This window comes from Lynx rufus, unplaced genomic scaffold (assembly GCF_022079265.1).
Source record: "Lynx rufus isolate CCGP_SWC_20201006 ecotype Redwood Valley unplaced genomic scaffold, mLynRuf1.p SCAF_2, whole genome shotgun sequence".
Classification (NCBI taxonomy): Eukaryota; Metazoa; Chordata; class Mammalia; order Carnivora; family Felidae; genus Lynx; species Lynx rufus.
In genome coordinates this window covers 195,042,250-195,114,338 of record NW_025814834.1, presented here as the reverse complement: position 1 = coordinate 195,114,338, position 72,089 = coordinate 195,042,250, and the positions used below count along the sequence as shown (strand labels likewise).

The window sequence follows — 72,089 nt, the reverse complement described above, 5'->3', positions numbered from 1 at the left end:
ACTGGAGTTTGTTTTTCAAATGAAATTTCTGACTACAAACCTTAAATGAGACTCAGTACAGTCCAGCAATTCTGCAATATTCTGCTGATAGTTTTGCTTTCCCACTGTCCAATATGACCTTTTCTTCTCCCTTCAAACCTTCAACATACCTGATCCCCCTTCACTTTCATATGACTTTAATTTGTAATTCATTGAGATTCATCCTCCTCCCACCTAATCTATCAACGTTTCTTTCTTTCTTTTTTTTTTTTTTACTTTTTAAAAAGTTTATTTACTTATTTGAGAGAGAGTGTGTGCATGTGTGTGAGCGGGGAAGGGGAAGAGAGAGAATCCCAAGCAGGCTTTGCACTCTCAGTGTGGAGCCCAATATAGGGCTCGAACTCACAAACTGCCAGATCATGAACTGAGCCGAAATCAAGAGTCAGAGGCTTAACCAACTGAGCCACCCAGGCACCCCTCTACCAACTGTTCTGATCTGTATTACAATCCATATTCTTTGCTTTTTCACCTGGGCCTACACTCTTATCCTACATCCTTCTGCTTTCCCAAGGATCAAATTCCTTCTCTCTGCTGTATCATCAATTTCTCCTTCTCTACTGGATCATTTCCATCACCAAATTCATATGCCTTAGGACCTCTCATCTTAAAATACACATAAATACAAGCAAAACACGCCCTTGACAGCATATCTCACTTTAGCTAACATTCCACTTACTCCTACTCATAACAAAACTTATGGAAAGGTTGTCTATAGTTGCTTTCTCTGCTTCTTAACCTTTGATAATGATCCAACCAACTTTTTAGCCTCTGCACTCCGCTGAAATTGCTCTTGTCAAAGCTATCATTGACCTCTAGTTTGCCAAATTCACTTCTCTTTTGTTCTCATCTTAATTGACCTCTATGAAGTTTTCAACATGGTTAACCACTTCCTTCTTGAAACACCTTTTCTTAGCTTGATAATATACCACTCTCCTCATTTGCTTCTACCTCATTGGCTGATGCTTCTCAGTCTCCTTTGCTGCTTCTTGTTAAGCCAACCTCTAAATCTTGGAGTGACTCAGAACTCCATTCTCTGCCTTCTTGTCCTCTCACTCCTTTGGTGATCTCATCCAGTTCCAGTGGTTTTCTTTTTTCTTTTTTCTTTTCTTTTCTTTTCTTTTCTTTTCTTTTCTTTTGTTTTTATTTTCCTCTTCTCTTCTCTTCTTTCTCTTATTTTCTTTCCTTTCCTTTCATTTTTTAAGTAAGTTCTATGCCCATCGTGGGGCTTGAGCTTATAACCCCCAGACCAAGAGTCGAATGCTCCATCCACTGAGCCAGCTGCCCCTCCAAGTAGTTTGGTTTTCAACACCTGATGGCTGACAAAGACTCTATCCTTGATCAAGATTTAGACAGTCTCCTCTGAATCCTCTTTTGACTAGGCCTCATCCTTGGGCCCTATTCTCAGCCTGCCTAGTTTTAGCAAGAATACTGCTAAATCAGTTTAGTGAGAATCCTCCCACCCCTGATACCTGACCAAGTTCTCATATCACACTTTTGTCTAAGTCCTAGGCTTGTCTTTAGTAAGAATCCTGTTAAGCCAGTTTATCAAGAATCCCCCTACCCTTGATGCTTCCTCTTAGTAAAATTGACCCCCATACTTTCATTGGCTGTAAATCCCGGGCTGTCTTTGCTGTATTCAAAGTTGAGCTCAGACTCTCTCCCTTGTTGCAATAGTCTTGAATAAAATCTACCTTCCATCTTTAACAAATGTCCAGTGAGTAATCCTCTTTAAATTGGCTTCCAACTTTATATCTTCAGCCCAGACCAGGCCTCTAAACTCCAGATTTCAATATACTATTGCCTCTTTGACAGCCCCTTTCAGGTAACTAATTGGAATTTCAAATTAAACAGATCCAAAATAGGACTTTTTTTTTTTTAAGCTCTAAGCCCAACATAGGACTCGAACTCACAACCCCAAGATCAAGAGTCACATGCTCCATGACTGATCCAGCCAGGTACTCCTTCCCCTCTCATTTTAGTAGAATATCTTCCTTTCCCAGACAGGCTAACTAGAAGAGAAGCTAGGCACTAAAACATCTCTAATCTCCTAGCATTCAGTTTTCTTCCTCTCCCTCCAAGCTACTTAACCATGGCTACTATGATGATTTTAAAGTATAACAATAAATTCTTTGACATCATTTTCACTGAGAGGTAGGGTCTACATCCCCTCTCCTTGAATATGAGTGGGCTTGTGACCACTTTGGCCAATAGAATATGGTGGAACTATATGACTTCTGAGGCCGAGTCATAAAAGGCCACTCAACTTCCACTTTGCTCACTGGAACACTGTGTGGGAGCTCTGAGCAGCTATGTCAGAAATCTGATTATCCTGAGGCCACCATGCTGGAGAGGCTGTGTGTAGATGCTCCAGTTAATTGTCCCAGCCTACAAGTACAAAGGTCTTATGCCATGTGCTAAATATTAAGGATGCAGAAATAAATGAGGCAGGGTTCCTTCCTTCAATATTTCCCACTAGCTACAGCTTCAAGAAGAGAATCTAATTGTCTTCTCTCTACCACCACCTGCACCCCACACATTGCTTTGATATTGCTTTTCTTCCTCCTATTCTTTTCCTCTTCATGCTCTTCCTCTTCCTCTTCATGTTCCTCCTCAACTTCTTCCTCCACATTTTACATTTTCCTCTGATCTTTACTGTCTTCCTTTTCCTCCTTCTCTGTACAACCCTTAGGTCATGTCTTCACTCATTTTTACTTGTAGGAATGAGATTTAGAGTTGGGAAAGGAAAGGAAAAGAGACTTATCTGTTGCTGTCATAGTTATCTATGGCAGGGTATCAAATCACCCCAAAGGTTAATGGCATAATGAAACAACCATTTCATAACAAGTGTTGGTGAGGATGTGGAGAAAAGTAAAACTTTGTGCACTGTTGTGGGAATGCAAATTGGTGCAGCCATTAGGGAAACCAGTAATGAGGTTACTCAAAAAATTAAAAGTAGAAATATACAATCCAGCAAACCCACTTTTGGGTATTTATCTGAAGGAAATGAAAACATTAACTCAAAAAGATATATGCACACACACCTTCACATTCATTGCAGCATTATTTATAATCGTCAAGAAATGGAAGCAATCTAAGTGTCCATTGATGGATGAATGAATAAAGAAAATGTGTTGTGTATATATACAGTGGAATATTATTCAGCCTATAAAAAATCTTGCTGTTTGCAATAACATGGATGGACCTTGAGGGCATTATGCTAAGTGAAATAAGTCAGAAGGACAAATACTGTATGATTTCACTTATATGTGGCATCTAAAACAGTCAGACAAACAAAAACAAGAAACTCTAGATACAGAGAATAGATAGATTGGTGCTTGCCAGAGGCAGGAGTTAGGGAGGAGTGTGAAATGGGTGAAGGGGGTCAAAAGGTCCCAAATCCCATTTATAAAATAAATAAGTCCTGAGGATATAATGTGCAGCATGGTGATTACAGTTAATAATATTATGCTGTATATTTAGAGGCACCTGGGTGGCTCAGTTGGTTGAAGGTATGACTCTTGATTTTGGCTCAGGTCATGATCCCAGGATCATGGGATCGAGTCCCACATTAGGCTCCATGCGGAGTATGGAATCTGCTTAAGATTCTCTCTCTTTCTTGACCCTTCTCTCTGCTTATGTGCACACGCTCTCTCTCAAATAAATAAATAAATAACAAATAACATTATACTATATATTTGAAAGTTGCTAAGGGAGTAGATCTTAAAAGTTCTCATCACAAGAAAAAAATTGTAACAATGTGTGGTCACAGATGTTAACTAGACTTATTGTGGTGATTATTTTGCAATATATACAAATATTGAAAACATGTTGTACACCTAAAACTAATATAATGTTCTATGCCAATTCTATCTCAATTTTTTAAAAAAAGGCAACCATTCTATTATGCTCATGAATTCTATGGGTCAAGAATTCAGAAAAATAACAGTGGAGGGCACCTGGCTGGCTCAGTCAATATAGCATGCAACTCTTGATCTCAGGGTTGTGAGTTCAAACCCCACATTGGACATAAAATTTACTTAAAAAAAAAAGAAATAATAGTGGGAATGTTTTTCTGTATTCTGGAGCCTCATGTAGCAAGACTCAAATATATAGGAGTGACTCAAATGGCAGGTAGCTGGAATCATCTGAAGGGTTTTTTACTTATGTCTGGCACTTCAGCAGGAATACCTAGAAAGCTGGTGTTAGCTGGGACAGTCAACTGGAACACCTACACATGGCCTCTCCGACGTGATGGCCTCAGGGTAGTCAGACTTCCTGTATAGCAGCTCTGGGCTATGAGACAGGGCTCCAACAAGCGAGGTACAAACTGCATGACTGCTTATGACCTGGCCATGGAAGCTACATGGCATCATTTCTGCAGTTCTTGGGATGCCTGGCTGGCTCAGTTGGTTAAGCGGCCGACTTCGGCTCAGGTCATGATCTCGCAGTCCGTGAGTTCGAGCCCCGCGTCGGGCTCTGTGCTGACAGCTCAGAGCCTGGAGCCTGTTTCAGATTCTGTGTCTCCCTCTCTCTGACCCTCCCCCGTTCATGCTCTGTCTCTCTCTGTCTCAAAAATAAATAAACGTTAAAAAAAAATTTTTTTAATTCTGCAGTTCTCTGTTGGTCAAAGTGGTCACAAGCATGCTCATATTCAAAGGGAGGGGACACAGACCCCACCTCTTAATAGGTGAAAGGTCAAAGCATTTGTGGCCATATTTTAAAACCACCACAAGTTCTCAGCTGAAATGTCACTGTGTCAGAGAGGCTATCCCTCCTTTCTCTAAAATGGTCTCCCCTAGGTACTTTATCTCATTTTCTTTATTTATTCAACTCTTGTCATTATTTGTAATTATCTTATTCTTTTGGTTTATTTTCTTTTCATTGTTAGTCTCACTTCTAGACAATGAGCTGCATGAATAGTCTAGGGAAGCCCGCTATTCTGGCTCATCCTTGTGTCTTCATTACCTAGCCCACCTAGGGTTTGGCATATGGCAAATACTCAATAAATATTTGCTAAAAAACTCAGTAACATGTAAGTCAGGGCACTGGGTGGCTCAGTCACTTAAGTGACCAACTTCAGCTCAGGTCATTATCTCATAGTTCGTGAGTTTGAGCCCCACATTGGGCTCTGCACTGACAGATTCTTCTTCAGATTCTCTCTCTCCCTCTCTCTCTCTGCCCCTCCCCCAACTCGTGCTTTCTCTCTCTCTCTCAAAATAAATAAATAAACTTAAAAAAAAAAACCTCAGTAACATATAAGTCAATGAATATTTTCATATTAACTTAATAGACTCTAAAGAACCATAAAAGTCATCTGACCTTACCTTTTCATCATTTCAAACTTGCTTCAATACTCTCAGAGTCTGGAGCTCACTACTTCCTGAAAACCCCTCCCTTTGGATAAGTCTAGGCATTAGAAAAATTCTTTTTTAAATTAATAATTTTTAGGGTGCCTGGGTGGCTCAGTTGGTAGAGCATCCAACTCCAGGTCAGGTCACAGTTCCCCATTTTGGGAGTTCGAGCCCCACATCCAGCTGTGTTGACAGCTTGGAGCCTGCTTCAGATTCTGTGTCTCCCTCTCTCTCTGCCCCTCCCCTGCTCATGCTCTGTCCGTCTCTCTCTCTCTCTCTCTCTCTCAAAAATAAACATTAAAAAATAATAAATTAATAATTTTTCCCAACTTGTAGGTTAAAGAAGGCTTGTTCAGGGCTGGGGAGAAAGTCAAAAGGATTGGGCATTTTTTGAGCCCTAAGTGCCAGGCACTGTGTGAGGTGCTTTCCATTCATTATCTTCTTTGATCCTCTAAATAACCCTATGAAACAGTTAGTGTCATCTCCGTTTCACAGATGAGAAAGCTGAGGCTCAGAGAGATAAGGTGACTTACTCAATGTCAGGTGGCCTATAGACTTGAAATTTGAGAATTACAATATAGAGCTGAAATTCAAATCTGAATTCCCTAATTCATTCCCTTTATTTCATCTTAAAGAAGAGAGTGAAACAAAGTCAAATGTCCCAGTTCAAAAGTGTAGGGGAAATAAAGGCTGAAAGTAAAAGCAAACATATTAGCTGATTTGTTTGTCAAAGCCTCATGTTCTGCTCTCCTTGGTAGCTATGCCAGCTCATTGACAGAGATGGCAAGATCAAATATAGTTGCCAAGTCTCTCTATTCCTGGCCCTAGACCATGAATATGTAGAAAGCTGCCTGCAAAATAGAAAAGAGGACAACTTTTTAAAAAAGTTTTTATTCAAATTCCAGTTAGTATACAGTGTAATGTTAGTTTCAGGTGTACAATATAGTGATTCAACATTTCTATACAATACCCCAAGCTCATCAAAACAAGTGCACTCCTTCATCCCCATCACCTATTTCCCCCATCTCCCCACCCACCTCCCTTCTGGTAACCATCAGTTTGTTGAAAAAAAAAAAAGCCACTTCTATTCAACATTGTACTAGAGGTTTAGGGCAATTAAGCAAGAAGATAAAAGAAAAAGCATCCATATTGGAAAAGAGAAAGTAAAACTATCTCTATTTGCAGATAACATGATCTTATATATAGAAGATGCTAAAAAATCCCCCCCCCAACACAAATTAACTGCTAGAGGCAATAAACAAACTCTGTAAGTTTGTAGACACAAGATTAATATAAAAATAAATTGTATTTCTTTTGTAAAATTTTATTTATTTTAAGTAGTCACTACACCTGACATAGGGCTCAAACTCATGACCCCACGATCAAGAGTCACAAGCTCTTCTGACTGAGCCAGCCAGGTCCCTGCCCCTCAATTGTATTTCTACACATTAGCAATGAGTAATCCAAGAATGAAATTAAGAAGACAATTCCACTTACACTAGAATAAAATAGGAGTAAAATCAACCAAACAAGTATAAAATTTTCACTCTGAAAACTACAAAATATTGTTGAAAGAAATTAAGGAAGACCTAAATAAATGAAAATATATCCTTTGTTAATGGATTAGATGATTTAATATTATTAAAATGGCAATAATCCCCAAATTAATCTACATATTGAATGCAATCCCTATCAAAATTCCAACTGCTTTTTTTTTTGTTTTTTTGTTTTTTTGTTTTTTGCAGATGTGGACAAGCTGATCCTAAATTTCATCTGGAAATGCATGAGACCCAGAAGAGCCGAAACAATCTTGAAAAAGAACAAAGTTGGAGGACTGACACTTCCTGATTTCCAAACTACAAAGCTACAGTAATCAAGACAGTGTGATACTAGCATAACAAAACACAAAGATTGACAAAATAGAATTGAAAGCCCCAAAATAAACCCCTACATTTGCATTTGATTGATTTTGACTAGTGTGCTAGACCATGAGGGAAAGAACAGTCTTAAACAAATAGTACTTGACCAACTGGGTGTCCATATGCAAAAGAAAGAATTTCAACCCTACCTCCCACCATATACAAAAGTAAACTCCAAAGAGATCAAAGTCCTAAATGTAAGAGCTAAAACTCTAAAACACTTAAAAGACAACACAGGAATAAATCTTCATGACTTTAGATTAGGTTTCTTAGATATGATAACAAAAAAGCACAAAGAAAAATTGGACTTTGTCTAAATTAAAAACTTCTCTGAGCACCATAAAAGAGAATGCAATGACATCCCACAATATGGGAGAAAAGTTTTGGAAATCATATATTTGATAAGGGATTTAGATCTAAAACGTATAGGGGTGCCTAGGTGGCTCAGTCGATTAAGTATCTGACTCTTAATTTTGGCTCAGGTCATGATCTCAAGGTTTGTGAGTTTGAGCCCTGCATTGAGCTCTGTGCTGACAGCACAGAGCCTGCTTGGGATTCTCTCTCTCACTTTCTCCTTGTCCTTCCCCTGCACATGTGCACATGCACCCTTTCTCTCTCTCAAAATAAACAGACTTAAAAAAAAGATCTAGGGGTGCCTGCATGGCTCAGTCGGTTAAGCATCTGACTTTGGCTCAGGTCATGATCTCACAGTTCGGTTTGTGGGTTTGAGCCCCATGTCGGGCTCTGTGCTGACAGCTCAGAGCCTGAAGCCTGCTTCGGATTCTCTATCTCTCTATTTCTCTGCCCCTCCCTTCTCATGCTCTGTCTCTGTCTCTCAGAGATGAATAAACATTAAAAACAATTTTTTTAAGACTTAAAATGTATAAAGGACTCTTACAACTCAATAAGAAGAAAGATAAATAACTCAGTTAAAAAAAGAAGATTTGAATCAACATTTCTCCAAAGAAGTTATACAAATGGCCCATAAGCACATAAACAGATACTCAATGCCATTACTCCTTAGGGAAACACAAACCAAATACACAATGAGATACTACTTCCTACCCACAAAGATAGGTATAATTTTTTAAATGTGAAAATAACAAATATTGGCAAGAATGTGGAGAATTAGAGCCCTCACTTATTTCTGATGGGAATATAAAATAGTGTAGCCACTGTGGAAAACATTTCCTCAAAAAGTCAAACATACAGTTATCATATAACCCAGCAATTCTACTCCCAGGTACATACCCAGAAGAATTGAAATTTATATATCTACATAAAACTTATACGTATCCATATAAAAACTTGTAACGGGTGTTCATAGCAGCATTATTATACCCAAAAAAATGAAAACAATCCAAATGTCCATCAACTGATGAATAAATCAACAAAATATGGTGCATACATACAATGGAATATTATTCAGCATTAAAAGCAATGAAGTATTTTTAATGCCAAGATAAGAAACAATTTATTATAAAGAGAAGAAAAATTTCCAATCCAAAATTCAGAAATATTTCCAACTTTGCCACAATCAATATACATGAACTCTACAAATTTATACCAGTTCATAATTTACGAAATAGAAGATGAGTGTTCACAAAGTAGATGGTGGTTTGTGGAAAAGACTATGACCAAATTAAGTACAAGGAAGTTACAAACCAGACCCCCACTTTTTAAATTTTTTTTTCAACGTTTATTTATTTTTGGGACAGAGAGAGACAGAGCATGAACGGGGGAGGGGTAGAGAGAGAGGGAGACACAGAATCGGAAACAGGCTCCAGGCTCTGAGCCATCAGCCCAGAGCCCGACGCGGGACTCGAACTCACGGACCGCGAGATCGTGACCTGGCTGAAGTCGGATGCTTAACCGACTGCGCCACCCAGGTGCCCCAGACCCCCACTTTTTAAAGAAGTTTACTCAGTCCTAGAAAACTACAAGCTAGCAAATGTACCGAGAGCTGGCTGGTGCTAACACCATGGTTGAGACGGTGTCTTTTTAAGGGTCTTTTGAAAGCCTGTTGTCATGGCAGATTCTAGTCACTTGTTACTCTCAAAGCCAAAAACACAACACAACTTCTGACCATTTCCCCAGGTCATGCTTATTAGGTTTGTCTTATGTACATTTATACATATTTTTAAGTGCTAAGTAAAAGTCTTGTCAAATTTTCCAGTGCAACCATGTTTAAAATGTTGAGTTCTCGGATGCCTGACATGAAGGTCAGCCCGACCCAGGGCTTCTCAGCCAAGTGGGACAACTACAAGAACAGGTGGAAGAAATGGGAGCCCAGCATTCATGCACCTGAGCCTTGCCTCATTCTGCCACCTCTGTACAGCTCAGCATATCTTCTGGAAACTGTTATGTTGCAGTACCAATGCTAATAAGCGAGCAGTTTACGTGAAAAAAAAAAAGTTGAACTTTCCTATTGAGCTGCCAAAAAAGTTAACAATTTTCAAGTGTAACTGTGCAAAATCTACTGCAGAGAAAGGTTCTTTGAAATACAGATTTGCCTTAAAAGCAATGAAGTATTGATGCATGGATAAACCTTGAAAACACTATGGTAAGTGAAAGAGACTAGATTGAAAAGAGCACATATTGTATGATTCCATTTATATGCAATGTCCAGAACAGGAAAATCCATAGACAGAAAGTAAATTAGTGGTTGCCAGGGACTGGGAAGAGGAAGGAAGGGGGAGTGATTCCTAACGGGTATAGGGTTTCTTTTTGGATGATGAAAATGTGCTGGAATTAAATAGCGGTGATGATTGCACAACCTTGTGAATACACTAAAAACCACTGAATTTTACACTTTAAAATGGCAAATTGTATAGTATGTGAATTTTATCCCAATAAAAAAAATGCAAAAGGCTGCCAATGGAGGAGGAGCAGGTGGGCAGAAATTCCATTTGGATGCCAGGTGGTGTCTCTTGGCAAGCTATCTGGTTCAGTAGTGTCCAATGCAGGTTCCTCTCCTCAGCCAAGTGGCTCCACTTCAGCTCCCACTTGAGATCTTTGTTTGAATAAGGGGTTCCCCAGCTAAAGAAGAATGAAAGCCCTTGATCAATTGCCAAGAAGCTCCTCCCCAACTTCTAAGCTCCAGACTTGTGGAGTGTTCTGTGAGGAGAGGCCAGGGAGTCAAAACATCAAAAGAGAGCAGCGGCCCAGACAAGGGTTGGAGTGTCACAAGCAGTGCTGTGGGCTGGAGCCCTGCCTTCTGACAGTGTCCACTAGCAAGGCTCCCTCTGGCTCGATCTGGTCTCAGGGAAGCATTGACACATTCGAGAGGTTTAGTTTCATTCATAAACCTCGAGTGAGCATGTTCTGGCTCTCACCCTGGGATGGGTGAGCCAAGTCCCTGTCCTCTGGTGGCCCAGGTACAAGATGTGTAAAGATGCTCAGTCCCTGACAGTTTTGCTCCCCTCTCTTGGACTGAGCTGAGACCTTGGGTTCTCTTTCTCTCAAAGGACAGGGAGACAGTGGCAGGGAGCAGCTTTTAGCTGAGCAGGGAGTGGGTGGGTTGGGAAAGAAGGGAAGAAAACATTAGTGACTATTGGGGACTTACTCTGTGCCAGACACACAGGAACATGCATATATATGATTTAACTTCCTCCTTACTGACTTCTTTAGCAGTAGGTGAAAGGACTGTCCCAGGTACTTGGAGCTAGTATGTTGTTGCACTGAGATTTGAACCCAGGATCATCAGATTTGAAAATATGTGCTCTGAAGAAGCTGGAAGTTCACCCAGAGGTTTTCACTGAGGCCCCTCCATTGGAGTATGTCTAGCTCCTGCTGTTTATACATTACTTGATCATTCATTCATTCATCCCATAAATTTCCCTGAGTAGGCACTCGGTGCCAGATAATGTGTTAAGTAACAGAGACACAAACCTGAATACCCAAATAAGGCTTAAGCCCTGCCTTCAAGGATTTATAATAATGGTAGCTAATCCTGGACTGAACATAAAACCAGCAGCTAAATTAATTATACCACCAAGGGAGGCCCTATGGTGGTTAGGCCAAATGGCAAGTTTCTTTGTTCATTTGTTTTGTTTTTAAAATCTTTATTTATTTATTTATTTATTTATTTATTTATTTATTTGAGAGAGAGAGAGAGAGAATCCAAACCCCGACTCAGGACTTGATCCTTTGAACCGTGAGACCATGACCTGAGCTGAATCAAGAGTTGGACACTTAACCGACTGAGGCACCCAGGTGCCCAGCAAGTGGTTTTAATATGAGAATGAAAATTCAAGGTTTGGGGCAGTGGGGGCAAATTCTCTACCCACCCCCCACCCTATCCTATAGATGTGTGGGGTGTGGGAGAATGAGTAACCACCATCAGAAAGAGCTGAGGGGGAAGTGGTATTTTGGGGCCTGGCTTATTCTGAGCCACAGCAGGAAGTGGAGGGAGGGCTTGCTGAACAGGCCAAGGCTCAGGGGAGTTACTGACTACAGACTTTTGGTGTGGGAGGGCTCAGTCAGAAGGGTCTTGGGAAAGGGAGCAGTGGGTGCGAGAGTGAGTTTGGAAATGAGAATGTAGATGATCAGAGTGGTCAAGAATGACAGACTGAGACACAGGGACTGAGGTTTTGCAGCTCCAACCGAAACTGAAGGGTCAATACATTTCACACTCTGGTTTCCGAGGCTATTTTTGGTACAGGAAACAAGCTATATTGTCTTTGCTCCGGGTATCAAATAGAACATGGGGGAAATTTGTTAGGAAATGCAAGAGGGAAAGTCAGACCCAACTCAGGCTGGAAGCCACCAGCACTGTTTAAACTATGGGAGGAATTTAGCCTGGAATGGAGAAAAAGGGAGGTGGCTACTAGCTTTAACTCAAAGACTGACCTCCAGTTGGTTTTTTTTATCCTCTTAACTGTAAACCAGTCTGCTTATTTAGTGAACACTTCCTCGTCTTTAAACTTGCCGTCTTCTATTACTGTTTCCAGTTAATATCTGGTTTAGCAGAGAAGTAGCATGGGGCTATGGAAATAACTTGGAATACGTACGTTATCAGTTACTGTAAAATCTAGTCACTCAATTAAAAGTTCCACTTCCATAGCCAGTCAGGGATGGAAGCAGCTAGAACTAGAATGCAGAATTTAGAATTCCAATTTTTCCATCCTCCACTGCCGCATCATATGATGCAGACACTGACTTCCTTATCTTCCCTTAGCTTCAGTTCCCTCATCTGTACAAATACCTTCCTTAAAAATACCTACCTTATAGGTGGTTGTGAAGATTAAATGATGCATAAAGTCCACAATACAGTGCCTGGCCATGGTGTGCCCCTAACATTTTTAATCATTACATGTGATAGTTACCTGGTTGTTTGGCTGCACATGGTAGGTGCTCAAATGAATATCTCACTTTACATGTTATGAGCTGACCCGTGTTCCCCTCAAAATTCATATGTTGAAATCCTTACCCGTACTATCTCAGAATGTGACTGTATTTGGAGATGAGGTCTTTAAAGGGGTAATTAAGTTAAAACGAAGTCTGTAAATTGGGCCCTAATCCAGCCGGACTGGTGTCCTTACAGGAAGAGGGCATTTTGACATAGACATATACAGAGGGAAGACCATGTGAAGAAAACGAGAAGACGGTCATCTACAAGCAAAAAGGAGAGATCTCAGAAGAAACCAATCCTTGATCTTGGACGTCCAGCCTCCAGAACTGGGAGAAAATTAACTTAAGTGTTTAAGCCACTCAGTCTGTGGTACTTTGTGATGGCAGCGCTAGCAAGCTAATACAGCACATACACATTGTATCTTTTTAACGGGTGAGCGGACGGCTCCCTTGTTCTGCTGGCTAGAAACTGCTTCTCGGCCTGTAAGTGCTGTGCTCTCCATCCAACTCAAAGTTCCAGCTAAAGGCCCCAAAGGCGCTGGTCCTGCTGGGCTGGCCATGTTGCCCTGGACTGGGTGTTGCTCCCTTGGCTCTTGGCTGCTACGAGGAGACTTGCTAACCAGAGGTGCTTGGGGTGGGGGGCCAGCAAGAGAATGCACCATGCATCATGGTCCATTCCCGGGTGCTTTCGGGCTGCATGGGGAGGGCAACTTGGGAGTGTGATTAAGATGAAGCAATGGAGGAAAAGTACTGCATCTGTGCTACCCTGGTGTTCTCTGTCCCAGGACAGTGGAGAAAGAGGAGACAGAGGAGAAAGAAGGGGTCCGAGGTGAGAGGAAGGAGAGGTGCCTGACGTGAATCATAGGACACTTACCACCCCCAGAAGTAAAGAACTGTGTCTGCTTATCAGTGGGCTCTGGAATCCCGGTCTTTTGCGGGGCACTGTTTGCCGGGTGGCTCTGGGACCACGGTGCGAAGCCAGGTCCAGGGCCTGGCCGCCCTGGACGACAGGGCAGTGCGGGCGGGCATGCGCGCATCCGACACGTCCTCGGGGCACTGCCCCCTCCGGGCGCGCGCCCGCCCCCGCCCCACCCCGCCCCGCCCCCCCGCCGGGCTCGGTGGACCCGGCGCCCGGGGCCGCGCACGCCCCCTTCGCGAGCCGGGACCCTGGGCCGCGCGCGCCCCGCGCCCCCTCCCCGCCCGGCGGGCGCGCGCGCTGGCTCCCGCTCCCGCTCCCGCTGGCAGCGGCGGCGGCGGCGGCGGGGATTGTTTTTGTTGTCGCTGAGGCCGGAAGAGCCGCGGGAGCCGGGTCCCTGTACCCGGGCCGGGCGCCGCCGCCGCCCCCTGCCCAGCGCCCGCGCCTCCGCGGCGCCCCCCCAGCGCCAATATTCCGGAGATCAAGCGTTACGCGGCGGCGGCGGCGGCGGCGGCGGCGGGGCCCGGAGCGGGAGGCGCCGGGGACCGGGGCGAGGCGGCCCCCGCCGCCGCCATGGAGGCGCTGGGACCTGGTGAGGAGTGCGCTCGGGCCGGGGCCGGGTCGCGGCCCCGGGACTGGTGGGCGGGCGCGCGGGAGGGCCCGTCGCTCCGCGTGTCCCCCATCGGCCCTTGCTTACCTGGGTTCGGGCCGTCAGGCTTGGGGGAAGGGGATCCGTGCCCCACAGCACAAGGCAGAGGGAGCTGACCCGGGCCTCGGGGGGCGGAGACCGCGCCCCAGCCTGGAGAGACAACCCAGGTCTCGAGGTCTAAGGGAGGCAGGCCCAGGATGGAGACCCGGGTTCCCAGGGGGAGGGGAGACCTAACCCAACCTCAGGGGGGGCGGTCTGCGCTCCAGGGTTGAGGCAGTCCAGTTTGGTCCTCAGAAGGAATGATCGGTGCCAGGTGCTCAGCTGAGGCCTGGCCCGGACTGGACCAGGAAGGACCCCCTTGAACTGCCAGGGGTATTCTTAGTATGGGGCCACACCCGTGTTTTTCTTTGCACTGGTAGACAGTTCAGAGCCCTCAGATAAGGAAGAAGAACTTCGCCCAAATACTTCTTATGACCCCCAAAGGCCAAGGGGCAAAGTACCCTCCCTTTCTCGAAGGCCCTGAAGTCTTGGGAAATATGGTCCTATGCCTCTCTTAGTCTGTGCGACAGTCCCAGAGTGATCAGGGCTAGTGCCTTAGTGACAGATGAGTTACCAGCGAGCCCGTTCTAGCATAAGCTTTAATGCCCTGAGTTCTCTTCTCACTGGGTTATGGGTGGTTGTGGGGATCAAATAAGGGGAAAGTGCTTTGGAAACTGAAATTCCTCATCTTTATGAATGACCTCTGTTTATCTCCCCCAGTTGGCCCAAACCAAAGGAACCATTCCAGGTTATAACAGCTGCCCTGCAGACTGAGAACCTGGTGCTCCCACCTCAAACTGCACCAGGTTTCTAATGCCTCGGCTAAGTAGGGCAGGGTTTAGAGGCTGTGATAGAATTAACTTTAATATCAAACCCTGTCTACATAGTGGACTTCGTTGTAGGGCACTTCATTTTTTTAGTGGATAGAAAATTCACTTTGCCTTTTGAGTTTGGAAACTTTGCAGGTTTGTTTACTTAGAACTTGTTTACATAGCTGAATGATTAAACCCTACCTTAATTGGCTGCTTAAAGTATTTTTTAAAGGCCCACATAATCAAATTTCATATGCCTTTTAAAAATGAATTGGTTTGTGACATTAATATTATTTGATAAACCTCAGTGTGAGCATTACTCTGGGTTCCTTCAGCTATGTCCCCCGGCTAAAGGCATGATCATGTCTTTAGGAATGTAACAGACTTCTGTTCAAATCCAATCTAGTAATTTAATAGTTGTATAACCTTGGGCAAATTACTTAATTCCTTTGAACTTTCATTTCCTCATCTATAAAATGAGGGCAATAATAATTATGTGCTGCAAGATTGTTGTGAGAATGAAATGTATGTGAGCAGTCTTATTGTGGAGACTAGTGCATTGTAGGTATTCCACAAATGTTTCTTCTTCCCTCCCGGTTAGTAATTCATAATTGAAGCAACTGTTGCGTTTTATGAGCTGATGCTGGAAGAGACTATGTAACTGTGTATACAAACTGAATTGCATGGAAAAGATCAACCTGGTAGCGTTAGGAGAGGCCTAGGGAATTTGTTTTTTTGGTTGGTTTTAGCTTTTGCAGATTTGAAGACTTAGTTTGCTCAGGATTGTGGAAAGTTCTCACTAATCACACTTTAAAGACACAAATGAATATATTAAAATGTCACATAGATCTTTCCTGTTGACTGGAATATTTTCTTGTCTGCTGTCTAGCAAACTCCTTTTCTGGTGTCACAGTATCTTGGAAACCCAATTAATAATAAGCTGCTTGCTGAGCATAGAATTGGAGCAAAGGGAGTTGATAGTCTTGTGGGATATTTTATCCAGGCTGTCTTAGGACCAAGAGAGAGGCACTTCAGTTTTGTTCAAACACCCTGGTCTAGTGCTTTCTGCCCTCCTCACTTGAAAATCATTGAAGCATTCTTAATCTTACTATGCTCTCCCCTCACCCCATTTTGGTTTCTGGCAATAATAACTTAGAAATGTATTCAGTTAGATTACCATTTATTTTGGCTATATTAATTATGTTTATTTTTACAGTGCTTTACAGTCTGAAAGGTGCTTTCATAGCTCTTAGCTCATTTGATCCTATGAGAGGTAGGTGAGGCAGGCATTAGCCCCATTTTACAGATGAGTAAAGAGATTCAGAGAGCGTAAGTGACTTCAAGGTCTCAAGGCTGAGAGGTGAAATGCAGATGAGTCTGGGTCATCTGACTCCTAGTCTATTGCCCTCTTCTTCGTTTTTTAAAAATGTTTTTTAAATTTTTATTAATTTTTGAGAGAGAGAGAGGGTGTGTGTGTGTGACGGGGGGAGGGTTAGAGAGAGAGACACAGAATCCGAAGTGGGGCTCCAGGCTCTGAGCTGTCAGCACAGAGCCTGATGCGGAGTTCAAACTCATGAACCACAAGATCATGACCTGAGCTAAGGTCCGATGCTTAACCAACTGAGCCACTCAGGTGCCCTGCCCTCTTCTTCATTTAAGGTTGACTTCCTGCAATCTGTGTTGAGTAATGTTTCCTTTTCAGAAGATGTAATTTTCTGACTTTCTCACTAAATTTTGGAGATACCCCCATTATAAAGCCCAGGGACCTTTGAGCACTGACTGTAACAGTTATTCAAGTACAATCATAACAGCTAACATTTATCAAGCACTTACTATTATCAGGTACTGTGGTAAGCCTTATGTATACATTATCTAATAGGATCCTCAAAATTGATTTATGAAATAGATTCTATTATTACCACACTTCCCATATTTTACAGATGAGGAAACTGAGGCACACAGTGACTAAGAAACTGGCCCAAAGCCATGCAATTAGGGAGTGGTAAAACCAGGGTTGAAACCTACACAGTTTGGTTTTGCCATAGCCACTATGCTTTACTTTCTTTGTAAGCAATTTGCTAAATTCAAAGAAATCAGCTTTGGGAAAATTTTAGGGTATAGTTTTATTTTTTTATTTTTTTTCTCAACGTTTTTATTTATTTTTGGGACAGAGAGAGACAGAGCATGAACGGGGGAGGGGCAGAGAGAGAGGGAGACACAGAATCGGAAACAGGCTCCAGGCTCCGAGCCATCCGCCCAGAGCCTGACGCGGGGCTCGAACTCACGGACCGCGAGATCGTGACCTGGCTGAAGTCGGACGCTTAACCGACTGCGCCACCCAGGCGCCCCAAGGGGGTATAGTTTTCTAAATAAATCTCCTAAACTTATTCAAAGAAATGACCACTCACCTCCTCGCTTTTCTCTGCTACCAAAGAAAAGGAACACACTATCTATCTTTCTCCATTAACCCCACTTTCATTTCCTCTGCCTCTTTCCCTTTTGGTGTCAAGTATTTCAGAGAGATATAGATACCACAGGATTGTGAAGTACATTGGGAAGAAAAAGCACTGGGCTGGGAGTTAGGAAACCTAAATTCTAGTCACAATTTAAAATCAAAGCTATGTGTGCTTGGGCAAGTCATTTGCTCCAAAATTCTGTTTCTCAATTTCTATCCTAAAGCTGGATTTATGATACAGTGATTGCTTAAATGTACCTTGGAATATGCAGGACTGACTTGTCTATGATTTAATTGGGTGAATTCAGTATGACTATCACCATTGATATTATTTATTATTTATCTCTTACCTTGTTTTTAAATGTCTTACCACACCTAGAGTATATCCCTTCTATGCCAGAAGTGGAACTCAACTCCAAGCAATAATATTTTTAGTATAAAATATGCACTTTTGCTTTAATGAAAAACAATAGTCAATTCCTGGGTTTTAGGAATGACTGGGTTTCTGTTTGGTTTCTATCTAGAGCTAGAGATGATTGGTACAGACATACCTTGGAGATATTAGGGGTTCAGTTGCAGACCACCACAATAAAGTGAATATCACAAAAAAAGCAAGTCAAGTGAATTTTTTGGTTTCCCAGTGCATATGAAAGTCATGTTTACACTATACTGTAGTCTAAGTGTGCAATAGCATTATGTCTAAAAAAAGTACATGCTTTAATTAAAGAATACTTTATTGCGGTGCGCCTGGGTGGCTTAGTTGGTTAAGCATCATCCGACTTCAGCGCAGTCTGTGAGTTGGAGCCCCACGGCAGGCTCTGTGCTGACAGCTCAGAGCCTGGAGCGTACTTCTGATTCTGTGTCTCCCACTCTCTCTGCCCCTCCCCGACTCATGCTCTGTGTCTCTCACTCTCAAAAAATGAATAAATGTTAAAAAAAAATTTAAAGAATACTTTATTGCTAAGAAGTGCTAGCCATCATCTGAGCTTTCAGTGAGTCATTATCTTTTTGCTGGTGTGGGGTCTTGCCTTGACGTTGATGGCTGCTGAAAGATCAGGGGGATGTTGCTGAAGTTTGGGGTGGCTATGGCAACTTCTTAAAATAAGACAATGATGAAGTTTGCCATATCAATTGACTCTTCACAAATCGTTTCTCTGTAGCATGCAGTGATGTTTGATAGCATTTTACTTATAATAGAACTTCTTTCAAAATTGGAGTCAGTCTCTCAAACCCTGCCACTGCTTTATCAACTAAATTTTTTTAATGTGTGATAGCTCTATATACTTTTATTTATTTTTAATAATTTATTTTTTAATTTACATTCAAGTTAGTTAGCATATAGTGCAACAATGATTTCAGAAGTAGATTCCTTAATGCCCCTTACCCATTTAGCTCATCCCTCCTCCCACAACCCCTCAACTAAATTTATATATTCTAAATCCTTTCTCGTAATTTCAACAATCTTCACAGCATCTTCACCAGGAGTAGATTCCATCTCAAGAAATCACTTTCTTTGTTCATCTGTTTTTTAAAAGTGTTTATTTATTATTTGAGAGAGAGAGAGAAGAGCAGGGGGGTGGGGGGCAGAGAGGGAGAGAGACAGAATCCCAAGGTCTTGCACTGTCAGCACAGAGCTGACATGGGGCTCAAACTCAAACTGCAAGATCATGACCTGAGCCAAAATCAAGAGTTGGATGCTTAACTGACCAAGCCACCTAAGCACCCCTCTTTGTTCATCTATAGAAGCAACTCCTTTCTCATCCATTCAAGTTTTATCATGATATTATAGCAGTTCAGCCACATCTCCACGTCTCATTCTAGTTCTCTTGCTATTTCCACTACATCTGCAACTACTTCCTTCACTGGAGTCTTAACCTGCTCAGAGTCATCCATGAGGGTTAGAATCAACTTCTTTCAAACTCCTGTTAGTGTTGATTTTTTTGACCACTTCCCATGAATCATGGATGTTTTTCATGACATTGAGAATGGTGAATCCTTTCCAAAGAGTTTTTAATTTACTTTGCCCAGATCTATCAGAGGAATCACTATGACAACTATAGCTTTACAAAATGTTTCTCAAATAGTTAAGTCTTGAAAGTCAAAATGACTCCTTGATTGGGGCGCCTGGGTGGCTCAGTCGGTTGAGCGTCCGACTTCAGCTCAGGTCACGATCTTGCGGTCCGTGAGTTCGAGCCCCGCGTCGGGCTCTGGGCTGATGGCTCAGAGCCTGGAGCCTGCTTCCGATTCTGTGTCTCCATCTCTCTCTACCCCTCCCCCGTTCATGCTCTGTCTCTGTCTCAAAAATAAATAAAATGTTAAAAAAAATTTTGAAAAAAAACAAAAACAAAAACAAAATGACTCCTTGATTTATGGGTTGCAGAATGGATGTTGTGTTAGGAGGCATGAAAGCAACACTAATCCTGTTGTATACGGCTGTCAGAGCTCTTAGGTGACCAGGTGCATTGTCAATGAGCAGTAATCTTTTGGAAGGGATCTTTTTGTCTGAGTAGCAAATATCAACAGTGGGCTTAAAATATTCAGTAAACCATGTTGTAAACAGATGTGTTGTCATCCAGGCTTTGTTTCACTTATAGAGCAGAGGCAGAGTAGATTTAGTGTAATTCTTTTTTTTTTTTTTTTTTAATTTTTTTTTTTCAACGTTTATTTATTTTTGGGACAGAGAGAGACAGAGCACGAATGGGGGAGGGGCAGAGAGAGAGGGAGACACAGAACCAGAAACAGGCTCCAGGCTCTGAGCCATCAGCCCAGAGCCCGACGCGGGGCTCGAACTCACGGACCGCGAGATCGTGACCTGGCTGAAGTCGGACGCTTAACCGACTGCGCCACCCAGGCGCCCCAGATTTAGTGTAATTCTTAAGGACCCTAGGTTTTTCAGATTGATATATAAACATTGGCTTCAACTTAAAGTCACCAACTGCATTAGCCATTAACAAGAATCCGTCTGTCCTTTGAAGTTTTGAAGCCAGGCATTGACTTATTCTCTCTAGCTGTGAAAGTCCTGGATGGCATCTTCTTCCAGTATAAGGCTGTTTCATCCACATAGAAAATCTGTAGCCACCTTCATTCATTATCTTAACTAGATCTTCTGGATAATTTGCTGCAGCTTCTACATCACCACTTGTTGCTTCACCTTGCATATTTATGTTATGGAGATGGCTTCTTTCCTTAAACCTCATGAACCAACCTCTCTCTTCTAGCTTCAAATTTCACTTCTGCAACTTCCTCCCCTCTCTCGGCCTTCACAGAATTGAAGAGAGTTAGGGCCTTGCTCAGGATTAGGCTTTGGCTTAAGGGAATTTTGTGTCTCTTTTGATGGATTGGTTTGCTTGTTTATTTATTTATTTAGAGAGTGAGTGAGCACAAGTTGGGAGGGGCAGAGAGAGAGAGAGAGAGAGAGAGAGAGAGAGAGAATCCCAAGCAGGCTCCACACTGTTAGCACGGATCCCCACATGGCACTCGATCTCATGAACTGTGAGATCACGACCTGAGTCGAAGTTGGACGCCTAACGGACTGAGCCACCTAGGCACCCTCATTTTGATCTTCTATCCAGACCACTAAGAGTTTCTTCGTATAAGCAATAAGGTTGTTTTGCTTTCTTAACACTCGCATGTTCACTGGAGCAGCACTTTTAATTTCCTTCAAAAACTTTTCCATTGCATTCACAACTTGGCTGAGTCTTTGGCACAAGAGGCCTACTTTTGGCCTGTCTTGGCTTTCCACATGCCTTCCTCACTAACCTTAATCATTTCTAGCTTTCGATTGAAAGTGAGAGACGTGGGATTCTTCCTTTCACTTGAACACTTAGAGGCCATCATAGGGTTATTAACTGGCCTACTTTCAGTATGGTCGTGTTTCAGGGAATAGGGAGGCTCAAAGAGAGGAAGAGAGAAGGGAATGGCCAGTGAGTGGAGCAGTCAGAACACACAACATCTTTGTATTAATTTTGCTATCTCATATGGGTGCAGTTCGTGGCACCTCAAGACCATTACAACAGCAACTCAACAATCACTGATCACAGATCACCATAACAAATATAATAATAATGTAAAAGTTTCAAATGTGAGAATGACCAAAATGTGACACAGAGACATGAAGTGAACAAGTGCTGCGGCTGGAAAAATAGCGCCAATAGCCTTGCTCACTGCAGGGTTCCCACAAACCTTCAATTTGTAAAAGACTCAGTATATGCAAAGCACAATAAAGTGCAACTAAATGAGCTATGCCTGTACTGTTCAACTCAACATTTATTGAATTCCTACGATGTGCTATAGTCATTGAGTTAGATATTGAGGAGGTAACAGTGAACTGAAGGTCCACTTCTTCTAAGAATTTACAGTCTGATGGCCGAGACAGTAATTTAACACCTTGTTTCTACATACTTGTGCTATGTACTCCCTTATAGAGAGGGTCTTGGATACACCAAGGATGCATCTTCCAGTCTGGAAGCCTTCCAGAAAGGCTTTCCAAAGGAAGTCACACCTAACCTGAGTTTTGAAGGAGTAGAATTTAGAAGAAGAATGAACCATGAATTTAATCTGTGAGAAGATTTTCAATACTTTAAAAATTAGTATACAGAGATCTGTCAACACATATTTCGTTAAAGGGTTTGCTTTGATTTTCCTAAGTGATGTTGAACCAGAATAGCTTCTTGCTTCAAAGTTTTCTCTCCTTTGAATTGCCTTTGTTCTTGGTGAAATGCCTTGGCAATAAGAACCTGTTGTAACTTTCCATTGTAATCACAGCCCACTGTACTCAACACCTATTTGTAGCAGAAAAGATGTTTATTTTTTAGGCCAGTGTCTACTTGACATTATCCTCAAAAAGAAGTAAGTTTTCTTTAGATAAATATTACCCAGTCTGTGTTTCCTCAAATCCTTATCTCCTGAATAGTGATAGGTATTTGATTTTAAAAACAGAGAAAATTTAGGGGAAAAATAAGTTGGGTAAACGATTAACGTTATTTATTATAAAACTCATTAAAGACTTTAATACAATAATGCACATTGAAACTTTGAGAAGGGAGACTATATGCAATTTCTTTAGCTTATGGAATCTTTTCTTTTTGTGGAATATTTTGTGAACCATCAATGGAATAATTTGGGTTGACTGCCCTGTCTAGACCAGAACTTCTCGCCCTCAGCACTATTGATATTTTGGGTGGATACTTCTTTGTTGTAGGGGCTGTCCTGTGCATTGTAGGATGTTTAGCTGTATCCCTACCCTATGTCAATAGCACCCCCTGAGTTGTGACAACCAAAAATGTCTGCAGGCATTTGTCAAATGTTTCCTGGGGGACAATATCTCTCCCACACTGAGAACCACTGGTCTAGACTGTAAGTTCTTTGAAGGCAGACACTCTTTTTCCTAAATCCACAGTGCAGGTTGACATGTAATAAACGAACAAATTAGACATTATGATCAAGCAATGTCACATTGTCCAGATAGAATCTGGACATTAGGTTATAAGCTTTAGGTTATAAAGTCTAACATTATTGGTATTGTTTCACTATCTAAATTAGCAAGTAAATTAATAAATGTAGCTGCTGTTAATCTCCTGCCTGTACAAACTATAATAACGGAGGCTAGTTTGTGGAGGATTAATAGATGATCGCCAGCCTGAACATGGTGATGATCCCTAGAGTTTAGGGATGGTTTTATTTTATTTATTTTTAAAAAAAATTTTTTTAACGTTTATTTATTTTTGAGACAGAGAGAGACAGAGCATGAACGGGGGAGGGTCAGAGAGAGAGGGAGACACAGAATCTGAAGCAGGCTCCAGGCTCTGAGCTGTCAGCACAGAGCCCGACGCGGGGCTCGAACTCACAGACCGCGAGAGTATGACCTGAGCTGAAGTCAGATGCTCAATCGACTGAGCCACCCAGGTGCCCCTGGATGGTTTTATTTTAAAATGCATATAATTTGGGGGCACCTGGCTGGCTCAGTCCATAGAGCATGCAACTCTTGACCTCAGGGTTGTAAATTCAATCCCCACATTGGGTGTAGAGATTACAATGTAGAGCTACATTGGGTGTAGCTACAGACCTGATGCTCATAGGAAGTTTTATACAGTAGCCTACATCTGAGAGGAGACCATCATACTGTCTATATAATTTTGACGTCTCCCATAATCAAAATGATAGCAATATGGCAAAATATTTAAAAATCTAGAAAACCTGAGGTTAAAAGATATCACAAACTCTTTATATCAGAGTATGTTCAGTGAATAATAAGATCTCAATAGTTATATCTATTATCATCATCACGATTGTGAAGGGAGTATTGTCCTTTATGACCAAATAGCACATCAAATGCCTTTCAATCTCTTCAGGACCTCCATCCAGCCTGTTTCAGCCACCTCGTCGTCCTGGCCTTGGAACTGTTGGGAAACCAATTCGACTGTTAGCCAATCATTTTCAGGTTCAGATTCCTAAAATAGATGTGTATCACTATGATGTGGATATTAAACCAGAAAAACGGCCTCGTAGAGTCAACAGGTAAGGACTAGAAAGAGTAGATTTCTATATATTTAAATGTATATCATTTATTTATTATGTATTATATTGTTTTCTAAATTCTTTCATCATGTAGGCTTTGTTTTTTCTCTAAGATGGTAAGTTTCTTCATAGCAGCTTTGTTGTCTCATACTTGGTTATCCTCTACAGATTCTAGCAGTGCTGGATACATTATTGTCCAACAGTAAATACTTACCAAATGAAGGAGAAAGTCACTCTCATTGTCCAATGGTAGCAGAAATTTAAATAATAAAATAAAAATAGGTGAAGCGTTAGTATGTACAGGAAACTAGAACTATCTGAAAATTCTGGGGCTTCTGGCTGGCACAGTTGGTAGAACATGCGACTCTTGATCTCGGGGCTCGAGATCAAGAATCAAGACCAAGTTCCATCCTGAAATTGGATATAGAGTTTAATTAAAAATAAAATCTTAAAAAATAACTATCCCAAAATTAATTTTATTATTAAGTATTGGTATTGGACGTGAGAAAAATTTAAGTGTAAAGACAGAAGAATCATCTTGGGGTATTGCAAAAAGTGAAGTTCAGAGAGAAGTTCTGTTTAATTCTAACATTACCCAAGTGGGGTCTGGATGAGATGATTTAAGCCTTTTTGGTGTGTATGGCAGGAATTTACCAAATGTGAAGACATAGTCCTGTAGTAGATATCTTTACAATGCTAAGAGCACCCGATTTTCTTTTTTCTGTTTTCACGCCATCATATTCAACAATCCTTAATATTAAGATCCTTGCTTTCTAAGAATGCCTTTGGTGTCAAGTGCAATATTTTATGCTGCTGGATATTTTTCTTATTATAGATCAATAATATGGCTTTCTGGTATAGTTTAATCTCATGCAAGCCCATAATTGTTTGGCTATTATATAACTGAAATCAACTGTAATAGTTACCATTAATGGCTACCATTAATCCATTCAACGAACTTTTTATTAAGTGCTTACTATGTACCAGGTATTGTTCTGTGCTCTGGAAATACAACATGAACAAAACAGGCAAAAATTTCTACCCTTGAGGAGCTTATATTCTAATAGGGGAGAAGACCAAAAATAAATGAATCAGCAAACAAAAATTATTACGTGTTAGTTGGTGATAAGTGCTATGAAGAAAAATTAAACAGGGAAAGAAAATAGAGAATGGGGGTGGGGTGAGCAACTGAGATGTTTTTAATAATTTTTTGGAGGTAGTGTCAGCACGATGTGCTGATGGATTAAACATGGGATATGAGTGAAGAAATGAGTCATGACTGATCCCAGGGTTTTTGTCCTGTGCAAGTGGAAAAAATGGAGTTGCCACTTGTTGGAATGGGGAAAACTATGGGTTTTCCCTAACCCAGTCAACAGGGCTGGCAGATCAGGAGACCTGTTTGGGCATGTTAGGGCTGAGATGTCTATTAGACATCCTAGTGGAGATGTTGAGTAGGAACTCGAATAGATGAGGTCGGATTTAGGCTGGTGACAAACATTTGAAGGTCATCAGCATATTGGTGGTAAAGCCATGAGCTGGGTAAGATTATATGGGAAGTGAGCGTGGTTAGAGAAAAAAAGACTGTAAGAGAAAAGACTCTAAGCACCCCAATATTTAAAAATTAGGGAGATGAGGAAGCCAGGAGACTGGCATGGAAAGGCCACTGGGATAGGTGAAAACCAGGACAGAACAAGGAGGCAAGGGAAGAAGATGTTTTAAGTTGGAAGACTTTATCATCTAATGTTTAAGGAACACTGAATTTAGCATTGTGGAGCTCACTGGGGACCTTGACAAGAGTAGTTTTGGTGGAGGAGAAGTGGAGAAGGTTTAGGAGAGACAGGGAAAGAACAATTAGAGACAACTTCTTTAAGGGATTTTGACACAAAGGGGAACAGAGAAATGGGATGTTCAAATGGGGAGGAAGTCAGGTCAAGGAAGTTTAATTTCTTTGAAGATGAGAGAAATGATAGCATATCTGTATGCTGAAGGAAATAATCCAGTAAAGAGGACAAATCTGATAATTCAGAAGAGAGGAAGATCCTCGGAGTCCTATCCATGAGCACACCAGAGTAAGTAGGCTTATTGTGTGACAAGCACTGTTGTAAATATTCTATTTATATTTATTTACTTAATACAACAAACTTTTGTGGTAGATATTGTGATTATCATAATTTTACAAATGAAAAGAAACAGATAGGTTTCTTGTAACTTGCCCAAGGTCATGCAGTTCTGCCACTTATTCACTCTGTGACCAGGGGCAGATCACTTGCCTATGCTGATTTTTTTTTTCTTTAAAAAAATTTTTTTTTAATGTTTATTTATTTTTGAGAGAGACAGAGTGTGATCGGGGGAGGGGCAGAGAGAGAAGGAGACATAAAACCCAAAGCAAGCTCCAGGCTCCAAGCTGTCAGCACAGAGCCTGACACGGGGCTTGAACCCACAAACCATGAGATCATGACCTGAGCTGAAGTCGGACTCTTTACCGACTGAGCTACCCAGGTGCCCCAAGTATTTTTTTTCTATTTATTATGAAGTAGTATTTTTTTTTTCCTGTTTACTATGAAGACAATAATCATTGGCCTACTTGTCTCACAAAATTGTTGCATAGATTAAGTGAGAGCAGAGGTGAAAATATCTCTTCACTATAAAACTATTTATGGTTATAATTTAAGAATGTAAGATGAGGGGGCACCTGGGTGGCTCAGTCAGTTGAGCATCCGACTTTGGCTCAGGTTATGATCTCGCAGTCTGTGAGTTTGAGCCCCACGTTGGGCTCTGTGCTGACAGCTCAGAGCCTGGAGCCTGCTTCAGATTTTGTGTCTCCCTTTCTCTCTGCCCCTTACCCGCTCGTGCTCTTTCTCTCTCTGTAAAAAATAAACATTAAAAAAAATTTTTTTAAAAGAATGTAAAATGAGGAATTACCCTGCTAATATGAAAATGTATTGTTCTTAAGTTAGCTTTTTTTAATTGGTAATATATGATACTGCATTTCTCCATTAATTTTTTTCAGTTGCGTGATTGAGTTTATAAATGTGTGTCTTTTCCCACAGATTTTATTTGTGGAATATTAATGCCTTAGCCAGTTGTAATATGTTTTGGTTTTTAAGATATAGTTCGCACATGTAATATTCACTAGACGTTGGTGAGATGTAGAGCTATCATTGACTCTAGCATTCCAAAATCTCACACACTCATCTGTCCATCTCAAACCATATACTCTAGTTGCCAGGTAACTAAAGCCGGCATACAGAGTGGTCCAGCATATATGTATGTATATATATATATATATATATATATATATATATATATATATATACACACACACACACACACACACACACACACACACACACACACAAGAACCCTGAAGCAAAGCTAGGCATGCTTGATTGAGGCTTTCATTCTAAAAAGAAAGAAACTACATTGGTAATCTTTATGGAATAAGGATATTTTACATTTCCTTCTCCACACTGCTCAAGAGTACTTTGGCATAAAGCAAGACAGTATGCAGAATAATAAATTACCAGCATTTGGCAAAGGGATTGACTTATTCCTTGGAGTATATGCATCTTAGATTTATTGGTCCTCAAATTTCTGAATTTCTGCCTACTCTCTTTTCTGAAACCATTATACTTGAATGAGGATGTTTAGTTGCTAACAATTACGAATTACGAATATTCATGCCAAACTTAGATGCCAAAGATAGGTTATTCTCATAAGGCTATATTTATCATCAGAGAGGATTGTGAAAAATAAGAGTTTGAGAGGCTGCCATAAATTTTATGCTCTCTTTTTATTCCCTGCTTTCTTATCATCTCATAGCTGCCTTTGCTCACTTGTTGCCACCTTTCTTTAGTTGACCATTGCTAACTGTTTTTTAGTTACTGAAGTCAATTCTAACTTTAACTCTTACTTTTTCCAAGTAGTTTTGAACTCAATTTAGGTGATTAAAGTATAGCATTAGTTTCCTTACTATTCACCATGTCTCAAAGCTAATTGCCACTCTCTCCATTACTGTTAAGAGAGGTAGTAGACACAATGGTACGGCACTTCAAGATGCAAATATTTGGTGATCGGCAACCTGGCTATGATGGCAAAAGAAACATGTACACGGCACACCCACTGCCAATTGGACGGGATAGGGTAAGTGTTAACAGTCAGGAATGTATGATAGGCTTAGGTCATTTCCATAGAACAAGAATGTTTCCCTTTCTAATGGCAACTTCTTTCTTTTTTTTTTTTCCTTATTTTTAAAATTTTTATTTGTGTTGAGAGAGAGAGAGAGAGAGAGAGGAAGGGGCAGAGAGAGAGAGAATCCCAAGCAAGCTTCATGCTGTCAGCACAGAGCCCTATGTGGCACTTGAACTCATGAACTGTGAGACTGTGACCTGAGCCGAAACCAAGAGTCAGACGCTTAACCAACTGAGCTACCCCCGTGCCCCATGGCAACTTAATTCTCAGTTGTTTCACATAGTGTTGATAGATTTGTTATTGTGTCCATATTCCCTTGTCCCTTAGTCAATCAATAATTGAAGATGAGATAAGCATTAGAATCTAGGTTGATTATGTCATCTCTACATACATTCCAAGGTTTTCACATTGCTAAAGTACTTGCTACCTGAATCTGAACAATGGAGTCTTTATAGAGTATAGAAAATTATCTAAACCCACTGATGAAAATATTTGTAATACCATAATAACTTTTTCTAAATTTATTTTAATTAGAAAAACAGTATATAAATATCTACTCATTATAAACTTACTTAGACAATCTAGAAATACTGTGATTTCCAGCCTCCTCACCTGCCTATACCCTTCATCTCATTTTCCTTTTTAGAGGAAACTATTCTAATAGTTTGGTATGTATCTTTTCAGATATTTTTATGTGCATTAGCTATTTATGCATATGTTTATGTGTAATCTTGTTTGTTTACATATCATTCTATGATTCACTTTATCACTTAACAATATGTCTGGAAGGGGCACTTGGGTGGCTCAGTCACTTAAGTGTCCAACTCTTGATTTCAGCTCAGGTCGTGATCTTACAGTCATGGGATTGAGCTCTTCACTGACATTGTCGAGCCTGCTTGGAATTCTCTTTCCCTCTCCCTCTGCTCCTCCCTGACTCACGCTCTCTCTAAATAAACAAACAAACAAATAAATAAATACAAAAAAAAAACAATATGTCTGGGGGATCTTTCCATTTTTTTTACATTTAGAGGTTTTATTTTTTTTTTAATTCAAATTCTTTTTATTGTGGTAAAGAGTACATAATGTAAAAATTACTATTTTATCCATTAAAATGTTTTTTTAATGTTTATTTACTTCTGAGAGAGAGACAGACAGACAGAGCATGAGTGGGAGAGGGGCAGAAAGAGAGGGAGACACAGAATCCAAAGCAGGCTCCAGGCTCTGAGCTGTCATCACAGAGCCTGACACGGGGCTCAAACCCATGAACTATGAGATAATGACCTGAGCCAAAGTCAGACTGTCAACCAACTGAGCCACCCAGGCACCCCTTAACCATTTTTTTTTTTGAGAGAAAGAGAGAGAAAGGGAGTGGAGGAGAGGGGCAGAGGGAGAGAAGAGAGAGAGAGAGAGAGAGAGAGAGAGAGAATCTTTTTTTTTTTTTTAATTTTTTTTTTCAACGTTTATTTATTTTTGGGACAGAGAGAGACAGAGCATGAACGGGGGAGGGGCAGAGAGAGAGGGAGACACAGAATTGGAAACAGGCTCCAGGCTCTGAGCCATCAGCCCAGAGCCCGACGCGGGGCTCGAACTCACGGACCGCGAGATCGTGACCTGGCTGAAGTTGGACGCTCAACCGACTGCGCCACCCAGGCGCCCCTAGAGAGAGAGAGAGAATCTTAAGCAGGCTCCACACTCAGCACAGAGCCCGATGTGGAGCTTGATCCCACAAATCTGGATCATGACCTGAGCCAAAATCAACAGTCGGATGCTCAACTGTTTGAGGCACCCAGGTGCCCCTAATTAACCATTTTTAGGTGTACAATCCAATGGCATTTAGCATATTCACATTGTTGTACAGTCGTGACCACTATTGATCTCCGCAACTTTTTCATCCTCCTGTACTGGAAGTATGTACCCCTTAAACAGTAAGTTCCCCCTCTCCTCTTCCTCTAGTTCCTGCTATCCACTGTTCTACTTTCTGTCTCTACAAACTTGACTATTCTAGGTACCTCATATATATGGAATCATACAATCTTTGTCCCTTTGTGTCTGGCTTATTTCACTTAGCGTAATGTTTTCAAAGTTCATCCACGTTATAGCATTCCCCTTATTTTCAAACTATTATTTGCATAGTGGTCAATACTAAATTATTCCCCTATTGATGGAGACTTAGGTTGTTTACAATGTTTTGCAACTACAGAAAGTGTTAAAGTTAAATATCCTTATGCATATGCTATATTGAGTATTCCTGGGATCTTTTTTTCAGCCTTTGTAAATAGGTATATGTAAATGTGATTTTTTTTTTCCTTAGGTTGATATGGAAGTGACACTTCCAGGTGAGGGTAAAGACCAAACCTTTAAAGTGTCTGTTCAATGGGTATCAGTTGTGAGCCTTCAGTTGCTTTTAGAAGCTTTGGCTGGGCACTTGAACGAAGTCCCAGATGACTCAGTACAAGCACTTGATGTTATTACAAGGCACCTTCCCTCCATGAGGTTAGTATCTTCATTTGAGTTCTTTCCCAAAATGTCAGGGGTTTTTTTTGGTAGGTTGCATCAGAGCCACTGAAAGGTTTCTGCATAAGTCATAGTTCAAACTTGGTTTCAAGTTTGTTTATAAAGTTGAGAGAGAAATGAAAGACCTTGCACGCTTTTCATTGTGAAACATGCCAACTATTTTTTCAGGTACACTCCAGTGGGTCGTTCTTTTTTCTCACCTCCTGAAGGTTATTACCACCCTCTGGGAGGGGGCAGAGAGGTTTGGTTTGGCTTTCACCAGTCTGTGAGACCCGCTATGTGGAATATGATGCTCAATATTGATGGTATGATGGAATTCTCTTTTGATTCTTTGTTCTTTTGGCTGGTTGTTTTTTTTTTGTTGTTGTTGTTGTTTTGTTTTTTTGTTTTGTTTTGTTTTGTTTTTTGTGGTGCTTTCCCTCTCCCTGAAGCTAAGTATCCTTCCTCTGTTTGTTAGTATCTGCAACTGCTTTCTACCGGGCTCAGCCTATCATTGAGTTCATGTGTGAGGTTTTAGACATTCAGAACATCAATGAACAGACCAAACCTCTAACAGATTCCCAGCGTGTCAAGTTTACCAAAGAAATCAGAGGTAGGTATTTGCATTGTGGTAGTCTCAGAAAGGCAGCTCCACACGGTGGAAAGAGCACAGTCTTGGAGTCAGACACATCTGGGTTTCTAGCCCAGCCCAACCAGTTCTATCAGTGGGACCTGTGGCTAGAAACTTAATCACCATGAGTCTTAATTTATTCATCTCTAAGGTAAAGATAATAATATGTATCTTTATGGTTGATGTGAGAATTAAAGGCAATTAAATGTATAAAGCTTCTTGCCCAGTAGCTGGCACATATCAGACACTCTAAGCCTTACCCACTTAAAAGCTTCCGTTTTAATAAAATAACACAAGTTCATTTATTATCCCTTTGGAACTTCTTTTCTTCCTGTTATTAGCTTTCTTCTCTCACTAGAACACAAGCTTCATCAGGGCTATCTCTGGATCTGATAATAAGTACCAGAGTAGTTGATGCATAGTAGATATTTATTGAATTAATTAATAAATTGAAGTAGATTGCCCATCTTAAGTCATCTGGGTTCTAAGTTTTTCTTCTTAGCTGAGACTTTTTGCCTGTACATGATGAAATTGTTCCCATATCCTTGCAACTTTTGTCCTGTACAATGCCATGCCTTTCCAAAGACAACATTTAAACCTGTTTTCATCACTTTGATTTTAACTAACACCTAATGTCTTGACTTTTTTTTTTTTACTTCAGGTCTTAAAGTTGAGGTGACCCACTGTGGACAGATGAAACGAAAATACCGAGTTTGTAATGTGACTAGACGGCCAGCTAGTCATCAAACGTATGTTAAACACATCTAAAATGATACTGTTACATTTTTTGGTAACAGGAAGCTGCTATAATCATTTGAGAAATTGGCATCCCATATTGTAATCTTCAAAATCACTGTAATCCTCTTTTAAGCACCAAAGCTTTAAAAAATGTTTTAAGTATTTTTGATGGAGACATTTAGAAAACATATCTCTTGGCGTTTGATTCATTTCACCTCTTAAACACAGAGGATGCCAAACACAGATCAACTTTTATGTAACAATGCCGAGTCATGATTAAAAGCATCCTTTATTATACTGTTGTAATTCTCAATGCATGTCCCAAAGGGTTTGTCAAGGCCTATACATCATATAAGGCTGTCATGGGAAGATAATTGCTTTGTGTTTTGTTTGGATTTTTCTCTCTTTGTAGTTAGTGGCTACTTCTTCCAGCTGTCAGTATGTATGGCATGCCTCTTAACAGCTCACTCATTTCCATTTTCCAAACTTATTTTTCTTTTCTTTCTTTTTTTATACGTTTTTTAAATGTTTATTTATATTTGAGAGAGAGAGAGAGAGAGAGAGAGCGCGAGCATGAGCGGGGGAGGGGCAGAGAGACGGATACAGACAGAATCTGAAGCAGGCTCCAGGCTCCGAGCTGTCGGCACAGAGCCCGATGTGAGATCATTGGAGGCGCCCCTCCAATCTCATTTTTCTAATCACCCAACTTCTAATCCACTGGGAACTACGCATAATCAGAAAATATATATGAAAGTGCTTTTTTTTAATTTACTATATCTGTAAGTTTTATTCTTGTAATCAAGATCTTTAAATTCATATCTGACATAAATAAATATTGGCTCCTCCAAGTAAAGAGCATGAACTTAAATATATAAACGACATTATTTTGTTTAGTCAGAAGACTTTTGTTTGTTTGTTTATATTCTACTCTGACTTATTTTTTTAAACAAATTTTTTAATGTTTGTTTATTTCTGAGAGAGAGAGCACACATGAGTAGGGGAGGGGCAGAGAAAGAGAGAGGGGGACAGAAGATCTGAAGTGGGCTTCGCTTACAGCAGACAGCCTGATGTGGAGCTCGCACCCACAAACCGTGAGATCACAACCTAAGCTGAAGTGAGACGTTCAACTGACTAAGCCATCCAGGTGCCACTAGTCTTGACTTTATTTTAGATCCATGGTTCTCAACGCTTAAACTTTAGTGTACATTGGGGCACCTGAGTGGCTCAGTTGTTTGGGCATCCGGCTCTTGATTTCAGCTTGGGTCACAATTTCATGGTCTATGAACTTGAGCCCTGCATCAGGGTCCGTGAGACAGCGTGGAGCCTGCTTGGGGTCCTCTCTTTCTCTGTCCCTCCCCTGCTTGTGCTATCTCTCAAAATATATTTAAAAATAATAGTAAATAAAAAACCTTTAACTTTAATGTACATCAAAATCACTGGGAGGGCTTTGTTCTAGATAATAGAAGTTTTGGAGTGATCTCTGGATAAATGTGGTATATTAATTCAGTGTGATTTGATTAAATTCTTCAGTAAAAACTCATATGCATCTGATGTGAATTTCTTTTTTTTAAAAATTTTTTTTCAACGTTTTTATTTATTTTTGAGACAGAGAGAGACAGAGCATGAACAGGGGAGGGGCAGAGAGAGAGGGAGACACAGAATCGGAAACAGGCTCCAGGCTCTGAGCCATCAGCCCAGAGCCCGCTGCGGGGCTCGAACTCACGGACCGCGAGATCGTGACCTGGCTGAAGTCGGACGCTTAACCGACTGCGCCACCCAGGCGCCCCTGATGTGAATTTCTTAAGAGTTATAAAATAATATTTCTTGTATCCTTCATATTATACCATTGACTTAATTCTCTAGGGGAAAAAAATGTTACCCAAACTTTATGAAGTCACTATTGAGGAGTGTAGCATTTTTTAAAGAACTGTATCTTTTTCATTAATTACTTCACATAATCCTATAAGAATAATTATACTTGTAGGCTTGTATGATCTTTGCATACAAATTAAAAGCACATAGTTTTAACGTTTATTTATTTTTGAGACAGAGACAGAGCATGAACCGGTGAGGGTCAGAGAGAGGGAGACACAGAATATGAAACAGACTCCAGGCTCTGAGCTGTCAGCACAGAGCCTGACACGGGGCTCAAACTCACAGACCGTGAGATCATGACCTGAGCCAAGTCAGCCGCTTAACCGACTGAGCCACCCAGGCACCCCAAAAGCACAGGGTTTTAAATATCACATAGGTGATCCTCACTGCATTGTTACTTTGTAGGGCTGTAGCAGTTAAGAAAACAGATTAAAGTTATTACCAAATATTTGCACCAAGTATTTGAGATAATTTGCCCCCTAGAAAAGCCAAAGAAAGGGGACCTCTTAAATCGCACTCCCCAGTTTATATTACATATCCTGGCAAAGCCTCATTTTCATGTATTTAGTCTTGTTTCCCCCAGACCCACATATATCTGTCCTGGTTTGGGGATCTGGAAATTGGCCTCAATAACTATGTTACATTCATGTTACAAATAGTTCTCTTAAATAAAACTTCTGTGTGGGGGGTGCCTGGGTGGCTCAGTCGGTTAAGCGTCTGACTCTCTCTCTTTTTTTTTTTTTTTTAATTTTTTTAAGTTTATTTATTTTTGAGAGAGAGAAACAGCACAAGCAGGAGAGGGGCAGAGAGAGAGGGAGAGAGACAATCCCAAGCAGGCTCCGCACTGCCAGTACAGAGCCCAACGAGGGGCTCAAATCCACACACCGTGAGGTCATAACCTCAGCCACAATCAAGAGTCAGATGCTCAGCTGACTGAGTCATCCAGGTGCCCCAGCATCTGACTCTTGATCTTGGGGTCGTGAGTTCAAGCCCACTTTGGGCTCCACGCTGGGTGTGAAAGCTCAAAAAAAAAAAAAAAAAAAAGATTGACCTTTGTTTTTTAAGTGACTGATCAAGGTACAAAATGTTTGTAGGCTTTTGTTTGCTTGCTTGTTTAAGAAAAAAAAACCTCGAAGAAATTTCTGAAAAGATGTTCTCTCCTGTAGTTTTCCTTTACAGCTAGAAAATGGTCAAGCTATGGAATGTACAGTAGCCCAGTATTTTAAGCAGAAATATAGTCTGCAGCTGAAATATCCCCACCTCCCCTGCCTCCAAGTGGGACAAGAACAAAAACATACATACTTGCCACTTGAGGTAAGCTAAGCTGAATTTTCTTTCTTTTTTTTTTTTTTTTAATTTTAACGTTTATTTATGTTTGAGACAGAGAGAGACAGAGCATGAATGGGGGAGGGTCACAGAGAGGGAGACACAGAATCTGAAACAGGCTCCAGGCTCTGAGCGGTCAGCACAGAGCCCGACGCGGGGCTCGAACTCATGGACCGTGAGATCATGACCTGAGCCGAAGTCGGATGCTTAACCGACCGAGCCACCCAGGCGCCCCTAAGCTGAATTTTCTTTTGCCAAATCTGCCAATCTCTTGAATGAGTTAAAAAAAAAAAAAAGAAATCACGTTCTAGGCTAGTGGCAGAATCTAGTATTAGTTTTTAAAATGTTTTGGGCAAATAGCTTCACCAGGTAACAGCATTTTCATGTTTTGAGGAATGGAAGATGTAAGATACAGTTTAGCTCTATCTAAGGCTCATGACATAGAAACCCATTACACAAAACGAATTTCTCTTTGCCTCTCGGTAGGTCTGCAATATTGTGGCAGGACAGCGATGTATAAAGAAGCTCACGGACAATCAGACTTCCACAATGATCAAAGCGACAGCAAGATCTGCACCTGACAGGCAGGAAGAAATCAGTAGACTGGTCAGTAAGTCATGGTCTTCAAGATAAGCTAGCTTTAAGATGAGAAAAGAAGAAAATATAAAACTCCTGGTGGGACACAGTTACTCTTTGGTTTTTATATACGCAGGCTTTCCTGTTCCTTAGGTGAAGAGTAACAGTATGGTGGGTGGACCGGATCCATACCTTAAAGAATTTGGCATTGTTGTCCACAATGAAATGACAGAGCTCACAGGCAGGGTACTTCCAGCACCAATGCTGCAGTATGGAGGCCGGGTAAGCTTTTTATTTTATTCAGCAAGCTTCTTCCAACAACCAGTCAAAAAGAGAATAACCCAGGGTTTCTCCACTACACCACACTGAATTTACCCATAGTTTTGTTCAGTATTGCTTTTTGTCTTTTGGCTAATACCAAATAGAATTTTGTTTATCCCCTCATCGACATTAAAATGGCCTTAGATTGTAATGTCTTTTCTCTTTTCTTTTGTTTCTTTTTTGTTTTGTTTTTTTTTAAAGAATAAAACGGTAGCCACACCCAACCAGGGTGTCTGGGACATGCGAGGAAAGCAGTTTTATGCTGGCATTGAAATTAAAGTTTGGGCAGTTGCTTGTTTTGCGCCTCAGAAACAATGTAGGGAAGATTTACTAAAGTGAGTATCTTCATATTTTCAGCTTAGTAATATCCCTTCCAGATATGAAAATACCATCTTTACATGAATGTGCTATGTGCACTGGCACTAAATCCCTGACTCCTATAGTGACACCATCTGGCTATAGGAAAAAGACCTTGTATTATAGTAAATTGCAAACTTGGGACTGACATTAAGAATCTGAGTCAGCTTTCTTACATTTAGAGCAGAAATTTGTGACTAACAAGGCCAAAGCAGTGACAGTTGGCAAACTCTTCTGAGTTCTTAGTGAAGCTTCCTGTGGTATTAATTGTATCTTTTCAGCTAAGATAAAAACTAGTCCATTTTTAATCATTATAATTTACTAGTGAGCTTGTTTTATTGCAGGGTCACTGACTAAGATCATTGGTTCATGTCTTACAGATGCAGCTATCTATAGAAAGGAAGTTAGTAAAAAGGGTGGAAAACTCAAGGCAGGAAAAGGGAACTGGATGAAAGAAAGGAATCTTACAAATCTTGACAAATGCACAAAAGAAATGCGGAAAGCTTTACACATATATTAAAGTAACTTCACAAATTTAAAATTTAAAACTTCACAATGAATTTTATTTTTTTAAAGTGATGATTTCTTTTGATATTGTTATTGAATCAAATCTATTACAAGTTTGAATGTAATCCTAAATATACTGATTTGTGTTTCCATATTCTCAATTGAACACAAGCTTACCCAACTATTCTCGTGCCAGGCTTACCAAAATACACATTATCTGAAATTTTGACTTTGCTTTTCTTTAGTTCAGAATTATTGACCTGAATGTTTAAAAAAATCTTTGAACAGAAATGCTATTCTAGTCCCTGGGGCCCCGTTGAGGTATAATTATTTAAAAATTCAAAATGATAATCTGATAGCTTAATATTAATAACACAGATTCTTTGTGCATTATAATTGCAGTGATACAATTGCCAGCCCATTTTTGGCAACCGGTTATGGATTTTTTGTTTATTTGTTTGTCTTTAATTTTGGCTAAGAATGTGCAAAACTGAAAGAAGTGTCTTTGAGGAAAATAAATGCTAGGAATGTACTCTGAAATGAAAGCACTGTACTACTGGTTCTATTTTACCAGGAGTTTCACTGACCAGCTCCGTAAAATCTCTAAGGATGCAGGGATGCCCATCCAGGGCCAGCCATGTTTCTGCAAGTATGCACAGGGTGCGGACAGCGTGGAGCCCATGTTTAAACACCTGAAAATGACATATGTGGGCCTACAGCTCATAGTGGTTATCTTGCCTGGGAAGACACCAGTGTATGGTATGGACCCCTTTAATATTGAATGAGGGATGATTTCAAATAGTTGGTCAGGATAAGCTAGGTTATGCTGCAGTCACAAACAACTCCAAACTCTCAGTGGCTCAGATCATCCAAGGTTTATTTTTTGCTTTTCCTGTGTGTCCATTGAGGTAGACTGTGGCCTCTGTTACATGTCATCATGTTATTTTTCACTCTGAGACCCGGGTTGGCATAGCAGTTGCTATTTGGAATGTTCTTGGCCCCTTGGCAAAGAGAAAAGAGGGCTCTGGAAGGCTCTTAACATCTGCAACTTCTGTTTTTGAGAGAGAGGGAGAGAGAGAGAGAGAATGTGTAGCCAGGGCAGAAAGAGGGGGAGAGAAAGAATCCCAAGCAGGCTCCTCACTATTGACACAGGACCCGACGTGGGGCTCGATCTCATGAACTATGAGATCATGACCTGAGCCAAAACCAAGTTGGATGCTTAACTGACTGAGCCACCAGGTGCCCCAACATCCACAACTTCTTGACCACAACCAGCCACTGGCTCTTCCCAACCTTTTTGCAGGAAGCAAGAATGGGGGCCAGGAAGTACAGTGGGAATGAGTGTCGGGCATACAGTACCATTCCACCGTAGTCCTCAAAGCAGGAAGAACTGGAATATTTGGTAAAAAGCACTTAAGAATATCAGAGTGGGGAAGAGTGGGAGAACCTACCACTGGCAGAAAAGAAGCTGTCTAGTTTGCATCTATTATCACAAGAATGATACAAAAGTTCCTTTGACTGTCATCTGAGTGAGGGATTCGGGAGCTACAGACCGGCTGTTTGAACTTTACAGAATGTCTTCAACTCCCTCTGTAGTTGTCTCTTCTGTTACTTTCTGGTTATCTCTGTGTTTAGAGGGGAAGAGGGGGAGGGTGGGAGAAAAATACTGAAAATTCAAAGAGCTGGCATGTATAGTGTTAGGGAGGAGCTGGGAGATGGATTCCTTTGCCAGACCAGTCCTGTGGAAAAAGTAACCTCGGGGGACTGCGTTAGTAGTGGCAGGCAGCATCCAAGGGTAGAAGAGGTGGCCTAGCTTTAATGCTCACTGGAGGGAAGAAGAGGGAAATTTCCCTGGGGGTTTAGCAGATGAAACAGCCGCATCTAGCACAGGGTACCGTATACAGTAGGCACTCTGTAAATGTTTATGTGTGGATTTTTCCCTCTATTCTTAGTAATTAGGAGAATATTTAAACATTGTTAAATTAATTAATGGATTTATTCTTGTAGCGGAGGTGAAACGTGTTGGAGATACCCTTCTGGGTATGGCCACACAGTGTGTCCAGGTAAAAAATGTGGTGAAGACCTCACCCCAAACCCTTTCCAACCTTTGCCTGAAGATAAATGCAAAGCTCGGAGGAATTAACAATGTGCTTGTACCTCATCAAAGGTAAGATTCTGAACTCTGTTTTTTTCTACTCTTGCATTATATAAGATCGAATGTAACATAATTCACAGTAAAGCACACAAATCTCAAACGTGCATCTCAATTGCTTTTTCTTATATATGTATGAATGCACTCATGTAACCACTACTCAGGTGAAGACGTAGAAAATTTCCGGGACCTCGTCAGGCTTCCTTGTGGCCCTTCCCAGCAGAGAACCCCCAGAAGTTAACACTCTCAACATAGATTGGTTTTGCCTGTTTTTGAACTTCATGTAAATGGAACCGTACTGCATGTCATGTTTTATGCCCGTCTTCTTTTGCTCATCATTATGTGTCTGGAATTCATTCATTTTACTGTATTAAGTAGTCATTTGTTCTTTTTCATTGTTGTGTATTATTCATTATGTGAATATACCACAGAATTTTAATCTGTTCTGCCATTGACAGATATTCTTATACATTCATTATACATTTTTTCTATATTTTTGGTAGAATTTAAGTACTCTTTCTCTTGAGTATATATCCAAGAGCAGAATTGTTAAGTTATTGAGAATACATGTATTTAAAAAAAATTTTTTTTAACATTTATTTATTTTTGAGACAGAGAGAGACAGAGCATGAATGGGGGAGGGTCAGAGAGAGAGAGACATAGAATCTGAAACAGGCTCCAGGCTCTGAGCTGTCAGCACAGAGCCCGACGTGGGGCTCGAACTCACAGACCGCGAGATCATGACCTGAGCCGAAGTTGGCCGCTTAACTGACTGAGCCACCCAGGCGCCCCGAGAATACATGTATTTAGCATCGATAGATGCTGTCAAATAATTTTCCAGAGTGGTTGTACCAGTTTACGTTTCTGCTGAGAGTTCTGGTTGCTCCATATTCTCACCAACACTTGGTAGTACCAGTCCTTTTAACTTTAGCCATTTTGTTTGGGTGTAATAGTATCTCGTTATGGTTTTAATTTGCATCCCCCTAATGATTAATCCGTTGAGCACAATTTCATATGTTTGTTGGCTATTTGGATATTCTCTTTTGTGATGGGTTTGTTCAGTTCTTTGCCCATTTCTTTATTAATCTTTTCATTAATTTGTAGTTTCCCTATCTATTGAGATAATATCTGACTTGTTAACTCTGAAATGTTTCCATGTGGGGGCACCTGGATGGCTCAGTTGGTTAAGTGTCCAACTCTTGGCTTCAGCTCAGTTCATGATCTTGTGGCTCTGTGGATCCGAGCCCTACATCAGGCTTTGCACTGGCAGTGCAGAGATTGCTTGGGATTCTCTCTCTCTCTCCATCTCTCTGTGCCTCTCCCTCACTTGTACTGTCTCCATCTCTCTGAAAATAAATAAACTTAAAAAGAATATTTTCATGTGAAATTCGTTATGTGAAAGCAATTTGAAAAGATAAATTTAGGGCTGTGGTATTAGTCATTGCTATACTTAACAAGAATGTGAAATTGAGTGCCTTGCTGTTAGTACAATCATATTCCAATTCTTAATTTTCCCTTGAATGAAGCTTATAGGTAACAAAATCCTTCCTACAACGTTGGTAGATGAGGTCTGCAGGCCATATGGGAAGTTAAGCTAAAATCTGAAATCATTTAATTTCACCCCAAACATTTGAGACGATATAGCATAGTAGCCTAGAGTGCATACTTTGGTGTCTGACTTCCTAAGGTTTGGATTCCAACTTTACCACTTCCAAGTTATGTAAGCTTGGGTGAACCCCTTATTCTCTTCTGTCTCATTTTTTAAATACGGAAAATTGAGATGATAATTGTACCACCCTCATGGAATTTTTCTGAGGACTAAATCAGTCAATACAGGTAAAGTGCTTAGCACAGTGACTGGTACATAGGTATGTAAGCTGTTACTATGTTACACATATGTATGTGATAGATACATGCCATTGTACTGCTCTGTGCCAGACCCATGTTGCATAACGATACATATAGAGAAATCTCGCACAGCCTCTACCCTCATGGAGGTATCTATTCTTTAGTACCCATTATAGGAGATTTTTAAATTTGGGATGTCTCCTATATTATACTTAAATAGTTAGAACTCAATTCCAAGTCCTACCTTAAAGAATTTACCAGAGAAGGATGCATTATATTTTTCTCCTTGATTCCTTAGAAAAATCAGTGCCAAATAAATGAATTCGTTCTTTCAACAAATATTTATTGAGTGCCAACCTTGAGCTAAGCAGTGTTCTAGGCACTAGGGATGCTTCAATGAACAAGACAAAACAAAACAAAATTCTTGCCCTTGTGGAACTTATATTCGTGTGTGTGTGTGTGTGTGTGTGTGTGTGTGTGTGTGTAGACAATAAATAAAATAATTTACTGGGGCATCTGGCTGGCTCAGTCATTAGAGCATGTGACTCTTGATCTCAGGGTTATGAGTTCAAGCCCCACAATGGGTGTAGAGATTACTTAAAAATAAAATCTTAAAAAAAAATAATCAAGTAAAATATGTGGTGTAAGTGATGAATACTACAGATTAAAATAGGGAAGTAGATAGACTCGATTCTCTTCTCTAAGCCTCACATCTTAAAGAGCATTGAGGTCTCTCTTTCTCTCTCTCTCAAAATAAATAAACAAATAAATAATTTTTTTTAAAAATGGGGTGCCTGAGTGGCTCAGTCAGTTAAGCGTCTAACTCTCGGTTTCCGCTCAGGTCATGATCTCACAGTTTGTGTGTTTGAGCCCTACATCAGGCTCTGCTCTGATAGCTCAGAACTTGCTTGGGATTCTTTCTCTCTCCCTCTCTCTCTGCCCCTCCCCCACTTGCACTCACACACACTCTCTCTCAAAATAAATAAATAAACAAAAAAAAAAATTAAAGAGCACTGGGGGATTTTATTCCAGTTCCGTGTACATTCTGCATTTCTATATCTGCTGTGGGAATACTAGGATCCAAGAGTACTTGTTCTGGTCTTCCCTTTACACAAAGATTTTATTAAATTCAGCTCAGGTCCTCTTTGTTAATTCTTCCCTTCCTGCTATTATAGAAGAACCATGTTGTCTTCTTAAGTCAATTCAGATTCATTGCAGGAGAGGCACAAACACTCAGTGGCCCTTAGAGTTCTTACCTAATGGGCACAGGTCTTCGTTCCCTTTTGTAAGATTATATCTGTGATTGTATCTGGTGAGCTTGCTAAACACACACATTTTCATCTGTATGTTTCCTTCAATCTGAGCAGGCCCTCGGTGTTCCAGCAGCCTGTCATCTTCCTGGGAGCCGATGTCACGCACCCCCCAGCAGGGGATGGGAAGAAGCCTTCCATTGCTGCTGTCGTTGGCAGTATGGATGGGCACCCCAGCCGGTATTGTGCCACCGTTCGGGTGCAGACCTCCCGCCAGGAGATCTCCCAGGAGCTCCTCTATAGTCAGGAGGTAATTCAGGACCTTACTAACATGGTTCGAGAGCTGCTGATCCAGTTCTACAAATCCACACGCTTCAAACCCACTCGGATCATCTATTACCGTGGAGGGGTATCCGAGGGACAAATGAAACAGGTACTCTGATTACCCATAGTTGCCTTTTGGGGTTTCTAGGTATCTGATGGAGCTTCCTCCCATCTGCCACTCTGGGTAAATCAGATCTGAGAGATGCTAGGTGAGTTCTCAATTAAACCTCATTCTGTTTGTAACTCCTAGGTAGCTTGGCCAGAGCTAATAGCAATTCGGAAGGCATGTATTAGCTTGGAAGAAGATTATAGGCCAGGAATAACCTATATTGTGGTGCAGAAAAGACATCACACACGACTCTTCTGTGCAGATAAAACAGAAAGGGTAAGAAACCATGGTATAAGCTTCATTATCTGGCACAAGTGAATATGTTTTTAAATGGGCATATGTACTTTTTTTCCTAAAAGCAGAAGTGTAATAATAAGTTAATATATTAACTCCAGTTGAGCTTAGATGATCACTTCTGAATGATACAGGTTTTAAGACTGAGTATTTCTCCTGTATGACAGAAGTGCTGGCTTCTAGAGTTGTTTGGCAGAGGCCAAAAACGTACCAGACATGTTGTAGTGATACAGGCAACCTCCAAGGGGCTGGTTTATCTACTTGAATTTTTTTTTTTAATTTTTTAAATGTTTATTTATTTTTGAGAGAGAGACACACACAGAGTGTGAGCGGGGGAGGGGCAGAGAAAGAAGGAGACACAGACTCCGAAGCAGGCTCCAGGCTCCAAGCTGTCAGCACAGAGCCCGATGCGGGGCTCGAACCCACGAAGCGTGAGATCATGAGCTGAGCCGAAGTCAGATGCTTAACCAACTGAGCCACCCAGGCACCCCTCTCTGAACTTTATTATCATATTGCTACTTTTTGTTACCAATGCCTAAGGCATAGTTCTAGGATATAAAGTAGAATTTCTCTTCCAAATGATTTTATATCAGTGCATGGGATTCTTGAGATACACACTTTGAACACTTACAATGTTATACTTTCTAACCATGGGCAAGTTAACTTCTCTAAGCCATAATGTTCTCAACTGTAAAATGTAATAAGAATACCTACCTCACAGGGTTGTTACAAGGATTAAATTAATAAGTGAATATTAATTTGGGGTACAGTTCCCAGCACTTGATGAGAGGTATTTTGTGTACTCGATTTATAATGTTATTTAGGTGTAAACTAGCTAAATTATAGGTATTTAATATTGAGTGACTCTGCTTCTGTGCTATTTTCTATGACATTACTTCATCTTTTCCAAGCCTTCCCTGATCCACCCCAGAGAGACCAGTTCTTTCTGTTGCTTAATCTTGTAATCTTGTGGGTCACTCCCATTATTTTCTAGTACGCCCTTAGTTTTTGTCTCTAATCCAAGGCTGAGCTGTTTCTTTCGTTTTCAGAATCATTGAAAAACAAGATTTTCTCCTTGGGCTCCAGTTCCACCAATCAGCTCATATTCCAAGCGTTGTCTTCTGAATTGTCCAAACCCTGACTCAGTAGTGCTTCTTAGATCCCTTCTAATACAAATTCTCCAACCTCTTGCCCAAACTCTGGTCACAGAATACCCCGCCACCCCCTCCTTAACTGCATCATCACCTCTCTGTCCCTCTGTCAGCTTGCTGTCCATGTAGCTCTAGGACCTGAATTATTTTCCTCCAAGCTATCTCATCATTTTGTTCTTTGCCATCCCATGTCGTTCCTAACCTTCCAAAGATTGATAATCCTGGTCCTTAGTCTACCCTGCTGCCTTGACACTTACCAACATCTCCAGTTTTCTAAACATGCCTTTTGCCAATCTCCAGCTCTGGGTCAGTCCACTTACCCATTTCCTTTGCTTCAACTCAGGCCAGTAGAGAGATTGCTGAGGAAGAAAGTCATTTGTTTAATAAGAATGATATTACAGACTAATGATATCAAATCTCAGACAACCCTGGAGGCTGCAGTTTCTCTGTTCCTCCAGTTCCCCACAGAGTGTATTCCAGACCTTCACACTCCTCAACAACCTGTCCCAATCTGCGATGCCTTCCCTGGCAACACTCTACCTTGCCAGCAATAGAACAACCCTCTATTTCCCCAGTAAACAAAATCTAGAAGGCATAAATTTTCTCAACTTACTCTCCCCTACTTTCAAATGTACTGAAATGTGTTTTCTTTTCTCTATGCTCTCACATCTCAGAGGCTAAGCTCTCCACCTGGACTTTAGTTCCTAAAGGAACACTTCATTAATTACCGTGGTTTTTCAAAACTCCTGTTCCTTCTTCTCACCCTCTAAAGTTCCTCAACTCTTCCTAGGTTTCCCTCACTAAACTTCCCTTTACTCTGCTTATCTTTCTTTTATTTCATGACCAAAATAGAGGAAAACTGACTTGACTTTCCATCTGTACCTTCTTACATATTACATCAATTCTCTGTAGCCTGACTTCAGTTTTTTTTTTTAATTTTTTTTTTCAATGTTTTTTATTTATTTTTGGGACAGAGAGAGACAGAGCATGAACGGGGGAGGGGCAGAGAGAGAGGGAGACACAGAATCGGAAACAGGCTCCAGGCTCTGAGCCATCAGCCCAGAGCCCGACGCGGGGCTCAAACCCACGGACCTCGAGATCGTGACCTGGCTGAAGTCGGACGCTTAACCGACTGTGCCACCCAGGCGCCCTGCCTGACTTCAGTTTTAATGATTCTACTGAAGTTCTTTGCTCAGTGACTTGCTCATTTCGAATCTAGTGATAGCTTATCGGGTTCTTACGCTGACCTCTTTGCCTCACAATAATATGACTTTCCAGATTCAGTGCCCTCCTCTATAATCAGGGTTTTTTTGACTCCTCTTCCTCTGTCCATTAAACACTGACATTTCCAGGCATTTCATACTTTTCTTCCTCTTCTCTTCTGAATTTGAACTCTCTTTAGTCTCACCCACTTTTCTGCATGCATTGATTTTCTTAGAGATTCCTAAATTTGTATTCCCAGCCACAAAAATTTCTATGCAGTTCCTGACCTTCACCTCCAATTGTCTACCGGACACATTTACTTAGATGCTCTGTAGACACTGTATCAGCAAGATAGGCTAGACTGTGGTAACAAAAAAACTCCAAAGTCTTAGTGGCTTACAAAGATGTATTTCTTGCTTATATCACATACCCACTGTGGCTCTGCTGCGGCTGTGACCCTGATGTCCTCCTTTTGGAACCTAGGCTGACAGAGAAGAATCTATCTTGAACATCACCAGTCATTACAGCAGAGGGGGAGAAAGATACGCACAAGCCATGTGCTGGCTCTTAAAGCTTTTGCCCAGAAGTTACACATTTCAGACCACATTTTACAGCCAAAGCAAGTTACATGGCCATTCCCGAGTTAATTGGGTGGGGATGTATAATCCTCCCCCAGGGAAGGGCATGGGAATTTTTGGCACTAGTGATACAATCTACCACAGGCATTTCAAGCAAAACACGTCTAAACCTTCTACTTATTGTTTTATCCTCATCCAAAGCCTATTCCTCCCCCAATTTTCCTTTTCTTCTGTGACTTGGCATCACTGTACATTGATTCAGCCAAGCTAGAAACTTCAGAGTTGTCTTTAAACTCTGCTTCTTTCCTCTCCCCCCATATCCAGCTGGTCAAATGGTCTTCTGTGTTCTGCCCTGAAATCTCTTGTCTTAATTCTTCCTCTTGTGTGTTCCCTCTGGCCTAGGCAGAACCTTCCGTTTTGCAGGAGACTCCTAGTGGTCTCCCCATCTTCACAGATGCACCCTCAACCTGCCGTCAGAGCTATGTTTAAAAAATACAGATCTCAGGTTGCCTGGCTGACTCAGTTGGTAGAGCATGTGACTCTTGATCTTAGGGATGTGAGTTCAAGACCCACATTGGGTGTAGAGCTTACTTAAAAAAATACGTATCATACCTTGCCAATCTACTATTCAGAAACCTTCATGTATCCCCCATTGCCTGCCAGATACTTCCCTTTGGTGTTCAATGCTTTCCTAAGGTAGCTCAAACATAACATTTTAGTTTCATCTTTCCACAATACCTTCATACACCATCCATTTCCCACATGATGCATTTGAATCCCTGGGATGACCACATCCATCCCACTCTTTTTATTTCCCCCACTATTTTTATTAAGGTATAATGTAGATACCATAAAATCCACGTTTTTTTTAATTTTTTTTTTAACGTTTATTTATTTTTGAGACAGAGACAGAGCATGAATGGGGGAGGGGCAGAGAGAGAGGGAGACACAGAATCAGAAGCAGGCTCCAGGCTCTGAGCCATCAGCCCAGAGCCCGACGTGGGGCTCGAACTCACGGACCGCGAGATCGTGACCTGAGCTGAAGTCGGACGCTTAACTGACTGAGCCACCCAGGCGCCCCATAATCCACGTTTTTGGTGTACTGTTTTGCAAGTTGTGACAAATGCATATAGTTGTGTAACCACCATGTCTATGAAGACATAAACAATATATCACACACACATTTTTCCAAGCCCTCTGCAGTCAACCCTTTCCCTCACCTACAGCCCCTAGCAACCACTGACAGACGTTCTGTCCTTATAGTTTTGTTTTTTTCCAGAATGAAATATAAGTGGGATACCATAGCCTGTGGTCTGGTTTCTTTTACTTAGCATAATGCATTTGAGATTCATCCAAGTTTATCATGTATATCAGCAGTTTATTCCCTTTCATTGCTTAGTATTCCTCCTATGGCTGAACCACAGTTTATCTCTTCCTGACTTTAGGGGATATTTGGAGTGTTTCCTGTTTTCATCCCATCCCCCTTTTCAACTCCTGCTCATCCTATAAAGGATGGCTCAACTCTTTGCTCCCACCAGCATTTTCCAGTGCCTTCCATAATGCCCTTATCACACTGCATTGCAGTTCATTGCAGATGGTGTTCATGAAGGGCAGGAATGCAAGTTCATTGGTTCTCTCCATGCCTCCATCTCTCATCCCCAACATCTGCTGCAGAGCCTTGCACATGGGTGCTCAAGCAGTTGAGTTAAACGTGCCTGGATCCCTTTTTCCCGAGGGCAGCATCTCCTTAGATTCTCATCTGTTGATTCCAAGAGAGTTGTTTCAAAAAAGATTCTAAGGTCAAATAAGTTTGGGAAATACTATGTCCACCACCTCCCTCGTAAAGATTATACATTACTGAATAAAGGTTCTGAGAAATCCTACAACAGAAAAACCGTTTTAACTCGAGTTCAACCCAGTATTTCTCAAATCTCTTTGACCATAAAATACCTAAATGCATCCTGCAGAACTAATATTCCTCAAGCACACACTTTGGGAAACAATGCCAGAACTAGTATAACTCCTTTACATTTCCTCTTGCCCAACTAGGTCCCCAAGTTCATATTTGAATTTGATAGAATGAGACTTTTCTCTACTCATAAATGTTCTTGGACACATTGGTATACAATTCAGCTGAAGGTAATGGTAGTTAGAATAGAGCCAAATAAACTCCCATCAAATTCATGCCTCAATGCAAAATAAACTTCCTCATATGGAACCCTGCTGTATATCACAAGAGGATGAAAACTGACCAAATACCAAGGTTTAATTCCTTTCCTTGTAAATGCATTTCTGAAGTTCCCCCCTCGACTTTCCTAGAAATTTGATTTTAGAACTTTGGCTGTCATTGAACCTTACAATTTAGAATTTTAAAAGTGTTTCATAGCTAGTTTTATAGCTGATTAGATTAAGACCTAAAGATGTTATGTTTTGTTCAAGGTATGTAGTTGCAAGACTAGCCTTGGAACTGACACCCTGGTTTTCCTAATTCCCATTTCAGAGTACTCTTACCGATAATGCATGTGCCAGTGACTTCTTTTATTGATTCTGTCAAAGCATTACTTTTTTTTTTTAATTTTTTTAGTGTTTATTATTTTTGAGAGAGAGACAGAGCACAAGTCAGGGAGGGGCAGAGAGAGAGGGAGACACAGAAACAGAAGCAGGCTCCAGGCTCCAAGCTCTGAGCTGTCAGCCACAGAGCCCAACACAGGGCTCAAACCCACAAAGTGTGAGATTATGACCTGAGCTGAAGTTGGACGCTTAACTGACTGAACCACCCAGGTGCCCCAAAACCATTACTTTTGTTGAGCCTGGTGTACCAGTACAAAGATTTATTCATCTTAACTTTTTTTTTAAGTTTTCTTTTTAATTTTGTTAATGTTTATTTACATTGGAGAGAGACAGAGACAGAGCATGAATAGAGAAGGTGCAGAGAGAGAGAGGAAGATACAGAATAGGAAATAGGCTCCAGGCTCCAAGCTGTCAGCACTTAGCCCAACGTGGGGCTTGAACTCATGAATGGTGAGATCATGACCTGAGCCAAAGTTGGATGCTTGACTGACCGAGCCACCCAGGCACCCCGCTTCATCTTAACTTGTAATGAAAGTTGTGCATATTTTTTTACTCTAAGTAAGAACTAAAGTTGCATTTTGGGGGGGGGGGGCACCTGGGTGGCTCAGTCGCATCCAACTTTTGATTTTGGCTCACGTCATGATCTCATGGTTCGTGGGTTCGAGCCCCATGTCGGGCTCTGTGCTGACAGTGCAGAGCCTGCTTGGGATTCTCTCTCTCCCTCTCTTTGCCCCTCCCCTGCTCATTTTCTCTCTCTCTCTCTCTCTCTCTCTTAAAATAAATAAACTTTTTTTTTAAAAGTTGATATTTTTTCACAGGAAGCTTATCCATTGCAAATGTCTTTACATCCCCTCTGTGAACAATGCCAATATGTCAATATGCCAATATATCATCTGCAAATAGATGACAATAATGCAACCCAAAGTCATAGGTAAAATAATTCTTTTTCTGGATTCCCTTATAGAAACAATGGAGTATTTTTGTTTGAGAAAATACTTAAGGATAAAGTGGTTGGACTAAGGAGAGTTACAGAAAATTCATCATGTTGAATTAAACTGATTTTCAAAACTTCACTTAAGAACAGTTTGCTAACTTGTTACCAATTAACACATAAAAGGAAAGTATGGTCTGAGTTCAGTTTGGCATTTTGATGACTAATTATACCTCCCCCCACCTCTTTTTGTTTGTTTGTTTGTTTTGGTAGGTGGGGAAAAGTGGCAATGTACCAGCAGGCACTACAGTGGATAGCACCATCACACATCCATCTGAGTTTGACTTTTACCTCTGTAGTCATGCAGGAATTCAGGTAATTTGGAAGCTGGTTCAGATCTTTGACTTGATAAGGAGATGTTTGCAAACTGAGCAACCAGCTTGAGTAGACTTGTTATTCAACACTATGCATCAGTTTGTTAATGCTTGTATTCTAGAACTGTTATCTTTCCTTCTGGGTATCTGCTTGTAGTTGTGCTAGGAAGGAATACTTCTGAATTTAAGGAGTGGATTTCAATTCTTCTCTCCTCTCAGGTAATTAACCCATGTCAGAAATGTATTAATCATACAAGTCTCTCTCCAGGGAACCAGCCGTCCTTCCCATTACCAGGTCTTATGGGATGACAACTGCTTCACCGCAGATGAGCTCCAACTACTAACTTACCAACTATGTCACACCTATGTGCGATGCACACGCTCCGTCTCCATTCCAGCTCCCGCATATTATGCCCGGCTTGTAGCATTCCGGGCAAGGTATCATCTGGTGGATAAGGATCATGACAGGCAAGTTTCTCAGGCACCATGAACTCTCTTTTTATCTGAGTCAGAAGCATGTTAAAAAAAAAAAAAAAAAAAAAAAAAAGAGCTACTACAGAGGAGTAGAGGAGTAGAGCTACTTTTGGAGGAGCTAAACTTCCTTTTAGGATTTAAATTTCAAGAAGCAAATAAAATCACATGTGCCTTTGAGAGCTTATAATGTGACTTTTGGTCCAAGAAGTGCTCAGGCTTGCTCATACTTGCATGGTGTGTCTATACTCTGCCCAAGGGAAAAAGTCTAATTTGGAGCTGCCTGTGGTTTTCCCGTGGAACAAAATGCATTCGGTTCTGTTTAGGTCCTGAGCAGCCTCAGAGGTGGCAGGCACAGTGTCTTGACTCCAGTCCTAGCAGTCACAGGCCTGTGGATTCCACTTCACGCAAGAGGAAGTCCTGAACATTTCGCTTTGCTTTCAGTGCAGTCTGGAAGAATGTACCAGAGTGAATTTGGGCATGTGTGTGGGAGAGGAGGGGGTGCCAGACCATTTTTACCCCCAAATAGGGATCTCAGTAAGAATCAGACATTTTGACCTGTTACTGACGACTATTAAATAGCTGAACAAGCTCTCTGCATTAATTTTCTTTTCCAAATGACCATCTGTGAAGTGTAGCAGTTTCTGGGCTCTTCCCCAAGTCTGAATTCAGCTGCTAAATAGTAGACATTCCATTGCAAGTCTATTTGTGTAAGAGTTGAAAATACGCTATTATGGAAAATGCCCAGCTGTGGCTTTATACCTTCCGTTCTGTAATATACATTCATTCATTTAACACATTTATTAGGTATTGACTGTGTGCCCAGCACTGTGCTAGGTACTAAAAATAAAAATACTAAAATGGGGAAGACCTGCTTCCTGGGATTTTCTGTTTCAGTATGGCAGACAAAACAGGCAAACGCAGAACTGACAATTAGCCTGAGGCAGTATAGGTGAGGGACCTCAGAAGAAAGGTTGTTAGAGAAGATTTCATAGCTGGATGGATGGGATTTGGCTCTGGAAAGAAGAGAAAAGGATTTTCCAGGCAGAGGGAACAATGGACAAAAGAGAAAGCAAGTGACATGTTTAGACAATAGCGAGTTTTCTTTGGCTAGAGCATATGAAGCTGAAAAAGTATGTCAGAGCAAGGTTGTCTTTGTTAAATGTAAAAAGCTACTTTGGAGATAAAATATCTGGTCCTTAACCATTAATCGGGCTTACACGGGAGAGAAGATGAAGTAAAAGATAACTAAGATTATGAGTTTAGATGATAAGGACGCTAATAATTTAGTAAATAATGATAAATAAATAATTTAGTAAAGTAATTAAGTGGCAAAATTAATAAATTAAGTCAGAAGAAGGATGGTGTTTTTTTACAGTTTACTAAGCCCTTTGTAATACATGGCACCCTTAAGAGATATGTTCAGAAGTTATTATTGTTATCCTGAAAGACCAAAGTTCAAAGGAATTGTTACCTCTCCAAGATCATATAGCTAGTGAGAGGAAGATGAGAAGAGACTCACGGCATAGTGACATTTGCACAGTAACATGGTATGTTCCAGCACTGTGCTAGGTGCAGAAATTCATTTGTCAAATGGTTATTGAGGATATACCATGTGCCAGACACCGGGGATTCGGTGGTTAGTAAGATAGACAAAGTCACTGCTTTCTTGGAGTTTACATTTACTGAGCAAAACATATAGCTAACTATCCAGTTAATAATTTCAATTGTGTTTAATACTATGAAAGAAAAATAGAGGATTCTGTGGAAGTATGTCTCAGGTGGCTCTGACCTGAACTTTGGAATCAGGGAAGACTTCTTTGAGGGAAATGACATCTGGCCGAAGCCTAAAGGACAGGTTGGCTTTAACCAGACATAGGGGGCAGTAGAAGTCCTAATGTAAGCACTGTTAAGGATTTGGGTCTTTGTAGACATTATTCTATTTAATTATTGCAACAGCCCGTTTAATAAGTTGTATTGCGGGGCGCCTGGGTGGCGCAGTCGGTTAAGCGTCCGACTTCAGCCAGGTCACGATCTCACGGTCCGTGGGTTTGAGCCCCGCGTCAGACTCTGGGCTGATGGCTCAGAGCCTGGAGCCTGTTTCCGATTCTGTGTCTCCCTCTCTCTCTGCCCCTCCCCCATTCGTGCTCTGTCTCTCTCTGTCCCAAAAATAAATAATGAAAAAAAAAAAATAAGTTGTATTGCATTTTTCAGTTGAGCAAACTCATGTTTAGAGAGACATAAATTATTTAAGGAGGCACAGCTTGAGCCTAAGACCTTCTGAAACCCAGTATTATTTGTGCTATTTGAAACATGTGAAGTTTGCAGTAGTCTTTTGTTACACCTGGCTTTTTGCATTATTCTCTTTACAGCGCGGAAGGCAGTCATGTGTCAGGACAGAGCAATGGCCGGGATCCTCAGGCCTTGGCCAAGGCTGTGCAGATTCACCACGATACCCAGCACACAATGTATTTTGCCTGAGAGTCTCAGAAAAAGAACTCAATCAATTGGACACCCCATGCAGCCTCAAAATGTTTCAAATGCCTACCGCCTCTAGAGAGAGCCAAGTTGACTTCAGGTGGTCTACCAGCAGCTCGGAATAGTTGCACTGAATCTATACTTCGCAGCACTGTCTGATGCATCAACAAAATTGAGCCATTTTTTAAAAGTAATAGATACTCCTAGATTGTCTTCTCTGATGCACTGGACTGAATTTTTACCTCATCATGCAAAGGCTGATTAGCCTGAACTTCCTTAAGGACTTTACAAGAAAAGGTTTCTATGGAATATTTTGCTAGCTGTGGTGTTCCCCGCATCCCTCTAGTCTTCTAAGAGACGATTATTCCTTGTTTTCTGTATTCATTGAGTGGGGTGTATGCGTAAGTGGGAGAGAAAAACCAAACAATCTACTTCAGTTCAGCGTAACTGTTTTAATTGTGGGGGTCCATAGACTTTTTAATGGAGATTTCTGACTTCGCCACTGTAAATGCCTTTAACGAGCATTAACTTTTGAAAGTTTTACAGAGTTTTGTTAGTTTTCCTACTTTATCTTCTTGATCTCTACAGACTTGTGCTGTGCAAATACAGGCTGCCAGGCGATTGCACTATGTTTGGCTGCAGATGCAGAACAGGCAGCTCTCTTATTTGGTTGGCTTTTGTGAATGTGTAACACAAACAGATGTAATGCATGTCACGGTGACAGATAACACTGCCATGGTAAGAGTACTCCTGTTTCCCCCCTCTTTGAAAAAAAAAAAATTAGCTTTTAGTATTTTTCAGAGTTTTCAAAAGTGCCCATTTTATGCTGCTGTGTGGTTTGTTAGATCTAAATGATTTTTAAACTTTTCTCACAGAAAATTAACTTTGGCAATAAACATTTTTTAAGGTCCCTTTTCTTCCTCCCCCTGACAATGTAGTTTTCTAGATGAGATTTCGGTATGATTTTATCAGCTATTTCTTATAGGTCATAATCTGGCAACTTCTGAAACTGGTCAGACAAGACATATATTTCCATGGCTTTTTAAAGAATTATTTTTATCTGTTTTATAGTCACAGTTGGTGTCCTGTCACTTTGTTTTAAAATAAGCTAGAACCAGGACGCTTCCTTATCGGATAGGCTTTGCCAGTCCTTAAGGTACATTGAGCGATGCTGCAACTTGCACAGATGTACCAGCATTTAAAACTGTTTTTCCCGGGAATCAAGGTTACTCACACAATTATGTGCAGTGCAAATTTTTTTGCTTCTCTTTCAACCTGAAATGTATTTGGTGGGGTTTCCCTCCTTTCACTAAACTAAAACTGCATTTATAGAAGAAAAGGTTGACTTTTCTTAACAGAGTCTAGATTCCGATCACAAGGAGATGAGTTACTTTCTTGGTCCAGACAAAGGGAGCTGATCTAAAGCAAGCATCAGTGAACGTGTAGGGGAAAGGAAAGTGTATTTTGTATTTAGTGTAGATAACACTTTGTGAATGGACAACAGTTACATAGAGTCTTGGTAGTTCCAGCCAGTGTTTCCCAGCCCAAATTTTACTGACTTGTGATTCTCTCTCCGGGAACCTCAGAAGTGAAAGCTGGAGAAGGGGATAAAAGCCCTAGAACCACACTCCTTATGGCTGAGGCAGGTGCTGGGGGAAGAGACAGACACAATGTGGTAAAACGATTTTGCCACCTCTGTCTGGAAACTGCTGGTGGGGAAACACTGGATCTGATGGTGAAGGGTGTTTGCTTGAACTCATTAGCCGGTCCAAATCTCTTAAACTAGCCTTCTCAAAATCCCAGCAATACAAAGCACTGTTTTTCTTCAGTCTTTTAAAGAAGCTTGTAAATACATTGAAGTTTACATTTCCATGTGCTGTTGATCGGTGGCGCCACCAGTGTTTGCTAAGACTGGTCTCTGAGAGTTTTATAACGTATACTGAGTCCTGTAGCTCATTAAGATGACTGCAGACATCCTCATTCTCTGCATATAGTGGGATGAAAGCAAGCTCTGTAACTGAGGCACAACATAGGCAGGAGCGAAGAGATGGCAGATGTTAATTTCTTAAGATTTTCCTTTTCTGCAAATACCTCACTTGGATACTACAAATCAGGACATGTTGGTGAGGGGCTGGCTGCTGCTTTTATTCACACTTGTTCAGGGAGAGCTCAGAAAAATAAATACCCTTCAGCATGGCTACCCTGGACCCAAGAGGAGGAAAAACAGAAACTTCTTTAGGAGAAGGAGGACTTACTGGCGTCCAGGATGTGAAGGACTCTTGGTGGCTGGCTGGCTGGCCAGCAGGCACCACACCTGCACTTGAGTGCCTCCGGCTTGCTTGTTAATAATGCACAGAAGAAGTGTCACTTCTCACCATCTCCTGCACGTATGGAGCAGGGAGCGAGGCGGAATGCCGGGAAGCCCTGATTTACTTGCCGGCAGTCGGGCTGTATGCTTGACCTTGAACTATACAGTTTGTACAACCTCAGTCAGTCCTATACACTGGGGCAAATCAGTGTGGTGGTGGAGGAAAAGCCGGGAGGCCTATTTTTATAGGAAACAGTACCTTTAAGGGGGCAAATGCTGTAGTTTTGGATGAAAGGAAAAAAAATATGGAAGAACTAGGATAATTGGAAAAAACTTGCTGGCGGGGGGGTGGGGGGACGGTGAATCTTTAAGAGGTAATCGCTGCAGAATCAGAGTTGCAGCAATACTGTTGCAAGCAAGTCTAAATACATAGTTTCAATTTGGCTTGACAATTTGAATATGATAACCCCTTTGGACTGACTGAATCGTTATGCATGTGTCAATCAATGGGAGGTGTGCATTCTCTAGAAGTAGATTTACTGTTTGGTTTTTTAAAATGCAGCCTGTTTAGGCACTGTCATGTGGTGTGAAAGATTGAAATGTAGCAATGCTAAAGAGTAACAATTAGGGGATAAGGCACGGGGATATTAAGAGAATGGTGAAGATCCAAATGTTGAACCGATTATGTTTTGTTGTTATTGTTGTTCGCTGTTGAACCCTGAGTGGTTGATAAGGTGAACTAGTGGCTTAATGCAGCCAGCAGTCTGGGCAGGCAGAACATATTCATTCTTACTGTAAATTCTATTTGCTGCTTCCAAAGGTGATGATTTATAAGCAGACATGTTCTATATGGTCTGTATTTTAGGATCTGGCACCCAGACTATATCAGAGCTTATCTACCTGGCTCAGCTATCTACCCTTCCTGTGGGAAAAGGCAATCCACTGTTTAAGAAGGCTCACTCTCTCTGCTCTGCCCTAGCAACCCTTTGTGGATGTGCTGTAAGATTTTCTTGCTCAATAGCAAGGTGGTAGCTCTGCTTTCATTTTAAGAAAGTAGATGCTGAGGGCATTGTGTCAATACTGCTTCAACTCCAAGGATTTTTCCTTGTAAAATTAAAGGGAAGATCTTGTTATTGATTAACCATTTTCTTATCCCTTGCTATTGACATTCATGCTCTTTCTATGTCTGGTGGCTGAAAATGTTTGCATTTGTTCATTTGACTAATGGTGTAATTTTGGTTTCTATATTGTTAGACCTGTAATGTTTTAAAATGTATTTTATTAACTCTGGACTGGATGTATGTCTCTAGCAATACGAGGTACTTTCTAAACTATTAAGGGAGGGGTGGTATCCCCATGTTAAGACAAGATGATGGTTGTTTAAATTTTGCATTTTTTTTTTTTTTGGCCTGCAGGGATATTTTGTGTTCATGTGTCCAAAAGAGAATAAATTGGCATTCTTGTGCCAAAAGTTGTTTTTTGTTGTCAAATTTCAAATACATATGGAGTATACTGTAATGGAAACAGACATGGTTGCTTTTTAAAAACAATTTCCTCCATTTAAGAAGTTTGAGAGAGAACAGAGGGGAAACTTAGTGTTTTTAACTCCTGGGTCTCCCTATCTCTAGAAATTGATACTTGGGGATTTGGGAAGAGCTTCTCAGCAAAATTTCACATATGAAAACTTTTATAAGATTCATCAGGTTCTCAGGATAGCTCTTAACAGGAAAATCTATTTGAGTGAAGTTTTGAGAAAAATCTTCAGTCTCCAGAGGGCAGTACAGCCACATACTTTAAGACTAACTTTTCGAGAGGAGGAGCTGTCTAAATTCCCCCAACCTGTGGCTATCCAGTCTTAAGTCCTTAAAAAATTCTCACCACATTTGGGTGAGTCACAGCAGGGATAATGCAGAGATTTTCACAATATGGTACTTATTTTCAGGGAATTTATGGTTTACCAGAGGGACAAGTTCTGCATACAACACACTTTACTACAGGTAGTTGTTTTTTTCCATCAGCACAATATCCCCCTCTCCCCGTTTACCCACTGTCAAACATTTATCACAAACTCAGTATATGCCAAACTCTGCCTAGATGCCAGGAAAATAGAAGAGTAAAAACTTAATCCTTCAAAGAGTTCATTCCAATAGAGCATGGGGTAAGGGAGGCAGTGAGATTAACATTATCTGAGTGCCTAGTATAACCAGTCAGTTTATATTGACGTCTTTACTTCCAGTGACAGTCCTTTCACGCTGATAACAGTATCCCTTTTTTGAAGATGAGGAGTCCGCTTCAAAAAAGATAAATAACACACAGTCCCTGGATGGCATAGGCCTGTCTAATTATTACCCCTGTGGTTGAGCACAAAATGACAGGAACTTAGAAGGAGAAACAACTTTTGCTATGGGGAGTCAGGAAAGACTTTACAGTGGTGGTGAATTTGGGGATAGGTCAGCAGGAGTTTACCAGGTGGACAAAGAGGATGAGGGGATTCTAGACACACTATTCCCATACAGTAGATTGTGGTAGCTGCATTTTTTGTCTAAGTGCTTTCCCTTACTCCTCCTTTGGGTGATGGAATATCTCCTATGGGAATCTCATTATTTAGTGTGTTTCAGGTAAGTCTAAATGACCTTCCCACCTTGTCCCCCACCATATGTGTCATGTTCATGTCCATTCTTGAATCAGTCACTGGGGGATGTACACCAGCTAAGAATGACTAGTGTGTCCACTCCTCTGTGTAAGTGTATGTGTGTGGGGGGGGAGTGGGTGTCAGTGGGTGTGACCAGCAAGTAGGAGAGGCACAGATTATTACAAGCCATATGCCTCTCTCTCCATCTCTTGGCTCTGATTTCCTCTATGTTGACTTTATTCTCCAGAGGCTAGTGACAATCATATAAGGAGAAGAGGTATAAAAGCAGATGAGGAAAGTAGAATCTATATTGCAAATTGACTGGAGAAGAAAAGAAAATAAGTTTAACAAACATATCTGGAGCTCCTATTATGCAGTAGGAAATATGAAAGACACAAGTTATGGCCATGGAAAGGTTCATTTGTAAACTCGGGGTCATACATGTAAGAAAGTAGCTTTGAAAGTTACGTGCCTTGAAAAATGTATACGTGGAACCATGGGATCATTTGGAGAGGTTCCCAACCTAGCTAGGGGATGATAAAGGAAGGCTTCTTAGAGGAAGTGATGAATGAGTTGCCTCATAATGAATAAATACAAGTTTTATAAATGAACTAGGTGGAAGAAGGCATTCTAAGAATTCTCATCATTGGCAAAGTCACAGAGAGAAAAAAAAGATGATGAATTATTTAGATGAATTACAAGTAATTTCAGTACTCTTAGGTCATAAAGGGTGAGGGAGGAAGAGATGATAAATTTGGATGACAGAGGCAAGCACCAGTTCCTGACAGGACAGGACTTGAATGGCATGCTAAGAGGTTAGAGTTTATCCATAGGTGCAGGGGAATAGCACAATCTTATTTGTGTCAGTGATGTAGCAGTAGTGTTGTGGGTACATTGAAGCAGAAGTTTTGCTGAAGGGAAGTTAGAGTTTTATTGTAGTAGCCCTAACAGAAGATGATGAGGGTTGAATTTGAGCAGTGATAGTGCAGTTGGAGAGAAGGGATGAACACAAGAGATTCCAGAAAGTAGAAAAAGCAGAACTTGAAAGTGGACATAGAGAGTGTGGGGAAGAAGGCCGACTCATCGCGACTCCCAGGTTTCTGCCACTGAGAGAATGAACACAGATGAAAAAGAAAATCTGTACCTTATGGGAAGGAGGAAGGTGGTAAGTTCAGTTTTGGACAAATTGGATTTGAAGGTGGTACATGTGGACTGGAGAAAGTTTGGGAGTCATCAGTAAATAGGTGGTGATTAAAACTATTCATACAGGTGTTCAGGAAGATTGTTCAGGGCAAGAAGAAATAAGAAATACGGATTACCGGGGGAGACAGATCTTTAAAAGACAGACACAGAAAGAGGCACATCCAGTTGAGCGCAGACTCTTGATTTCGGCTCAGGTCATAATCTCACGGTTTGTGAGTTCGAGCCCTGCTTCCGGCTCCGCGCTGATAGTAAGGAGCCTGCTTTGGATCCTCTCTCCCTCTCTCTCTGCCCCTCCCATGCTCTCTCTCTCTCTCTCTCAAAAATAAACGAATAAACCTAAAATTTTTTTAAAGTTTAATCTGTATATTATGCATATTTTTATATTTATATTTTTAAGTTTAACCTATATTTTTATATATTAGATATATAATCTATAATTCTTATTATATATAATTATGTAAATATAATTCCTATTATATATAAAATTCCTATTATATATATAATCTCTCTCTCTCTCTCTCTCTCTCTCTCTCTCTTTATATATCTTCCATTAGTTCTATTTTTCTGGAGACTCCTGATTAATATTGAAGGTAACTGCCCTTTTTCTTCTGGCTGTTTCCGGTATCTTCTCTTCCTTTTTGATTTTCAACACTTTGACTATAAAAGGCCTAGGTATCTTTATATGAACCTGCTTGAGACTTTGTCTTATTCATTTTTGTGAAATTGGCACTTAGTGTCTGGCATATAGTTGGTGCTCTTTAATGTATGTTACACACAAAATCCATAGACTATCACAGATATTTAAGGAAGTAATGCTTGAAAAGCCCTCCACCCTATGCTTTGCTCTCCCAGTGGTCCTATCTCATCTAATTCTGAACTCTAGTCTCTGTGATATCTTTCCTTGACTCTGCTCCTTGCCCCTGGACTTGGTTGGCATTTGAACTTGGTGTTTTCTTGTGTTTAATCCTGCCTTTCCCAGCTGCCTTCACTTGGCTGTCCTCAGAGTGTCAGGGTCCTTTGTGACATTAATTCCCCAGTCCCAACCCTGTGTATCGGGGGAGGGGGAGGGCAATTCTGACATTAGGAATAATGAAGAGTTTTAAAATTCTTGTTAAAAAAGATACCATACATAGGGGTGCCTGGGGGGCTCAATCAGTTAAGTGTCTGACTTCAGCTCTGATCTCACAGTTCATGGGTTCAAGCCCCGTGTCAGGCTCTGTGCTGACAGTGCAGAGCCTGGAAACTCCTTCGGATTCTGTGTCTCCCTCTCACTCTGCTCCTCCCCAGTTGTGCTCTGTCTCTCTCAAAAATAAATAAACACTTTTAAAAAATTTTAAAAAGATACCACACACAATGGCAATCTATTTCAAATATTACCTTTCAATGCATACACATTTCTATATAGTTGTAGTCTTAATGCATATAGGGTTTCATATTTCTATTATTTCACTATTACATAATGAAGTTATCCTTTTTCAAGACTGAAGTCATGTCATTTTGCAGTCACAATAATTCATTGGACAACATTTATTGAATACCTACTGCCTACATGACATTGTATTAGGCACTGGGGCTACAAAGATAAATAAAGTTTGGTTTTTCTTCACGCTTCTGAGACTTTTACATGTTTAGAGGAGGAGGAGGTGGAGGAGGAGGAGGAAAGGAAAGGCTACGTCCTCGACAAAAGAAAGCAGCTAAGTGTTGCCACATGTATCACAGGAAGTTCAAGCAGGGACACATGGGAGGGAATATCATAGGTTGTCGTGAAGGCAGGAAGCCTTGAGCTGAGTTTTGAAATACAAGTAGTTTCATCAGTAAGATGGAGGAGATGTTGAGGTTTTAGGGGGATTAATATATCATATGCTCATCCCTACACCAGTTCAGAACCAACTGAAAAATGGACATAGATATCATATAGTTGGACAAAAAGCAAGATGTCAGCTTTATTGCTGGTAAGACGTAGATAAGAGGACTTTCTTAGAAGTGATGGCAAATGAGAGTGCTAAAATTGCCATTTATTTAAGCATGCTTACCTTCACAGCAAGCACAGGGCAACCTTGGTTTTCCACACAAGGCAAGAGTCAACTTTTCCCAGTTTAGTGATTAAAAACTTTAGAATAAAATCAAATTTTTAAAAATCCCATTTATTATATTTTATTTTTTTAAGTTTGTTTGTTTGTTTGTTTTGAGAGAGAGAAAGAGACAAAATGAGCAGGGCAGGGGCAGAGAGAGAGGGGAAGAGAGAGAGAATCCCAAGCAGGCTCCACACTGTCAGCTCAGAGCCCAATGCGGGGCTCGAACCCACGAACTGTGAGATCACCACCTGAGCTGAAACCAAGAGTCAGATGTTTAACCAACTGAGCCACCCGGGCATCCCCAAAAATCCCATTTAAACAGCATCTAAAATATAAAATGCTTAGGGATAAATTTGAACAAAGATGAAAAGATGTGTAAGAACTGTACATTGAAAACTAGAAAACAGGGGCGCCTGGGTGGCTCAGTCGGTTGAGTGTCCGACTTCAGCTCAGGTCACGATCTCACGGTCCGGGAGTTCGAGCCCCACGTCGGGCTCTGGTCTGACGGCCCGGAGCCTGGAGCCTGCTTCCGATTCTGTGTCTCCCTCTCTCTCTGCTCCTCCCCCGTTCATGCTCTGTCTCTGTCTCAAAAATAAATAAATGTTAAAAAAAATTAAAAAAAAAATGAAAACTAGAAAACATTGCTGATGGAAATTAAAGGCCTTCATAAATGGAGAGGTACATTATGATCATGGATCAGAAAACTTAAAAGCATTAAGGTGTTATTTGTACCCAAATTGATCTATAGCTCTAACGCAATCCTAATCAAAATCCAGCAGGCTTTTGGTAGAAATTTACAGCTGATTATTTATTTATTTATTTATTTATTTATTTATTTATTTATTTATTATTTTAAATAGGCTCCATGCCCAATGTGGGGCTTGAACTCATGATATGAGATCAAGAGTTGCATGCTCTACTGAGTGAGTCAGTCAGGCACCCTAGAAATTTATAGCTGATTTTTAAAAATTTATATTGAAACGCAAAGGACCTCAAATAGCTAAAAACAACTTTGAAAAGAAAAACATAGTTGGAGAACTTATGCTACCTGTGGAGGATGGATTCTAAGATGGTCCCACAATCCCCACTTCCTGGTGTTCAGATCTTTGTATAATCCCCTACCCTTGAGTGTGAACAAGGCCTATGGCTTGCTTCAAACCAACAGAACACAGTGACAGGATGTCATTTTGTGATTACATTAAGTTACATAAGACTCATCTTGCTAGCCAACTCACTCTAAAGTGACTCTCTCTCTCTATCTCCACCCCCCTTCCCACTGCTTTTAAACATGTTGGGGAGACACAGGTGGCAAAGAGTTGTGAAGGGCCTCTGGAGCCTCTAGGTGGCCTCCAGCTGCTAGCCAACAAAAAAATGGGAGCTCTTGGTTATACAGCCACAATGAACTGAATGATGCACACAAGCTGGAAAGTAGATTTTTTTCCTAGTCAAGCTTCTAGATGAGAATCCAGGCCTGGCCTACATTTTGATTGCACCCTGTGAGATGCTAAGCAGAGGATCTAGCTAAGCTCTGCCTGGACTCCTGACTCACAGAGACTGTGCCATAATAAATATGTGTTATTTTAAGCCTCTAAATTTGTGACAATTCTTATGCAACAATAGATAACTAGTACAATACCTGATCTCAAGACTTATTATAAAGTTACAATAATCAACAGTGTGGTATTGGCATAAAGATAGACAGATAGATATATGAAACAGAATGGAGTCCAGAAATAGACCCATACATATGGTCAATTGATTCTCAACACAAGTGCCAGGACAATGTAATGAGGGCAATCTTTTCAATAACTGTATAGGCTTGTGAAAATAAAAGAAAAAAAAAGAACTTTGACTTTACTTCTCACTATATACAACAAATAGCTCATAATGGGTAGATAATAGACCTAAATGTAAAAGCTAAAAACTTCTAAAACTATAAAACTTCCAGAAGAAAACATGGAAGAAAACCTTAAATTCCCTTGTATTTGGCAAATATTTTATTTTTTTAAGTTTTTAAAAAAACATTTATTCATTTTTGAGAGAGAGAGAGGCAGAGGGTGAGCGGGGGAGGGGCAGAGAGAGACACACACACACACAGAATCTGAAGCAGGCTCCAGGCTCCGAGCTGTCAGCACAGAGCCCAACGCGGGGCTCAAACGCACGAACCATGAGATCATGACCTGAGCCGAGGTCGGACGCTTAACCGACTGAGCCACCCAGGTGCCCGCTGATTTTTAAAACATAACACAAAAGCCATCAATTATAACAGAAAAAAAAATTTCAATAAGTTTGGTTCCATGGAAATTAAAATTTTTTGCTCTTCAAAACATTGTTATGAAAATGAAGGGCAAGCCATAATCAAAAGAAAATATATGCAAAGCATGTATCTGCTAAAGGACTTGTATCGAGAATATATGAGGAATTCTTACAATTTAACAAGACAGATAACCCGATTTAAAAATGGCTAAAATATCTGAACAGACACTTCAACTGAGAAAATATACAAATGACAAATAAGCACGTGAAAAGATGATAAACATAATTCGTCATTAAGAAAGTGTAAATTGAAACCACAATGAGATACCACCATACTCCCACTGGAAAACTAAAATTAGAAAGACTGAGCACACCAAGTATTTGGGAAGATGTGGAGCACCAAAAATCCTCACACACTTCTGGTGAGAGTGTAAAATAATGCAATTGTTTGGAAAACGGTTTGGCTGCTATTTTTTTTTTAAATTTTTTTTAACGTTTATTTATTTTTGAGACAGAGAGAGACAGAGCATGAACAGTGGAGGGGCAGAGAGAGAGGGAGACACAGAATCTGAAACAGGCTGCAGGCTCTGAGCGGTCAGCACAGAACCCGATGCGGGGCTCGAACTCACGGACCGTGAGATCATGACCTGAGCCAAAGTCGGACGCTTAACCGACTGAGCCACCCAGGCGCCCCAGTTTGGCTGTTTCTTAAAAAGTTCTTTAAGATCTTCTTTAAAAGTTATGCACCTTCTGTGAGACCTAACCATTCCATTCCCAGGTGTTTTCTCAAGTAAATATCCAAAAGACTTGCAGGAAAATACTAATAGCTTTTTATTTGTTCATTTGTTGTTGTTTTTAAATTCCAATATAATTAATGTACAGTGTTATATTAGTTTCAGGTGTAAATATAGTGATTCAACAATTCTGAACGTTACTCAGTGCTCATCACCGTAAGTGTACTCTTAATCCCCTTCATTTATTTCACCCATTCCCCTGCCCCCCACCTCCCCTTTGGCAACCACCAGTTTTTTTCTCTATATTTAAGAGTCTGGGTTTTTTGTTTGTTTGTTTGTTTATCTCTTTTTTGTCTTCTTAAATTCCACATATGACTGAAATCATATGGTATTGTCTTTCTCTGGCTTATTTCACTCAGCATTATACCCTCCAGATCCATCCATGTTGCTGCAAATGGCAAGATTTCATTCTTTTTTACAGCTGAGTAATATTCGTGTGTGTGTGTGTGTGTGTGTGTGTGTGTGTGTGTGTGCACGCGCGCGCGCACCCCACATCCTCTTTATCCATTCATCTATGGATGAACGCTTGGGTTGCTTCCATAATTTGGCTATTGTAAATAACGCTGCAATAAACATAGGGGTGCATATGTTTTTTTGAATTAGTGTTTTTGTCATAGCTGTTTTGTTTCTAAGGACCTAAAGCTGAAAACAACCCAAATGCCCATCAACATGTGAATGAATAAACAAATGGTCATATGTCTATATAATGGAAGACTCTGCGGCATTAAAAGTAAGGAATATTGATACAACATGGATGAATTATAAAATAATTACGGTATGTGAAAGAAACAACCAAAAAAAAAAAAAGAATTTATCTTGGTTATATAAAACAGTAGAAAAACTAAAACCTATGGCACAGAGAAACAGATCAGTGTTCGGGGTGGCAGGGAGGCCAAGAAGAACCAGAGGCAGGATTATAAATGCGCGGGAGCAGACTTTTGAAGGGGATAGATATGTTCCTCCGTGTCTTGATTGTGGTGACAGATTCACCACATGTATTTTATTCAAACCTCACTGGATTGCACACTTCCAATATATGCAGTTTATTGAGTATCAGTTGAACGGGGTGAGGTGGGGGTAAGCAAGAACACGCTTTCAGGAGACCTCAGTGGCGGGAATTAGGGGCGGGGGCGGAGCTAGGCCGCGCAGGCTCAGTCCTCCTTTCATGCTCACCAATCAGATCCCTGTTGGGCGACCTGGTGCAGCTGCGGCGGTGTGCATTAGCGAGGGGACGCCATGGCGCGCGGCAGCTTGGCGAAGCGCGGGCTGCGAGCTTGCTTGAGGCCTGCTCGAAACTCGGTGGCTTTTTATCATGAGGGCCCACGGGAGCCATTGGAGGACTCAAACCAGGCAAGTGGTATAACCCATGTTCAGTTTGAACTAATATTTTGAAGCTGTGTGGAAAATGGGCTCGAGAGTGGGGAACGACCTGTCGGGAGGTTGTGGTAATTTTTCCCTCTCGCTGTTGGGTCTCCCCCATTCAACCGTGAATTCTGGACGAAAAGGACGGTTTCGCATTTGTCGCCAACGTGACTCCTACATGCATCCCGGCCCCGTGGCTGGTGGTCACTGAATTTCTGTGGAAGGGGTTGAGTCGTCTACGGTCACACAGCTCCCAAGAGCCAGGATTCAGAAGTAGCGCTTTTTGACTCCCGGCCTTGAGGCCTTTCTTCCCAAGCGTAATGAACATCTAGACAATATTCGATTTTCATTTGGGGATTCGTCCGTGTCGTCGGTGCAACGATTTTGCCAGCCGTGAAATGCCCATTGTAAATTATGAGGGGTTTCCGAGACTCTGTGGAGGGGTGGGCGTGTTTTGAAAACTACACAAGAGGGGCGCCCGGGGCCTGGGTGGCTCAGTCGGTTGAATGGCCGACTTCGGCTCAGGTCATGATCTCGCGGTCCGTGAGTTCGAGCCCCGCGTAGGGCTCTGGGCTGATGGCTCAGAGCCTGGAGCCTGTTTCAGATTCTGTGTCTCCCTCCCCCGTTCATGCTCTGTCTCTCTCTGTCTCAAGAATAAATAAACGTTAAAATAAATAAATAAATAAATAAATAAATAAATAAATAAATAAATAAATAAAACACAAGATTGACACAGCAGGATTGAGTCAGACTAGGGCACCTGCCTTTTCGAGGCCCTGCATTTGGCGCGGAATGTGTCAATGAGGACATTGTCACTGTTGTCTTTCTCGTACAACAGACAGCGAAATTGTCACTGCTGTCCTGTACAACAAAGAAATAACAAAAAGGGGTGCCAAGTGCCCTGAGAGCAAGTTCTAAGCTCTTTTTTTCCCTCCGGAAATTTTACCATCATGTGCTCTTGTTCGGGTTTTTTGTTTGTTTGTTTGTTTGTTTTCCTTTGGGTGTACTAAGCACAGAATGGCCCCTTTGTGGGAATTTGTGTCCTTTAGTTCTGAGAAAGTATTTTGTATTAGATTTTGGATGATTTCTTCTCCATTTTTTTTCTCCTCTTTCCTAAACTGGATCTTTTATTGTTCGGATGTGGGACCTAATGAATGGCTCCTCTAATTTTCTTAAAATTTTCACTTTTGTTTTCCGACTCTCTTTTCTGTTGTTGTTGCTGTTGTTCTACTTTCTGGGATAAATTTCCCCTTTTCTTTAATGTATGAATTTAAAGTTTTTGCTATATTTACATTTTCTCTAAATTGTTCCCATTAGAATCTCCTTGTAGTTTGATTACTGCAGTATCTTTTATCTTTCTGAGAGTATAAAATGCAATTGGGAGGCTAGTTTTCTTGCATTCCCTTTGTGTGATCTCTGTTTCCTTTGAGTTGTGTTTACTGTTTGCTTTGTTCTCTGACTTTCATGTTGAGGAACCTTCGAATAATAGTATTAGCTACCATTTATTGAGTACTTTAGTGTTATGGGCAAATTTCTAAGCTCTTACAAATATTAATTTATTTAATCCTCATAACAACTAATGAAGTGGATGTCACTACCCTCAATTTATGAATGCTAAAATGAAGGAAATGAGAGCATGCATAGCTTTTTAAATAAAAGTAACACAGCTTGTAAGTGGTGAAGATATTTATCAAGGCAGTCTAGGGCATGTGTTCTTTTTTTTTTTTTCTTTATTTTTAATTTACACGCAAGTTAGCATATAGTGCAATAATGATTTCAGGAGTAGAATCCAGTGATTCATCCCCTACATATAACACCTATATAACATCCTAACAAGTGTCCTCCTTTTTAAAAAAAAGTGTTTTTTTAACGTTTATTTTTGAAGGAGAGGGAGAAAGAGCGTGAGCAGGAGGGGGGCAGAGAGAGAGGGAGACACAGAATCTGAAGCAGGCTCCAGGCTCTGAGCTATCAGCACAGAGCCTGATGCAGGGCTTGAACTCACGAGCTGTGAGATCATGACCTGAGCTGAAGTCAGATGCTTAACGGACTGAGCCACCCAGGTGCCTCCTAACAAGTGTTTTCCTTAATACCCCTTGCCCATTTGGCCCTTCCCCCCACCCACAGCCCCTCCAACAACCCTCAGTTTGTTCTCTTATATTTTGTCCCCCTCCCTGTTTTTATATTATTTTTGCTTCCCTTCTCTTAGGTTCATCTGTTTTGTATCTTAAATTCCACATATGAGTGAAGTCATATGATATCTGTCTTTCTCTGACTGACTTATTTCACTTAGCATAATACCTAGTTCCATCCACATTGTTGCAAATGGCAGGATTTAATTCTTTTTGATTGATAAGTAATACCCTATTGTATAAATATACCACATCTTCTTTATCCATTCATTTATCATTGGACATTTGGGCTCTTTCCATACTTTGGCTATTGTCAATAGCTTAGCTATAAACATTGGGGTGCATGTGCTAGGGCATGTGTTCTTAAACCACTATTGTATACTGCCTCATATTTAAGAGTGAGACTTGGGTTCTGGTTATTGATGGTGGATTACACAACCACATTAACCTGTTTCCTCAATTACCCCCACAAAAACAATAATAAGTGGATATTTTAAAAAAGGTACAAACTCATAAGGGCATAGAATAGAGGAGAGGAGTAAACAGGAACAAATTTTTGGAAGTTAGAAATCCTGTGCATCAGTGGTAGCTGACTTTGCACATCCTAGAAAGCTATATCCTAAAGTGATGTGGGAGAAAACCAAAAGGCAAACCAGGTTAACCTGCAGACCACCTTCTTTCTCTCTCCCAGCCTCTTTCTCACACAGACACAGACACCCACAGGTTAGGAATTGGAGGAACCAAAAACCTGTTGGCCTGGAGATAAAGGTGGGTCTTAAAAAGGGAAGATAGGTTGAAAGAATGGTAAAAATCTGCCCAGATCTTTTTCCACTTTACAGCAGTCAGCTGACTGCTCATCTGGGCTATATCTAACCTCAAAGAAGTCTGAAGGTTTATTCTCTGGGGAGGATAAAACACAATCTTAGTCTGGGAGATATTAAGTATAATTGAGGTAAGAAGTATCGCACTGAATATAGGCAGTAAGTGAATGTATACACATTAAGCTGAGCCACTGCTCTAAACGTTTTATGTGTAGTAAACAATTTAATTCTCCCAACATCTGTATAGAGGTGGGTGTTGTTTTTCCTAGATTTACAGATGAGAAAACTGAGGCACAGTGAAATTAAATTAGTTGTCTAAGATCACACAGATAATTACAAAAGAATATTCATAATGTATGTATGGTATAAAGAAAAATGCTATAGTGAACACCTATTACCATTTAGTTTATCACAAAAAAGAAAAAGGGAGAATATTACTTAGACCTTTTTTTTTTTGCCTTGTACTATTTTATTTTGTTCTTTTTTTTTAATGTTTATTTATTTTTGAGAGAGAGAGAGGAGAGAGAGTACAAGCAAGGGAAGGGCAGAGAGAGAGAGAGAGAGAGAGAGAGAGAGAGACAGAATCTGAAGCAGGCTCCAGGCTCCAACCTGTCAGCTCGGAGCCTGATGCAAGGCTCAGACCCACAAACTGAGATCATGACCTGAGCTGAAGATGGACACTTAATCAACTGAGCCACCCAAGTGCCCCCCTCTTTTATTTTGTTCTTAACTTTAACTTTTGAAATGTGTTCCTTCAAAATCCAGTCCTATTTTTTCCTCTCTTGGATGTAACTACTACCTTGAAATTTGGGTCTACCATTCCCTTGCTTTTCTATGTTGTTTAGTACATATAATTTTGTTCTTTTATTAATGTTTTTTCATATTTATTTATTTTGAGAGAGAGTGAGAGCAGGGGTGAGGGCAGAGAGAGAGAGAGGGAGAGAGAGAATCCCCAGCAGGCTCTGAGTTATCAACACAGAGCCTGAGTTGGGGCTCAATCTTATGAACTGTGAGATCATGACCTGAGGCAAAATCAAGAGTCAGGTGCTTAACTGACTGAGCCACCCAGGCACCCCACATATAAAACCGTGTTGTATATCTAAAACATATTTTTAAATTTTATTTATTTATTTTGAAAGAGAGAGGCAGGATGGGGGAGAGAGAAGAGAATCTCAAGCACTGATAGTGCAGAGCCTGATGTGGGGCTCGAACCTATGAACCATGAGATCGTGACCTGAGCTGAAACCAAGAGTTGAATGCTTAACTGACTGAACCACCCAGGCATCCCTGAATATTTTTTTTTAGGTTTATTTATTTATTTTGAGAGAAAGAGAGAGTGCATGAGAGGGGCAGATAGAGAGGGAGAGAGAGAGAGAATCCCAAGCAAGCCCCAAACCCGCAGCGTGGAGCCCGTGTGGAGCCGAACATGGGGCTCAAACTCATGAGCTGTGAGATCATGACCTAAGCCAAAACCAAGAGTTGGATGTTTAACTGACTGAGCTACCCAGGCATTCCTACTTTTGCATATTTTAAATTTTTACGTAGACTCATACTCTGTGCATTCTCTTGCAGCTTGTTTTGTCACTCAATATTATGTTTCTGAGATTATATATATCCAACTTTATTTATTCTACTATGGTTGGAGTTAGTGTTTTCAGTATTCTGCTGTTATAAACAGTGCTACTAAGAACATTCTTATGCATATCTCCTCTTGGCAAAAGCAGAAGTTTCTCTGGACCAAAATTGCTGGGTTGTAGGGTATGCACATTTTCAGTTTTACGAAATAGTGTGTTGGTTGTACCAATATATACTCACCAAGAGGATGTAAGAGTTCTCATTATTCTACCTCCTTATGTTTTACCCAATTTAGTGGGTAAAATTGATGTCTCACCCTGATTTTACTTTGTATTTTTCTCTTTAAAAATAATGAGGCTGAACTTTTTATATGGTTTTTCATTCTGCATGTTTCCTCTTCTGTGATATGGCTGTTCATGAGTTTTGCCTTTAAAAATATATATAAATTGGGGCCCCTGGATAGTTCTGTGCTGATAGCAGGGAGCCTGCTTGGGATTCTCTCTCTTTTTCTCTACCTCTCCCCCGCTTGTGCACATGCACATACATTCTCTCTCAAAATAAACATCAAAAAAATTAAATAAAATTACAAAAAAATATATAGGGACACCTCAGTTAAACATCTGACTTTGGCTCAGATCCCACATTGGGTGAGCTTGAGACCTGCTTTGGGTAGAAAAAAAAAAAACAAAACATAAGCCTTGCTTTGGGTGAGCCCTGTTTCTCTCTCTCTCCCTCTGCCCCTCGCTCACTTGTGCCCTCTCTCTCTCTCAAAAAAAAGAAAAATATATATAATTGTTTTTCATACTCATTTGTAGGAGTTAATATATATTGGCTACTCACAATTTGGTGGTTATATATATTGTCAATATTTGTTTTTGCCATGTCTTCACTTTCTTTATAATCTTTTGATTAAAGATTTTAAATTTAATTTAGTTGAATTCATAGTCTTTTAAAAAAATGGTTAGTATGTTTTTAAAAAAAATTTTTTTTAACATTTATTTATTATTGAGAGACAGAGACAGACAGAGCATGAGCATGGGAGGCGCAGAGAGAGGGGGAGACACAGAATCCAAAGCAGGATCCAGGCTCTGAGCTGTCAGTACAGAGCCCAACGTGGGACTCGAACTCACAAACCCTGAGATCATGACCTGAGCCGAGATCAAGATCAGACCGTTTACCGACTGAGCCCCCCAGGCACCCCAGTTAGTATGTTTTTAGTTATTATTTTGTGCTTAAGAAATTCTTTCTCAAGTTACTTATATTTTTTCCTACATATTTTTCAAAACTTGCTGTTCACAGGAGTTAATTTTTGTGCATAGAGTGACATAAGTCTCCAATTTTTAATTTTTCCATATAGATAATCAGTTGTCTAAGTACCATTATTGACAAATTTGTCCTTTGGTGGTCTGAAATTCCACCTCAATATTGTGTCCATACGTTCATGAGTCTGTTTCCAGAGTAGAGTTATCTAACCCTAAGCCAATTTAACCCTAAGCAACTACCTCACTGTCTTTAGTTACTGTAGTTGTGTAATAAAACTTGGTATCTGATAGGACAGATTCCTCCACCTTATTATTTTTCATCATAAGTGTTTTTCTGTTCTTTGGGACTCTATTCATCTATACATATTTCAAAATAACCTTTTCAAGTTCTAAAACACAGAGTTACACAGACTTGATGGAACTTTTATTATGATTGCTTTGAATCTGTAGATGAATTCGAGAATAAAATAATGAGGTTTTCTAGGAGCAGAGTTTTTTTCCTCCATTTTTTAGGTCTTTTATTTTATTATTTAAAAACAGTTTTTTTAAATGTTTATTTTTGAGAGAGACAGAGTGTGAGTGGAGGAGGGGCAGAGAGAGAGGAAGACAGAATCTGAAGTGGGCTCCAGGCTCTGAGCTGTCAGCACAGAGCCCAGCGTGGGGCTCGAACCCATGAACTGTGAGATCATGACCTGAGCTGAAGTCGGATGCTTAACCAACTGAACCACCCAGGTGCCCCTTAGGTGTTTTAAAATGTTTGTTCTAAAAAAAAAATAACAAATCGTGTTTTGTTTTGTTTTTTAACTTTTTCAATGTTTATTTATTTTTGAGAGAGAGACAGAGACAGAGGATGAGCAGGGGAGGGGCAGAGAGAA

At 40.7% G+C, this 72,089-nt stretch overlaps 1 protein-coding gene across 1 annotated transcript; it reads left to right on the top strand.

The window, feature by feature from the left end:
- Positions 1 to 14,066: 14,066 nt before the first annotated feature.
- Positions 14,067 to 56,580, top strand: LOC124514656 (protein argonaute-4). Its single transcript, XM_047082797.1, has 18 exons — positions 14,067 to 14,169; positions 23,883 to 24,048; positions 28,071 to 28,191; positions 30,551 to 30,732; positions 30,922 to 31,058; positions 31,211 to 31,345; positions 32,025 to 32,112; positions 35,143 to 35,290; positions 35,789 to 35,908; positions 36,032 to 36,160; positions 36,401 to 36,534; positions 37,638 to 37,822; positions 39,071 to 39,230; positions 42,431 to 42,746; positions 42,888 to 43,022; positions 49,748 to 49,849; positions 50,117 to 50,316; positions 52,692 to 56,580. Exons 1-18 carry the CDS (start codon positions 14,151 to 14,153, stop codon positions 52,798 to 52,800), a joined length of 2,586 nt encoding a protein of 861 aa, XP_046938753.1. The 5' UTR covers positions 14,067 to 14,150; the 3' UTR covers positions 52,801 to 56,580.
- Positions 56,581 to 72,089: the final 15,509 nt, after the last annotated feature.

Bases quoted from the DNA above. Each gene is read 5' to 3' on its own strand.
- LOC124514656 (XM_047082797.1), top strand. The intron at 31,346-32,024 runs GTAGGTATTTGC...TTTTTACTTCAG, and splicing joins GTTTACCAAAGAAATCAGAG to GTCTTAAAGTTGAGGTGACC. The intron at 35,291-35,788 runs GTAAGCTAAGCT...GCCTCTCGGTAG, and splicing joins ATACATACTTGCCACTTGAG to GTCTGCAATATTGTGGCAGG.